The sequence below is a fragment of the Quercus robur genome, chromosome 3 (genome assembly GCF_932294415.1).
Source record: "Quercus robur chromosome 3, dhQueRobu3.1, whole genome shotgun sequence".
NCBI lineage: Eukaryota > Viridiplantae > Streptophyta > Magnoliopsida > Fagales > Fagaceae > Quercus > Quercus robur.
This window is the reverse complement of record NC_065536.1, coordinates 33,336,086-33,408,174: the sequence shown is the minus strand read 5'-3', so window position 1 is coordinate 33,408,174 and position 72,089 is coordinate 33,336,086. Positions and strand designations below refer to the sequence as shown.

General features: G+C 35.4%; 5 protein-coding genes and 1 long non-coding RNA gene across 7 annotated transcripts in view; 2 read left to right on the top strand and 4 right to left on the bottom strand.

Annotated features, from left to right (window-relative positions):
• The first annotated feature begins 6,545 nt into the window (after nucleotides 1-6,545).
• Nucleotides 6,546-9,697, top strand: LOC126717848 (uncharacterized). Its single transcript, XR_007652760.1, has 3 exons — nucleotides 6,546-6,749; nucleotides 8,543-8,593; nucleotides 9,326-9,697. It is a non-coding gene; the product is annotated as an uncharacterized LOC126717848 (long non-coding RNA).
• Nucleotides 9,698-12,406: 2,709 nt separating this feature from the next.
• On the bottom strand, nucleotides 12,407-14,818 carry LOC126717846 (defensin Ec-AMP-D2-like). The gene is made up of 2 exons (XM_050419774.1): nucleotides 14,660-14,818; nucleotides 12,407-12,860 (listed from the first exon to the last, which is right to left on the bottom strand). The coding sequence occupies exons 1-2, from the start codon at nucleotides 14,721-14,723 to the stop codon at nucleotides 12,691-12,693; spliced, it is 234 nt and encodes a 77-aa protein (XP_050275731.1). The 5' UTR covers nucleotides 14,724-14,818; the 3' UTR covers nucleotides 12,407-12,690.
• Nucleotides 14,819-19,507: 4,689 nt separating this feature from the next.
• Nucleotides 19,508-20,182, top strand: LOC126719546 (uncharacterized). Its single transcript, XM_050422083.1, has one exon. The coding sequence runs from the start codon at nucleotides 19,508-19,510 to the stop codon at nucleotides 20,180-20,182; it is 675 nt and encodes a 224-aa protein (XP_050278040.1).
• Nucleotides 20,183-38,622: 18,440 nt separating this feature from the next.
• LOC126717844 (trihelix transcription factor ASR3-like) lies at nucleotides 38,623-42,632 on the bottom strand. Of its 2 annotated transcripts, none has more exons than XM_050419772.1 (2): nucleotides 41,932-42,632; nucleotides 38,623-39,215 (listed from the first exon to the last, which is right to left on the bottom strand). In XM_050419772.1, exons 1-2 carry the CDS (start codon nucleotides 42,509-42,511, stop codon nucleotides 38,899-38,901), a joined length of 897 nt encoding a protein of 298 aa, XP_050275729.1. In that variant the 5' UTR covers nucleotides 42,512-42,632; the 3' UTR covers nucleotides 38,623-38,898. The 2 variants fall into 2 exon arrangements, with proteins under 2 accessions (XP_050275729.1, XP_050275728.1); XM_050419771.1 differs by having other exon boundaries at nucleotides 38,623-39,218; nucleotides 41,932-42,631.
• A 5,401-nt stretch (nucleotides 42,633-48,033) lies between these two features.
• Nucleotides 48,034-62,590, bottom strand: LOC126717842 (plant UBX domain-containing protein 7). The gene is made up of 10 exons (XM_050419769.1): nucleotides 62,158-62,590; nucleotides 60,916-61,043; nucleotides 60,701-60,814; nucleotides 58,544-58,739; nucleotides 53,437-53,514; nucleotides 53,196-53,264; nucleotides 50,218-50,361; nucleotides 49,991-50,093; nucleotides 48,865-49,127; nucleotides 48,034-48,555 (listed from the first exon to the last, which is right to left on the bottom strand). Exons 1-10 carry the CDS (start codon nucleotides 62,257-62,259, stop codon nucleotides 48,391-48,393), a joined length of 1,362 nt encoding a protein of 453 aa, XP_050275726.1. The 5' UTR covers nucleotides 62,260-62,590; the 3' UTR covers nucleotides 48,034-48,390.
• A 9,261-nt stretch (nucleotides 62,591-71,851) lies between these two features.
• The window catches only part of LOC126719545 (uncharacterized), a 964-nt gene continuing 726 nt past the window's right edge, over nucleotides 71,852-72,089 (bottom strand). The window contains exon 2 of the mRNA XM_050422082.1: nucleotides 71,852-72,089. This exon is cut by the window's right edge and continues 71 nt beyond it. Within this exon, the coding sequence (XP_050278039.1) occupies nucleotides 71,852-72,089 (238 nt within the window).

Genomic DNA, 72,089 nt, shown 5'->3' with positions numbered 1-72,089 from the left:
TAGAAATGCTAAATCTTTTTAGCATATGAGACATGGGTTTTTTTGGTATTTGACACACCTGATACCAATGCTCTAAGAAAATTACTAGAAAAATAAATAGATATAATTGCAATCTCCTTTAGACAATTGGTAAATAATTTATCATAGCAATTTTTTTTTTTTTTGAAAAGCACAAATTATGAATATTAGAGATCCAGTTGTTGAAGAATGAAGAGTCGAATTGCATGAACTCTAGCTCTTCAAGATCTAATTCATCAACGAGTCAACATAATCTTTGAGTATGGCAGATTTCTTTTTGGTTTTTAATTCCTTTACTGTCACTTCATTTAATCTCACTAGTAATTTATTTTTCTTTTAGTTAGATAATAGAGGAGGAGGTGGTGGCATTCGAATCACAAATATGAAACAACCAAAAAGTGTTCAACAGAAAGTGTCATTAAGAAAATGTGATACAAGACCACTTTCACAAAATTCAACAAAACCCAAAATACAGCTAAACAACTCTTTCATAAGAGCATTCATATCACGTGTGTAATAGAAAAATGTGTAGAATTTAAACAATTTTATTTAAAATTTACCCACATCAATTCATGTATAATTGTGTAAATTTACAAGTTGTTACAATAACCGTGTAAATTTACACTTACACTATTAATTTTGTATTTATTTATTTATTCTTTTTTTGCGTATCTCGAAGATGAAGGAAGAGTGTAGATGATGGTTGTTGTGTGTGAAGAAAGATAAACAATTTTAAAAATTAAGAAAAATTGATATTTTAATTAAATATAGTGTAAAATAAATAATTTGACATAAGGTGTTTTAGAAAATAAGTATGTAAAATAAAATTAAAATAAAAAAGCATATTCTTATACTAAAACTAGCCTCTCAAAGGTCATTTTATTTTTTTTGGTAAAAATTAATAATTTGTATCTATTATAATTTAGAAATATATTTTTTATTTTTTAAATAAATAAAATAATAAACTTTAGAAATAAACAACAACTATAATTCTTTTTTAAACATGAAAAACAAATCTTAAATTTTTAGAATGTTCTTTTTGAATTCAAAAAGGAGTTTGTTATTGAGTTAAAAGAAGAGAATATCTTATATATTTTATTGATAAACGGGAACTTTTGCTTGAGCTTATCTCTAAACTTTGGCGAGTAGAAAATCAAAGTTGTGGTATGGTACAACTATACACAAGATGTGATTACAGAATCATGGCATCCGATTTCTTTTGCTACACGAAACCAATAAATAAAAAAATAAAAAATAAAAAATCAAATCAAATACATAACCGAGTGAGTAAATCAATTCTACTTCAATGGGATAGGAATAGATCATTACTTTCACAGACTTTAATAAGCTACAAATAACAAAACTGATAGTCCAATAGTAGAATTGGTAATGATGTCCATTTTCCACCGCCAATAATAAATCTAGCTTTTAAAAAGAAAAAATGAAACTTTATCGACAACTTTAAAGAATTAATTAATTAAAGAGAAATCTTTTTTTGATTTCTGCCCACACAAATTTAAAGGTCTTGGTTTGTCTTTATATTTATACTGTCGGTAATACTCCACAAGCCGTTTTCAATGTAGTCAGGCTGATTTGAAGGGCCTTTTACTAAGAGCATCCACAGCAGTAGAGTTAAAAATTTAGCTTTTTAGTTTCATCAAAAGTTATTTTATCTATTTTACCTACATACATGCTGCAGCAGTGGATCTATTTTAGCTTTTAACACAATAAAATAATATAAACATCACAATAAAATAATATATCCATTACAATAAAATAATATATCCACTACAATAAAATAATATATCTTATACAATAAACAACAACCACAACCACCTTCAACCGTCACCGCCACCGCCGCCACCACCATCGCCGCCGCCGCCACCGCCACCGCCGCCATCGCCGACGACTTTTTTTCCACCGCCGTCGTCGCCGCCGCCGCGTGATAGCAAATAATCGTCTAGTGTTATATTTTTTTTTAACCCCAAATTATACTCATACATTTTTTTTTTAGTAAAACAATTTTTCAATTATCATGATAACGTATTATCGTCTCAATTATCCGGAAGCAACCTTGAAATAATGTGAACTATGAAATGAAGGAACTTTATAATGTAGTCCATAGATTTATAAGAAAACATAGAAAATAAAATACAGAGACAATTTCTATATCCCCGTTCATGATACCCGTGATAAATGTTAGGTCTCTACGTAACTCTGTGTCCCTACGTGACTCCATAAAATTAGAAAATATATATATAAACTTCCCTGCACACAGAAAATTTCCAAACTAACATTTATATCGACACAACAAATTACATAGATAAATTACACAATAAACTTACATTTATATTACAGAGACATTTTTTTTTTTTGATAGGTTATATTACAGAGACGTTTATATGAGCCATGAGTCAATTTTGGTTTTATGCAACACAGGAACGTGGTTTTGTGCACACAATTTACACTAACAACAAAACATAGCTTTCCCGCACAAATTCACACAACCAATTCCAAGGGCACAGAGACCACAAATTCACACTAAGAGACCACATAATCCAAACAACCAATTCCTGTAAACAGAAAATTCCCAATACAGAGTGCACATAATCCACTCAACATAATAACACAAATTTTTCCAAACACAAAATTTCCAATACAGAGACACATAATCCACACAACCAATTCCTGCATAATCCACACATAATCCACACAAAATTTCCAACCACAAAATCACACTAAACCCAGAACAGAAAAAACAGAAAAAATTCATGTGCACAGAGACCAAATAACAGAAAAAATTCACTACAAAAGAAAAGAGAGAGCACTGACCTGAAGTGGATCGGCTGGGACGGCGACGGCGTGGGCTGGGCTGGGACGGCGACGGCGTGGAGAGCTTGATGAGTGAGATGAGAGCTTGCGACGGCGACGGACGGCGACGACGATGAGCGAGGGAGATGAGTGAGGGAGATGCGGCGACGGCGTGGGCTGGGTTGGGCTGGGACGGCGAGGGACGGCGTGGGCTGGGTTGGTCTGTGGCGGCGACGGTGATGAGTGAGGGAGATGCGGCTGGGACGGCGTGGCTGGGCTGGGCTGGGACGGCGAGGGACGGCGTGGGCTGGGTGGTCTGTGGCGGCGACGGTGATGAGTGATCTGGGAGTTGAGAGTGAGAAGGAGTTGAGAGTGAGGGAGAAGGAGACGGTGAGATATAAAATAAAAGAATGAAAAAAAGTGAGTGGGAGTGATTATTTTAATCGGCTGATGATTAAAATTTTTTTTTTTTTTTAGATGAGTGCTACAGTGCACATCTATCTTTAGATGTGCACTGTAGCAAATCAGCCAAATTTTATGGCTTTAGCTCCACTGCTGTGGGCTTATTTTGCTATATTGGTGGAGCTAAAATAATATTATAGCTTTTTAGCTCCACTGCTGCAAATGCTCTAACGGAGTAATACGTAAAGTCTTATTTCTTAGAAAAAAAAAAAAAATTGTCGGTAATGGTTTTAAAAAAACGTTCCACGTGTTATTAAAAATAAAATAAAAATAAAAAGAACGTTCCACAAAAGTACGAAAACCATTACCGACGACAATTGGCACTTTTTTCTGGAACGTTACATTCAGTGAAATTAGGATCATATATGTGTACTCAAGCTCAGGTGTGGTCAGAAATATGAGTTTTATATTCACTATTGAGCATCCATTTCACAATGTCTTCTTGTAAGAAATGAAGAACTTGGTAGATAATGAAAAAGCAATGGTTAATGTAAGAAGAATTTTAAATTTTCCTCACATGATTCATAGAATCTTAATCATTTGCATTATTATTACTTTAGCAAAAGCCAATCAATTATCAGTTATCACATGCGATTTGATGGTACGCAATGTTCAAAGATCTTAAAAGAGATAAAGTTTATGATCTAATGCCTATTATTCTGCCTCTTTGGTTTTGTCGAGACGGCTTTTCTCTTCGGACATTCGTTGGACTTATCTCATATTATCTCTACTTTTCTCTTTATTTCCTTCCCCTTATAATCTTATCTGGACATTCTTGGATTAGCTAATGTCCTTGGCTTGGGCCATAGGCCCAGTTAGTACAGTCTTAACAGTACCTCCTGATTAACTGGTCCCCACACAAAGATTTCGCCTTAAGCCTCCAAAATGCTTGGGCCAACCCTGGTCTTGGGAAAGAGTAACTGGGTGAAGAATGAAGTGAAAAAAAAGGTAGAGGGACAGAGACTGTTTGATCGGCTTAGGAGAGAGGGGGAGAAGAGTGAGTGAATGAATGAGATGAGGAGTGCTATACGTGAATGAAGAGAGAGAACATTAGATATTTTCAATTAAAAAATATTATTTGTTTTACATACAAGTGAACTGTTGGTTCAATATATAAGAACCAACTATTCACAGGTTGTAAAATATTATGAAAACCCATACCCAGATGGAGCATGCTTTTTGAGGTTGTGGTTGTAAAATAGCACTTGGAGGGTGTTTAGAGCACTAGCAACAATGAAGCTATATAGCTATATAGTTATTTTAGTTTTACCAAAACATAAAAAATGCTCCCACAGCAGTGTATGTAAAGCTAAAAAATTTTAGCTTCAAGCTTCCATATGAAGCCAAAATGAAGCTAAAAGTTAGAAATATTATTTTAATTCCTACCTCTATTAAAATAATATATTTTTTTATTCTTTTTCTTTTTTGCTCATTTTGCCTATTGTGCTCTCATTCTCACCCTTTCTCCTCAAATAATCAAACTCTCTCGAACTTTCAAACTATCAGTTCTATATCGGTTCGACTCGACCATTCCAGAACCCGAGATTGACACAGATGAATCGGAAGACAAAATTTCGAATCTGGGTCATGACCATTTGGTAAGGAGGAGCAAGTCTGACAAGGTTGGTGGTGTCGTGGTTTGTCGTCAATCTTCATCTTCACACAAATCTTCATCTTCATTGTCGATTTGTTCTGGGTTTGGTGGTGGTTTGATTTTTTTTTTTTTCCTTTTTCTTGCCGTGGGTTGTGGTTGTCACATAAAGGTTGCTGCTGATGGAGTCGTGGTGGAGGTGGATGTGGCTGGTTGAAAGGTTTTTGTGGATGATTGTTCTTGGTTAACAGTGGCTGTGGATTGTGCATTGATTGGTTTGCGGTGTTTTTTTTTAGTGGAATGTATTATTTTATTGTAGTAGATATGTTATTTTATTGTGATATTTATATTATTTTATTGTGTTGAAAGTTAAAATAAATCAACTACTGCTAGATGTTTGGTAAAATAACTAAGTAAAATAGATAAAGTAGCATTTTATGGTGTCAAATGACTAAAAAAATAACTCCACTATTATGAATGTTCTTACACCTCCAATGCTAGTCCTCTTATATAGCCCAATTGTAAACTTAAAAGACATTGTTTTATTCACCCATCTCTCTCTTCTTTTCGGTTGCAAGTAAGGCATTATTTTATAACATTTTATGGTGTAGTTTTATTATTTTATTGTATTGATTTATATTATTTTATTATATTATATGAAAAAATAAAAATAAAAATATTAATTGTATTATAAAGTGGAATAATATAATAGATAAAGTATTATTTTTAAATAGAGAAATAGTAATTTTTGTACAACCTCGTATCTCAGCTAACTAGGTGATACAGTGCAGTCTATACCGACAATTATTGAGGATTTCTATCCCAGTTTGTAAAAACAGAGAACCGGCCAGCACATTGATTTCACATCCAATACCATAATTAAGCAAGCAGCCAAGCACACCGCGATGGCGCGTTAGATCTACATAAAAGAAAAGTGTCAGTGTCAGCCATGAACAAAAAGCCGTGGATGACAGTTGACAGATCAAAAATAAAGCAAAAAGTAGTACTACAGACAGAGTGGTAATGACAAATTCAGGCGTATTTATTGTCACCTTTTGTTTTAATTTTTTTTTTACTTTAAAAGATAACTTTTTTATCTATCATTTATAATTTATAGCGGTAAAATATATAAAAAAAAAACCCAACACTAAAGAAAAAACCAGTTTAGTTTTGTATTAGAATAATTTTATTTCTATTTTAAAAAAAATTAATTTTAGTTGACATGTATGTAAAACTTTAAATTTAAAGGGAATGTAAATTTAAATATTCAAAGTTAACTAAATTTTTAACAGATATGGAGTATGTTGTTTGACTTAGAATCAATTTTTAAAATAAAAATTATCAAGTAAAATTAATATGTTGCTCTTGCTCCGAGTTCAATGAAAAGCAATGTTAGAGTCCATCAAAAAAAAAAAAAAAGAAGCAGTGTTAGAGATGTGTCATTTTTTATTATTATAATTATTTAGTAATTTATTATAATAGTGTGTTTCAATCAAATTAATTGGCAAAATATTTTATCATAAAAAAATAGACTTTTAAATTCTGTTTACACTGTAACAGTAAAAAACAATTATTATTGGGACTGTTTTATAATTAATATTCCAATCACAATAGTTAAAAAGAAAAGAAAAGAAAAGAAACGATGAAAGTATTAAAATGTGAAATACCAAGGATATTCATCCTTTTTTGAGAAACAAAAAACGCCTATTTAAAGGCCTTGCTTAGCTGCCTTTCTTGCAACAGCACTCAGCAGCTCTCACACTTTCGAAGAACAAGAAAGAAGAACAAGAAGAAGAAAAAGAGATGGAGCGATCCATGCGTGTGTTTTCCACAGTTTTCGTCGTGCTGCTGCTTCTTGTGGCCACAGGTTGTTCTTTCTCATACACTTATTTCCTTTCTACATAACACATATAACATGGTTGACAAGGCACTTGTGAAGTAACTCTGACCTGTGTTTGTATTTTGAGTGTGTTCCTTTATCCCCACAAAAGGAGAGGAAAAGCTTGTCTAGCCAACTCCTCAAGCTTCTTTAAAGAGATTTTGATCGTAGTCATTTCTTCACATGGTCCATAAATTCATTGATGGCATATGACCATTTCTTTCAAAAAGTTTGTGAAAGAAACTCGATTTGAGGGAAAATAAAATGGAAAGGATAAATCATTTGAAGAAAATAAGAACTTTTTTTTTTTAATAAAGAAAATGAATTATCTGTTTAGATAAATTTTTTATCTTAAGTTTATTTTAACTCAAAATAGTTTTTTTTTTTTTTTTGAGGAAACAAAAATAGTACTTTTATAGAACATTTTTAATCTGCTGTTTAAAAAAAAAAAAGACGAGACTTTTGAAATCTTGTTTCTCAGAGTAAGTGTGATGATTTTTCTTTTTTAATTTGGGACTTCCTAGAATATATATGCTCAATTTTTATTTTAATAATAAAAATTTTACTTCTTCAAAATTTTAATTTTGATTTTATGAAACATACATGATTATATATTATTTGTGCCATATCTAATAAAGTAAAACACGCTTTAAAAAGATTACTATATTTTTACAATTTTATTAAAGTTTAGACAATTTCAAAGCTAGATATATAACTTTTTTTTTTTTAAGAAATTAGATATATAACTTTGGGTTGAAGAACTGTAGTGAATATAGTGACTATAGTTATATATAGTTATACATTAAAAATTGAGCAATATAAATACACACATTAAAAAACAATGATATAAATTTTTTCATGGTTAAAATTAAAATTTCCTTCAAATCCAGTTAGGAATATTTTTGTCAAGACAATTGACAAATAATTATTTATAGTAAAATAAATTATGATTTTGGGGTTTGAAGATGACAAATTATAAAGGTAAGAAATCTAGATATTGATGAAGGTCAGTTGCACGAAATCCCAAGTCTTCAAGATTTGTGCCCGTTTAGTAAGAGCTATGTCAGTGTCATCAGTGTCACGTAAAGAAGTACCATATGTGCCGTAATTTGTCAGTGGATCAACCCTCACTTTTTTACTATTCACAATTCACTGTTGGGTAAATTGTGGCATGTGGCACAAATATTATTCTTTTGGACCTTAGGACTGAGCACTTGACCCGGCCCATATGTATATGTACACCTTTTATTTATTCCTCCAAAGAATAAACAAACTTGGAAACTGTCAGAACAAGGTTCTTTTAGCTAATTGAGGAGTTTTTTCAACTGTTTTTAAAGATTAAGACGTTGTATCTGGTGTGCAGTCGCTGTTTTGTGCAGTTTTCTGTGTTGCTGCAGAGTTGTTACCAAGTTTGTTGCATGTTCTATTTCGATGTTTGGTGTTGTTAGTTTGTTATGTTGATGCAACTTTTGATGTTCTTGTTCCACTCATTTCAATTAGAGGTGTTTCACTTTCATCAAATTAGTTCTGGATATATTACATTTTTCATATATAAGGATGTGGACCAAACAAGACAATAGTAGATATACATATTCCCCTGGCACTAACCCCCCACTTCATAGACCATATTCTAGCCCTCTCTCTGCCCAAATACCACCAACAATTTTGATCCTTGAGTTTGTTGGATGTGAATATTTTTATAATTTGTTACCATTAATGTTATTTTTCAGTTATTATTGACTGATAAATGATTAACTCTTAATTATTCTGTCCTATTTCAGGTAGCTGTTAGTGGCGAAACAAACACCAACGAGAGGTCAAGAAAGAAAAAGGTAATTCTAAACTTTTGTGATTGTGAACTCATTAGTGAAGATTTTAATGGAGCAATTCTAGGCGCCAATGTTTGTGATTATGACATTGTGCATGAATTAGTAATTACAAGAAAATTTTGAAAGGTATGTGTACCATTTCAACTGTTTTCTTGCTCTTTTCAGTTTATTTATTTATTTTTTCTAGAAGTCTACTCTCTCTCATTAGGATATCTGATGCTAATAGGTTTTAAGATTTGGTCATTTTTTATTTCAGAAAGAGTTTTGATCATTTTACTTTTATTTTTTAATTGCTTCTCTATCTGGCCTGCCCTGTTTCAGAAAGAGTACTTGTGCGCATATCTGATTATAAAGCCCATCTCAAAACCTGTGGCACCAGGGGCCATTCATGTGATTGTGGCCGTGTGTCTGCCAGGACTTTATCCTCCGGGCTCATCAACAACAATTAGAGATCGATCGATCGCTTCACTCTGTCTTTCCTATTTTTTCATTATATAAAGTTTGTGTTTTTGGAAAAATTTATAATCTCTTTGTTGTAAAAAGTTGATGACAAATCAAATAAGCTTGTGTTCTTAATTGGATCTTTTTTTTTCTTTAATTTCTTCATTATAAGATTTGGAAATTTGGCTATTTTATATTGATTATATAAAACAGTGATTTTGAACTGAAAAGTTTGCATATTTTTTTTGGAATTTTATGTACTGACTGTTAAATTTTTCTTTAATTTCTTTACAGGCTGAAAAAGTAGGATTGGAAATTGGGGAGCAAGAAGAGTGGCAATCAAGAATGTTGCGATCAGTATTGCAGGAAGAAATCATGAACAAACTGAAAGAAAAAGACGAGGTGATTCAGATGATGGGAAACCTGAATTTGGACCTTCAAGAAAGAGTGGAAAGCCTATCTATACATAATCAGCTTTGGAAAGAGTTGGCACAAACTAATGAGGCCACCGCGAATACTCTACGCAGCAATCTAGAAAGCCTATCTATAGAGGACAATTGGGCTATATAAGAGGACTAGCATTGGGGGTGTAAGAACATTCATAATAGTAGAGTTATTTTTTTAGTCATTTGACACCATAAAATGCTACTTTATCTATTTTACTTAGTTATTTTACCAAACATCTAGCAGTAGTTGATCTATTTTAACTTTCAACACAATAAAATAATATAAACATCACAATAAAATAATATAAATATCATAATAAAATAACACATCTACTACAATAAAATAATACATTCCACTAAAAAAAAACACCGCAAACCAATCAATGCACAATCCACAGCCACTGTTAACCAAGAACAATCACCCACAAAAACCTTTTAACCAGTCACATCCACCTCCACCACGACTCCATCAGCAACAACCTTTATGTGACAACCACAACCCACGGCAAGAAAAAGGAAAAAAAAAAAAAAAAAAATCAAACCACCACCAAACCCAGAACAAATCGACGATGAAGATGAAGATGAAGATTTGTGTGAAGATGAAGATTGACGACAAACCACGACACCACCAACCTTGTCAGACTTGCTCCTCCTTACCAAATGGTCATGACCCGGATTCGAAATTTTGTCTTCCAATTCATCTGTGTCAATCTCGGGTTCTGGAATGGTCGAGTCGAACCGATATAGAACTGATAGTTTGAAAGTTCAAGAGAGTTTGATTATTTGAGGAGAAAGGGTGAGAATGAGAGCACAATAGGCAAAATGAGCAAAAAAGAAAAAGAATAAAAATATATATTATTTTAATAGAGGTAGGAATTAAAATAATATTTCTAACTTTTAGCTTCATTTTGGCTTCGTACAGAAGCTTGAAGCTAAAATTTTTTAGCTTTACATACACTGCTGTGGGAGCATTTTTTATGTTTTGGTAAAACTAAAATAACTATATAGCTATATAGCTTCATTGTTGCTAGTGCTCTAAACGCCCCCCAGGTGCTATTTTACAACCACAACCTCAAAAAGCATGCTCCATCTGGGTATGGGTTTCCATAATATTTTACAACTTGTGAATAGTTGGTTCTTATATATTGAACCAACAGTTCACTTGGATGTAAAACAAATAATATTTTTTAATTGAAAATATCTAATGTTCTCTCTCTTCATTCATGTATAGCACTCCTCATCTCATTCACTCACTCTTCTCCCCCTCTCTTCTAAGCCGATCAAACAGTCTCTGTCCCTCTACCTTTTTTTTCACTTCATTCTTCACCCAGTTACTCTTTCCCAAGACCAGGGTTGGCCCAGGCATTTTGGAGGCCTAAGGCGAAATTTTTGTGTGGGTGCCAGTTAATCAGGAGGCACTATTAAGGCTGTACTAACTGGGCCTATGGCCCAAGCCGAGGACATTAGCTAATCCAAGAATGTCCAGATAAGATTATAAGGGGAAGGAAATAAAGAGAAAAGTAGAGATAATATGAGATAAGTCCAACGAATGTTTGAGGAGAAAAGCCATCTCGGCAACAAAGGTCCGAGGTCAGTAAGAGTGCCATATCATCATGGACTTTCTTCGAAATTACATCACAACTAAGAGTTGGACGTTGGACAAAGGGTAAGAAAGGAGAAGAGCAACAAATATCTTTAAAAAGCTGCTACCTCTACATTAAATGCCTCCCAACTAATTCTCTGACCGCATTAATGTGGAGGTGATGCCTGAACAGTGGTCAGGCAACCTTATAGCTACTAGTTGATGGTTCTGGGAGGTTTTAGATGGTTCTGCTTAATTTAGATGTTGCTAGTGTTTTGTATAACTGGACTGTAAGCTTCAATGGGGCACTTTAGTTTTTGTTAATGAAAAGCCTCTTCTACCCAAAAATATAAAAGAAAAAAAGAAAATAGGTAAATTCCAAATAACTACTGGTTTGAGGTAATACTAAACGCATTCAAAACAATTAAAAAGCAACAATTTTGGGTTTGTTCACTCCACCTAAAACAAAAGCTGTACAGCTTTTTTTTCATTTCCAAGAATAAATGTTCAAAGAGGTACCCACACTCATTTTTTCCTGCCAGCCTAAATGCATTTTGCAAATTCTTTTTAGCGTTTATCCTTTCATTTCCATAAAGATCAAGTTCTTTACCTACCCAAAACTATAACTTAGATGATGATGAAAAAAAATAAAAACAAGATTACACGCTAGAAGAGTTGAAATTACCAAGCAAAAGAGCCAAGTTGCTAAAAGAAGAACTTACAAAAGAAACCAAAACAAAAACTAAATCAACTATTTTTCAAGTAATTTATACTTCTTCCATTACAAGAAGTTTAGCTATATTTTGATATCAAGAACTAATTTGTACCTTTCTTGAATAGAAACCCCCTTTCTCTCTGCTTAGTCCGAATTTTTATTTTTTATTTTTGAGTGAGTTGAAATTCTAACACTGATAAAGTCTAAAAAGAGCCATTGAACCAACGGACTGGGGTAATTTTCTTCTAGTTTATATTAAGAGCCCTTTGTTGCTCTTGGGAAGAGCAAAAATGACGAAAACGTGTTGGACTCAAATGTGAGGATTTTGGCCTGGCGGGAACAGATGGTGCGCTGTACATTTTCTGAACTTGTTGCCTTGGAAATGAAAAAAAAAAATGCTGTGCAAATTAAAATTTGTTTTGTGCAGTGAACAAACAGCTTGTATCAGCGTTTGTCTTTTAGGACTAAAATGGTTGCTTTTTAATTATTCTAAATGTGTTTGATATTACCCCCAAACTCCACGGTAATTATCTGAAATTTACCCAAAGAATAGAAATTATGGGACTAAAGCGGGCTTTTAAGGATTCGAAGCTGTTTCTCAAAAAAAAAAAAAAAAGGATTCGAAGCTCAACTGAGTCTAATACATACGCACACTCTGACTCAAAGAGACACAGAGACACGTATAATAATACATTAACATTATCCGAGAAAACGATAGATTACAAAACCTGATGAATCACACGATAGAAGAGTACGAATCCCCCCTATACAAAGTAGGGTCTTATTATTCTTGGGACACACTAGGTAAAAGAAAAAGAAAAGACAAACCATATGACATGTTATTCTTGGTTCACACTTCACACAAGCTAAAAGGAGATGATAACATAATCATCTTCTAGCTGATCCCAGACAAACACTAACAATGTTTAGTGCAGAAGCATCGGCGGCGGAAGCCCCGGCATTGGCCGCCATGAAAGCCCTCCGTTTGGCAGACAGAAGCACAGTTACTCTTCCTCACACATGGGCCTTTGAAGCGATGGCTCTGTGTCTCACATGTCCTAGCTTCGGCTACCATTGGCCCCATCTCTGCTCAAACACCAAAATAATTCCAAACATTTCTTTTTTAGTAGTGGTTAAGTTTGACAACTATGTATAACTTTCACTTGTACTAACAAATATTTGAAACGATTATAAGAATATAAGATCCACACTATCTTTTAGCATGATAGCGTGGAAACTACATATTAAAACCGGATTATGAGAATGTTTGCCCTTTTATCTTTAATAAGATTGTTAATGCTACATAAAAGCCCTTAATTTATTTATTTATTTTTTAAGTGATCAAATCCATATGTTGAACATCCAGATTTGGTAAAAAAGTTAAATCCAGAGGTTCAAATTTGAATTTATTTTGGTAGGGAAAAAATAGTGAGATCTGGATTAGGATCTCACTTGGTACTACTTTTACACTTGTACAGGATATAAGAGATGTTTTGTAATGTATTTTAAGCTTTAAATAATATTATATATTTTTAAATACTTTTTCACTTACACACGATATTACCAAAAAAATACAAACTAATATCATTAGCAAAAGAATAATATTTGTGCCAGATGCCACAATTCACCCGAAGTGAATTGTGAATAGTAAAGAAGTGAGGTAGATCCACTGACAAATTACGGCACAAATTGTACTTCTTTTCGTGACACTGATGACACTGACATAGCTCTTACTAAACGGGCCCAAATCTTGAAGACTTAGGATTTCGTGCAACTGACCTTCATCAATATCTAGATTTCTCACCTTTATAATTTGTCATCTTCAAACCCCAAAATCATAATTTATTTTACTATAAATAATTATTTGTCAATTGTCTTGACAAAAATATTCCTAACTGGATTTGAAGGAAATTTTAATTTTAACCATGAAAAAATTTATACCATTGTTTTTTAATGTGTGTATTTATATTGCTCAATTTTTAATGTATAACTATATATAACTATAGTCACTATATTCACTACAGTTTTTCAACCCAAAGTTATATATCTAATTTCTTTATAAAAAAAAGTTATATATCTAGATTTGAAATTGTCTAAAATTTAATAAAATTGTAAAAATATAGTAATCTTTTTAAAGCGTAATTTACTTTATTAGATGTGGCATAAATAATATATAATCATGTATGTTTCAAAAAATCAAAATTAAAATTTTGAATAAGTGAAATTTTTATTATTAAAATAAAAATTGAACATATATATTCTAGGAAGTCCCAAATTAAAAAAGAAAAATCATCACACTTACTCTGAGAAACAAGATTTCAAAAGTCTAGTCTTTTTTTTTAACAGCAGATTAAAAATGTTTTATAAAAGTACTATTTTTGTTTCCTCAAAAAAACAACTATTTTGAGTTGAAATAAACTTAAGATAAAAAATTTATCTAAACAGATAATTCATTTTCTTTATTAAAAAAAAAAAAAACGTTCTTATTTTCTTTAAATGATTTATCCTTTTCCATTTTATTTTCCCTCAAATCGAGTTTCATTCACATACTTTTTGAAGGAAATGGTCATATGCCATCAATGAATTTATGGACCATGTGAAGAAATGACTACGATCAAAATCTCTTTAATGAAGCTTGAGGAATTGGCTAGAAAAGCTTTTCCTCTCCTTTTGTGGGGATAAAGGAACACACGCAAAATACAAACACAGGTCAGAGTTACTTCACAAGTGCCTTGTCAACCATATATGTTTGCAGTTTGCACTATGCAATATGTTATATACTTAATTCTAAGACAGATTTAGAGCTATATATATATGTGTGTGTGTGTGTGTGTGTGTGTGTGTGTGTTATGTAGAAAGGAAATAAGTGTATGAGAAAGAACAACCTGTGGCCACAAGAAGCAGTAGCACGATGAAAACTGTGGAAAACACACGCGTGGATCGCTCCATCTCTTTTTCTTCTTCCTCTTCTTCGAAAGTGTGAGAGCTGCTGAGTGCTGTTGCAGGAAAGGCAGCTAAGCAAGGCCTTTAAATAGGCGTTTTCTGTTTCTCAAAAAACGATGAATATCCTTGGTATTTCACATTTTAATACTTTCATCGTTTCTTTTCTTTTCTTTTTAACTATTGTGATTGGAATATTAATTATAAAACAGTCCTAATAATTGTTTTTTACTGTTACAGTGTAAACAGAATTTAATAGTCTATTTTTTTATGATAAAATATTTTGCCAATTAATTTGATTGAAACACACTATTATAATAAATTACTAAATAATTATAATAATAAAAATTGACACATCTCTAACACTGCTTTTTTTTTTTTTTATGGGCTCTAACATTGCTTTTCATTGAACTCGGAACAACATATTAATTTTACTTGATAATTTTTATTTTAAAAATTGATTCAAAGTCAAACAAAATATTCCATATCTGTTAAAAATTTAGTTAACTTTGAATATTTAAATTTACATTCCCTTTAAATTTAAAGTTTTACATACATGTCAATTAAATTAATTTTTTTTTAAAAATAGAAATAAAATTATTCTAATACAAAACTAAACTGGTTTTTTCTTTAGTGTTAGGTTTTTTTTTTTCTTTTTTTTTACCGCTATAAATTATAAATGATGGATAAAAAATTTATCCTTTTTTTTTTGAGAAAAAAAAATTATCGTTTAAAGTAAAAAAAAAAAAATTAAAACAAAAGGTGACAATAAATACGCCTGAATTTGTCATTACCACTCTGTCTGTAGTACTACTTTTTGCTTTATTTTTGATCTGTCATCCACGGCTTTTTGTTCATGATGACACTGACACTTTTCTTTTATGTAGATCTAACGCGCCATCGCGGTGTGCTTGGCTGCTTGCTTAATTATGGTATTGGATGTGAAATCAATGTGCTGACCGGTTCTCTGTTTTACAAACTGGGATAGAAATCCTCAATAGTTGTCGGTATAGACTGCACTGTATCACCTAGTTACATCCGAGGTTGTACAAAAATTATTATTTTTTCATTTAAAAATATTACTTTATCTATTATATTATTTCAGTTTATAATACAATTAATATCTTAGTTTTTATTTTTTCATACAATACAATAAAATAATATAAACAATACAATAAAATAATATAACTACACCATAAAATGTTATAAAATAATGCCTTACATGCAACCGAAAAGAAGAGAGAGAGATGGGTGAATAAAATAATGTCTTTTAAGTTTACAATTGGGCTATATAAGAGCACTAGCATTGGGATGTAAGAACATTCATAGCAGCAGCGTTATTTTTTTAGTCATTTGGCACCATAAAATACTATTTTATCTATTTTACATACTTATTTTACCAAACATCCAGCAGTAGTTGATCTATTTAACTTTCAACACAATAAAATAACATATCTACTACAATAAAATAATACATCCCATTAAAAAAAACACCGCAAACCAATCAATGCACAATCCACAGCCACTGTTAACCAAGAACAATCACCCACAAAAACCTTTCAACCAACCACATCAACCTCCACCACGACTCCACCAGCAGCAACCTCTATGTGACAACCACAACCCACGGCAAAAAAAAAAAAAAAAAAAAAAAAAACAAACCACCACCAAACCCAGAACAGATCGGTGATGAAGATGAAGATTTGCGTGAAGATGAAGATCGACGACAAACCACGACACCACCAACCTTGTCAGATTTGCTCCTCCTTACCAAACGGTCATGACCCGAATTCGAAATTTTGTCTTCCGATTCATCTGTGTCAATCTCTGGTTCTGGAGTGGCCGAGTAGAACCGATATAGAACTGATAGTTTGAAAGTTTGAGAGAATTTGATGATTTGAGGAGAAAGGGTGAGAATGAGAGCACAATAGGCAAAATGAGCAAAAAAGAAAAAGAATAAAAAATATATATTATTTTAATAGAGGTAGGAATTAAAATAATATTTCTAACTTTTAGCTTCATTTTGGCTTCGTACGGAAGCCTGAAGCTAAAATCTTTTAGCTTTACATACACTGTTATGGGAGCATTTTTTATATTTTGGTGAACCTAAAATAACTATATAGCTATTTAGCTTCATTATTGCTAGTGCTCTAAACACCCTCTAGGTGCTATTTTACAACCACAACCTCAAAAAGCATGCTCCATCTAGGTATGGGTTTCCAAAATATTTTACAACCTGTGAATAGTTGGTTCTATATATAAGAACCAATTATTCACTTGGATGTAAAACAAATAATATTTTTTAATTGAAAATATCTGATGTTCTCTCTCTTCATTCATGTATAGCACTCCTCATCTCATTCATTCACTCACTCTTCTCCCCCTCTCTCCTAAGCCGCTCAAACAGTCTTTGTCCCTTTACCTTTTTTTTCACTTCATTCTTCACCCAGTTACTCTCTCCCAAGACCAGGGCTGGCCCAAGCATTTTGGAGGCCTAAGGCGAAATCTTTATGTGGGGGCCAGTTAATCAGGAGGAACTATTCCTCATCTCATTCATTCACCCACTCTTCTCCCCCTCTCTCTTAAGCCACTCAAACAGTCTCTGTCCCTCTACCTTTTTTTTTCACTTCATTCTTCACCCAGTTACTCTTTCCCAAGAACAGGGCTGGCCCAAGCATTTTGGAGGCCTAAGGCGAAATCTTTATGTGGGGGCCAGTTAATCAGGAGGTACTATTAAGGCTGTACTAACTGGGCCTATGGCCCAATCTGAGGGCATTAGCTAATCCGAGAATATCCAGATAAGATTATAAGGGGAACGAAATAAAGAGAAAAGTAAAGATAATATAAGATAAGTCCAACGAATGTCCAAGCAGAAAAGCCATTCTGGCAACAAGGGTCCGAGGTCAGTAAGAGTGTCATATCATCATGGACTTTCTTCGAAGTTACATTACAACTAAGAGTTGGATGTTGGACAAGGGGTAAGAAAGGAGAAGAGCAACAAATATCTTCAAAAAGATACTACCTCCGCATTAAATGCCTCCCAACTAACTCTCTGGCCGCATTAATGTAGAGGTGATGCCTGAACAGTGGTCAAGCAGCCTTACAACTACTAGTTGATGGTTCTGGGAGGTGTTAGATGGGACAGGAAGGAGTTCCCAGAATGTAACCTACACATGTATGGCAGGGATGATACCAAGAATGTAGTATATAGCATGAGAAGATGTACTAAAAAAGAGATCGGAGAAAAAATCAAGCAATTTTTACAATAAGACTGTGAACTCTTGTAATTTTATTTATCAACAAAACAATGTAATATAAGCTCCTTAGGCCACTCCGAGGGCAAACTTTCTTATCTTACTTGTGTTTAATAGCCTTAAATTAGCAAATTTTTTCGTTTTTCTTCTGGAGTAGATCTAGTTCTTTCATCCACGCTCTACAAATTTATTGTTTGGGCTTCTTGGGCTAAAACCCAATCCCATATTGGGTTCAATCCAATTACAGTCCTTACAATTGGTATCGTTTGTAGGAAGAGCTTGATCTATTCTAAAGGAGATTCGGCTACAACGTTCACGATGGAGGAGGCAAGTCCACTCCAGGCAGCAGCAGGACCACACCAGGTAGATGTTAATCTACATCAAGCAGAATCAAGAGGTTCTCAGCATAGCAATCCGCATAGAAGCCTTGAACAGAGAGGAGGCCGTGAGGGAAGTGTGCACACAACTCATACTAGTAAAAGTCAATCTCGAGGGAAGAGCCATGTTTCCCATGCAAAGAATGACAGAGACATGCAACTTGAAATCGACGAGTTGAAGAGGGAATTGCGTCATGCTCTACGAAGACGTTCATCGCCCAGCTCCGAACCGTCCTCGGAAGAGATAGATGGTGCTAGTTATCCTACGATGAAGAGCACCACCATAGACGTAGATACAAAAGCCCGCCTTGCAAAGGCTTGAGGAACGATGCCATGAACAAGGCACTGAGTCAAGTTTCTAAGTCACCCTTCACACGAAACATAGAAGATGCGAGTCTTCCTCGGCGATTTCATCAACCCTAGTTCACCATTTATAATGGTTGAACAGACCCGGTAGAACATGTCAGCCATTTCAGTCAAAGGATGGCCGTTCACTCCAAAGATGAGGCTTTGATGTGTAAGGTCTTCCCATCTAGCTTGGGCCCAGTAGCGATGAGATGGTTCAACTGTTTAAAGGCGAATTCTATTGACTCCTTTAAGAAACTCACCCGGGCTTTTGGTGCTCGCTTTATTACTTATAGCAAGGTTCCTCGGCCTTTGGGATCCTTATTATCCATGTCCATGCGGGAGGGTGAGACTCTTAAGGCTTATTCAGATAGATACTAGGAGATGTTTAACGAAATAGAAGGAGATTATGATGACGTGGCTATTAGCACTTTTAAGGCTGGTCTTCCAACCGAGCATGATTTGAGGAAATCTCTAACTGGTAAACCTGTTACCAGTGTACGCCAACTAATGGATCGGATTGACAAGTACAGAAGAGTAGAAGAAGACCAACTGCAGGGGAAAGGAAAGGCTAAGATGATCCCTCAAGAGAGGGGGGATTTCAGGTCGGACCAGTACAATAATAACCGACCTCGGAAGGACTTTGTTTGACAGTCAGGATCTGCCAACACTCAGGTGGTTTATGCTGTGTTTCGAGAGCCAGTGCAACAGGTACTGGAGAAGATTAAGAATGAGCCGTTTTTCAAATGGCCAAATAAGATGGCAAGAGATCCTATGAGACACAACCAGAACCTTTATTGCCACTATCATTAGGATCATGGACACAATTGAGGATTGCAGAAACTTATGGGACCATTTGGACCAGTTAGTCCGAGAAGGAAAGTTGAAGCAAGTCTTGCATCATTCCAGTGGTCAGGTAAGCCAAACGGGCTCGGATTTTCGGGGAGATGCTTCTTCAAGACTCCCCCTTGGCATAATAAACGTTATTTTTGCCGCCTCAGGGAGGACCGGATCTTGTCCTTCCAAGGTGAAGTCGGTATCCCTTTATTCGGCCGAGGAGTCTAGTTCAATGCCTAAGAGAGCCAAGATAGGCGTCCCGTTAGTGTTAGGTTTTTCAAATGAGGACAAAGTTGGAACCATACAGCCCAATAATGATGCTCTAGTGGTTACGCTGAGAATTGGTGGGTATGACGTGAAAAGGGTGATGATTGACCAAGGCAGCGCTGCTGACATAATGTACCCTGACTTGTATAGGGGGCTAAACTTGAAACCTGAAAACTTAACAACCTACAGTTCTCCTCTAGTGAGTTTTGAGGGCAAAATGGTCGTCCCAAAAGGTCAGATCAGATTACCTGTGCAGACCGGCACAGATATGGTGGAAGTGGACTTTATCGTCGTAGATGTTTTCTCTCCCTACACGGCCATTATGGGCAGACTCTGGCTTCATACCCTGGGGGCCGTCTCCTCTACTCTTCACCAGAAGATGAAGTAGCCATCCAGAGACCAGGTTTTGGAGATAGTAGGAAATCAGACTGTAGCCAGACAATGCCTGGTAGCGGCTATCCAACATCGGCTTGAGGCAGAGACCTTGGCCACCGCTGATAATGGTTTATAGCAATCAGAAACCCCAGCGTTGCCCTTCAATGGTCCAGCCGATGAGGCGAAATGTGAAGATCTAGAGAGGGTAATCATTGGCAATGATACGGAAAAGTTCTTTCAGGTTGGAGCTAAACTGCTTTTGCAGGAGAGGGAGCAACTGGTTGAATTCCTTAGAGAAAATGTTGATGTATTCGTGTGGAGCACGTATGAAGCCCTGGGTGTAGACCCGAGTTTTATCTGTCATCATCTAAATGTTAACTCTTCCATCACCCCAAAGAGACAGCCACCTCGGCGTCCATTAAAAGAGCACGCCGAGGCTATCAGAAATGAAGTAACCAAGCTCAAGCTGGGAGGGGCTATCAAGGAAGTTTTTTATCCTCAATGGTTAGCCAACACGGTGGTGGTGAAAAAGAAGACTGGGAAATGGCGTGTATGCATGGACTTCACAGACCTCAATAAGGCCTGTCCCAATGACCCTTTCCCTATGCCTCGGATAGACCAATTGGTGGATGCAACGGTCGGTCATCCTCGGATGAGTTTTTTGGATGCCTTCCAAGGATATCACCAAATACCGTTAGCATTGGACGATCAAGAAAAGATAGCTTTTGTCACTCCCATTGGAAACTATCACTACAAAATGATGCCCTTTGGTTTTAAAAATATCGGGTCTATTTATGAACGGATCTAAAATGTTCAAACCACAATTAGGTAGGAACATTGAAGTCTATATCAATGATATGGTTGTAAAGAGCAAAGTTGTGTTTGAGCATGTGGGAGATCTTACGAGCATTTTTGAAATTTTGAGAAAGCACAAGTTATGTCTGAATACTTCAAAGTGTTCATTTGGTGTAGGCTCCGGAAAGTTCTTGAGCTACATGGTGACTCACAGGGGAATTGAGGTGAACCCAGATCAGATTAAGGTCATTAACGACTTGCAAGCACCTCGGAACCCCAAGAAGGTCCAAAAACTGACAGGGATGACTGCTGCTTTGAATCGATTTATCTCCAGGTCAGCTGATAAGTGCAGACCCTTTTTCCTTTTACTACATAAATGGAAAGGATTTGAATGGACCGAGGAGTGTGCTGTAGCATTTCAGCAGCTGAAAGAGTACCTATCTCGGCCGCCCATCATGTCCAGTCCTGAGGTGGACGAATTTCTGTTTGCCTACTTGGCGGTAGCCTCTCATGCGGTAAGTTTTGTTTTGATACGAGTAGACAGTGGCATCCAAAGACCAGTCTATTATTTAAGTAAGTCACTTCACGAAGCTGAGGTGCGGTATTTATCCCTAGAAAATGCCATCTTGGCAGTAGTGCGTGCTATACGAAAACTCCCCCATTATTTCCAGGCGCACACCGTGGTTGTTCTAACTCAATTACCGCTCAAATCCATACTTCGAAGCGCGGATTATACCGGGAGAATTGCTAAATGGGGCACGATTCTAGGGGCTTTCGATATCAAATATATGCCTCATACCTCTGTGAAAGGCCAATTCCTCGCCGATCTAGTAGCCGAGTTTGCTAAACTTCCAGAAGAAGTAGAGGTGAAGCAACATGGCATGGATAAAAAATCGGTTGGCCTAATCTCCACACAAGACTCCTCATCCTAGAAAGTATATGTGGATGGAGCAGCAAACCAGTGGGGAGCAGGAGTGGGGCTAGTTCTGGTATCCCCTGAAAAGATCACCATTGAAAAGTCCTTGAGGTTGGGATTCTCAGCTACAAACAACGAAGCAGAATATGAAGCTTTGCTGATGGGAATGGCGATGGTCCAGAAAATGGGTGGAAGGGCAGTGGAAATGTTCTCAGATTCAAGACTGGTCGTAGGCCAAGTAAAAGGGGAACTGGAAGCCCAAGATACAAAAATGCCAGAATATTTGGGTCAAGTTAGGTGTATACAGACAAAATTTGAATCCTTTGACTTATCACATATCCCTAGAAGTGGAAATACCCATGCGGATTCCTTAGCTACCCTTGCCACTTCCTCAGTACAGAATTTGCCCCGAGTGATAATTGTTGAGGATTTATGCATCCCCACCCTAACGAAGAAAGATTTGCTCCAAATTCATCAAATCAATTTAGGGTCGAGCTGGATGGACCCTATACTGCTATTCCTCGAAAGGGATATATTGCCTGAGGAGAAAGCAGAAGCTGAGAAAATATGAAGGAAAGCTCCTCAGTTTTGGTTGTCCAAGGACCAAAAGTTGTATAAACGTTCTTTTTTTGGGCCATATCTGCTTTGCGTACATCCCGAGACATCATAATCACTCCTAGAGGAACTACATGAAGGAATCTGCGAAAGCCACACGGGAGGAAGATCCCTATCTCACCGGGCCATTACTCAAGGATACTGGTGGCCAGGCATGCAGAAAGAAGCGCAAGAATATGTTAGAAAATGTTACTAATGTCAGAGATTCGCTCCAAACATTCACCATCCTGGAGGAGTTCTTAATCCTCTTTCCAGCCCTTGGCCTTTTGCTTAATGGGTTTTGGATATTGTAGGTCATTTCCCTAAAGCACTAGGAAACAAAAAGTATTTGCTAGTCGGCACAGTTTATTTTACCAAGTGGGTCGAAGTTGAACCTTTAGCTAATATCAGAGATGTAGATGTCAAAAGATTTATCTGGAAGAATATCGTTACTCAATTCGGGGTTCCTCATACTCTCATCTCGGATAATGGCCTTCAGTTTGATAGCAAAGCCTTCAAGCAATACTATTCTGATCTGGGGATAAAGAATAGATATTCCACTCCGGCCTATCCTCAAGGAAATGGGCAAGCTGAAGCTGTCAACAAGGTTATAGTGAATGGACTTAAAAAGAGGTTGGACGAGGCAAAGGGAAAGTGGGTAGAGGAATTACCACATGTCCTTTGGACGTATCGAACAACGCCTCGATGGTCAACAGGAGAGACCCCTTTCTCAATGACATATGGAGCCGAGGCCGTAATCCCTCTGGAAACAGGTTTCTCGATGTTGAGAACTAATGCATTTACCCTGGACGGTAATGATGGGTTATTGGAAAAAAGTATGGACTTGATTGAAGAGCGAAGGGAGAGTGCAATGGTCCAACTGGCTTATTACCAGCATAAGCTTAAGCAAGGTTACGATACCAATGTAAAGCTGAGGTCGTTGGCCGTAAGAGATCTGGTACTGAGGAAAGTTTTGGGAGCCACCAAGAATCTAGCCTGGGGAAAATTGGGGCCTAATTGGGAAGGACCGTATCGGATAACTTCGGTGGCAGGAATAGGTGCATACTATTTGGAGGATCTAGATGAAAAAACTGTACTCCACCCTTAGAATGTAAACAATCTAAAGAGGTATTATTATTAATAAAATAATCATATTTAGTTTCTCTTCAATTTATTTTGATCATATATCATGTGTTTCCACATATATTGAAGTATTAAACAGAAACTAAGTTATGTCAGGTTCCTCGGACCACAAACTTAGTGGAAATTAATACCCTATGACATCTATTGAAGTATTAAACAGAAACTAAGTTATGTCAGGTTCCTCAGACCACAAACTTATTGGAAATTAATACCCTATGACATCTATTGAAGTATTAAACAGAAACTAAGTTATGTCAGGTTCCTCGGACCACAAACTTAGTGGAAATTAATACCCTATGACATCTATTGAAGTATTAAACAGAAACTAAGTTATGTTAGGTTCCTCGGACCATAAACTTAGTAGAAATTAATACCCTATGACATCTATTGAAGTATTAAACAGAAACTAAGTTATGTCAGGTCCCTTGGATCACAAACTTAGTGGAAATTAATACCCTATGACATCTATAGAAGTATTAAACAGAAATTAAGTTATGTCAGGTTCCTCGGACCACAAACTTAATGGAAATTAATAACCCTCGCACTGAATTATGATCAAATTTGTAAGCCAAAGTAAAATCCATAAGCATCACTTGAAGCATTTTGAGGTATCATGGACTTGCCTGTTATTTAAACGTTTTGATATTTTCTCAGAGTTGGAAACTTATTAGAATTGATAAATTAAGAGCATGTCTTGATAGTGCTGTGGATTCAACAGTCATGATTTACTCGGATTCTCAGTTAAAATATATAAAACTATTTTTTCCCTCATATCAGTAAACTTCATTCTTCTATGGCATATGGTTATGTATGAACAAAGAACAAACAAAGTGAAAATTACATAAATAAAAGATAAAATAATAATAACACATGTAAATTTGGAAAGATGAAATCTACATCTCATTAAAACTTGTCTTAAAAAGGAAAAATAGAATTTCATTACATTGACAGCAACTACCCTATGTAAAAATAAAGAGTTATGGTTTTAACTTTATTTGGAGCTTGCCCTTGGAGGCTTTATTAGCTGCCTCAGGAGGAACAACTTTCTCTTTCTCCTTAGGGACTTCTCCAGTAAGTATGGTGGTTGAAGCTAGAGCCTGCTTGAAACTTTGAGAAGCTACCCCATCCTGAGGAACCTCTGCAGCCTTGTCCAAAGAGGTATCTTTAGGAACTTCAGGCTCTTTGGATTGCTCCGGCTGATTGGAGGGAAGAAGATCCTGAGTCTGGGCTTCCTCAGCGGTAGCAGCAACTATAGAGACCGCCTCCCCTTGGTTGGGAGGAAGGTTCGAAGCTCGTATGGCTTGGGGGAAACAAATGTTTTTTGGCCTTCTCAACTCAGAAGAAGCCTCAACCCCAGCTCGGTTGAGAGCTTCCTCCCAAGTCTGAGCATAGTAGGCACGACATACGGCACGGACCTCTACCCGAAGGGTATCTTCGGTCTCAGCTACGCCGATGTCATAGCCATGCTGTTCAGCCTCTTCCCTCGCCTTCTCGGCCTCTATTCTTGCTTTCTCCGCCTTGGCCTTTGCTTTTTCGGCTTGATCCTTGAGCCTTTGGGCTTCTTCCAGTTGTTTCTTGAGAGCTGCCATCTATTCCCTAGAAGCAATTAGTTGATCAGTGGCCTCGCGCAAGCGCTTCCTCTGGTCCTCGGCTTGCCTTTGCGCGCCCTCCAGGGCCGAGTCAGCACTCCTGCGGGCATGCTTCTCATCGGCCAGCTTTTTCTTCAATTCAGCATTGCTTTGATCAACAATGGTGAGTGTTTGCACAGTTGCTACCCACCTTTTTCTTTCGTCTTCCAGTTGCTAGTAGCATGAATTGTTTATCTCCTCAAGCCTGAAAGTGGCTTGGACAGCCTAAAAGAAAAGAGTTAATACCATAACAAATAAAAAGCATATATCTATATATAATAATTATAAGTAAAAAAAAAAAAAAAAAGGATAAACATTATACCATACCCAAATATCTTTTACAATTGAGGAAGACCTCGTTCTTCCTGATATTCCGCAGCTTGGACATATCTTTTAGAAGTAACAAGGCCTCCTCCACGGTCGAAGCAACGTGGCACCCAATGCCCTCGTTGAAGTCCCTAAGTGATGCATCATCTCTCAAGGGCTCACCGCCGAGCATGGGTGCTAGGAGCTAGGCCTTTGACTCTAGAGGCTGAGTGTCCGCTCTCTCCATGCCTCGTTGTGACGCGTGGCTAACTTTTTGTTGCTTCGCAGCTCGTTGAGCCTCGTCTTCACGAGTTGGATGAGATCTCCCAGTCTCCACCACGTCTTTACCTTTCTGCTCTCTCTTCCTCTTTGGATCAGCAAGTTTGAGCCTAGAGGGCAGAGATGGCTGAGGAGGAGAGAGAGGAGATTTGGGAGGAGGAGGAGGAAGTTTAGGTTGAGTAGACTTCCCCGGTGCACCTCTTCCAGGTTGATCTTCTATCAGTTCCATCAAACTCTTCTAAGGCTTCCTCTGGATGCCCATTTCGTCTGATATACTCTCGGGAGATGGTGGTTGGTTAAATACTTCAAATTCGTCCGAGGAGTCTGTTAGGTCCACAATACCCTCCGAACCTTTTTCTTCTTCTTCTTCTTCTTCTTTTCTTTCTTCCCCTTCCTCAAGAATGAGCTGGGATGAGGATGCTCCTATTGAAGGAGTGGCCACAAAGAGTGGTTGAGTACGGGGAGTACCTTCAGGAATTGGGACACCCTCTGGAACAACGAACCCTTGGTAGGCAACACTGATACGGTGGAGCCGAGGGTCGCGGGCTTTGATTACGTACTTAGGGGCTTGGAATACGAGTGAGAGGGGTGTGTACCCAAGAATTAGGTGGGCTACTCGGAGTTGACCGTTAGCTTCGTTCACGTACACCTCGGCTTGTAAGATCCTATCTAAGCTCTCTTTGTTGACTAAGCTGAGCTTGGGTTTAGTAGAATTTCTATCTGCAAAATCATTGAATTAGAATAAAATTTTCGTCAAAAACAGGAGTGTTGGAAAAAAAAAAATATATATATATATATTTATATATATGCAAACCAAGACACACAAATCTACGGCTGTACCCCCACCTGGTTCTCCCTCCTTAGTCGGACAGGGTAAGCCATCATGCCATTCCCCAGAAAAGATTAAGAAATTCTCCTTTAAGTTTTTGTTTGAAGTGGGAAGAAACTAGATTAACCTTACTTCAGGATGCCTCGACTTAAGGTAATACCCCTGTCCCTTCAGGTGGTGCAAGCTGTATACCCAATTCACATCGTGGTGGGTTAAATTTAAGTTCATTCTCTCGTTTAAAACTTCTATACTCCCCAGGACCCTAAACATATTTGGAGCACACTAAGTGGGAGATAGCTTAAAGAACCTAAGGTAATTCCTAGTAATGGTACCCATAGGAATGGTCATCCCTCCCTCTATAAAAGCGATCATGGGAATGACCACTTCTCCGATTTTTCTAGCACCTACCCACTCCCCCTGAGCACCGTACATCATGCCTACTGTTGGTGAGATCCTATACTTAGCCCTAAAACTCTCCATACCCTCCTCGGACTCGACTAAACGTTTGAACTTACCCATTTTTTCTAAAAGGCTTTGAAGAAAAATTAACAAGTTTAAAACGAAAACTAAGAGGGTTTAAGAAAACTTACAGGTTTAAAAAAGGGGGTCCTTGGACAAATTTCTAGTATTTGTAGACGCACAAGGAGATGAAAGAAGGAGACAAGTTCAATGTATGAGCTATAGGATTGTCTGATTGTTGAAAGTAGGAAAATGAATTGATTTGAAAAGCTACTTATAGCAGTGTAGAAATTACAAGCAGGAAAGTTCCCGCTCGTAAAACGAGAAAAATCTTCCACCGTATGATTTACATCCTACCGTTGAACGTGGGGGACAAGGGCGCTACCAAAATTTAATGATGGCACGCTTTGGACGCCAAAGCATCAGGAGCGTGCTTTGAGCAGGTAAAATGACATATAGGAGGTCAGGAATACAGAATAGGACCATACACAAGATGGGCTGAGGACGTCAAAATCATCATTTCTTCCCGAGAAGTCGAAAAGCAAGATTTTGAGGGGCTATTATGGGGGCCAGTTAATCAAGAGGTACTATTAAGGCTGTACTAACTGGACCTATGGCCCAAACCGAGAATATTAACTAATCCGAGGATGTCCAAATAAGATTATAAGGGGAACGGAATAAAGAGAAAAGTAGAGATAAGTCCAACGAATGTCCGAGGAGAAAAGCCATCTCGGCAACAAGGGTCCAAGGTCAGTAAGAGTGCCATATCATCATGGACTTTCTTTGAAGTTACATCACAACTAAGAGTTGGACGTTGGACAAGTGGTAAGAAAGGAAAAGTGCAATAAATATCTTCAAAAAGTTGCTACCTCCGCATTAAATGCCTCCCAACTAACTCTCTGGCCGCATTAATGTGGAGGTGATGCCTGAACAGTGGTCAAGCAGCCTTACAGCTACTAGTTGATGGTTCTGGGAAGTGTTGGATGGGACAGGAAGGAGTTCCTAAAATCTAACCTACACGTGTATGGTAGGGATGATATCAAGATTGTAGTATATAGCATGGAAAGATGTACTAAAAAAGGGATCGGAGAAAAAATCAAGAAATTTTTACAATAAGACTGTGAACTCTTGTAACTTTGTTTATCAACAAGATAATATAATATAAGCTCTTTAGGTCACTCCGAGGACAAACTTTCTTATCTTACTTGTGTTTAATAGCCTTAAATTAGCAAATTTTATCGTTTTTCTTCTGGAATAGATCTAGTTCTTTCATCCACACTTTACAAATTTATTGTTTGGGCTTCTTGGGCTAAAACCCAATCCCATATTGGGTCCAATCCAATTTCAATCCTTACACTTTGAATGGGGTCTTTATGTTATCACTTAAATAATATTTAACTAGCATTTTATATAATAATTTTTTTTAAATCCATTCTTTTTACTTTTTAATATGATTTTTTTTTTTTTGAGAAAATGCTAAAATTATAACAAATTTTACTACAAACTGGTGTTGTAATGAATGCGATCAATGACATAAGGCTTACAAAAATACAATAAATATTATAAAATTTACAACATAAGAATTACAAAGATATATCACCAATCACAAATATTCATTCAATAGTTTGTTGAAATTCGCCTATCATATTCATTGTCACATTAAATTATAAAAGTTATGAAGAACACCACACACCCTTGGTGCAATGATCACTCCACAAGTATAAGTTCTTGTGGGGTGTGGGGGGCCAATGGCTAAGTTTTAAGTCTCTAGAAGAGAGTTTCACATACATATATAATTAGATTAGGCTTGAGTAGAATTTTTATCCTGTATAAAATAATTAAATAAATAAAAGTTATGTAATAAAATTTATAGTATATTTAACATTTTCCTATTTGAATTACTTGTGATTAATAATGTGTCTATTTGTAAGACCTATTTATTTACATTTGTCTTATCTCTATCTCTAGCATTACTTAATTCTTTGAGCCTTCTTAATAGTCAAAAAAAAAAATGTAAACTAAAATGTTTTAATATCTCCCAAAAATATTTATATATATAAAAAAATAAAAAAATTTGCCCCCAAATTTGGGGCCTTCTCTAGTAAGGGGCCCTAGGCAATGGCCTAATTGGCCTAAGCCTAGGGCGGCCCTACCCAAGACCAAAGATGGTCATCTCACCTCTCTCTCCCATCTCAACTATCTCACTCGGTGGCGAAGCTTGAAGGCAATGGTAGAGCTTGAAGATGACAGCGACAGTGGCAAAGCTTGAAGGCGATGGCGGCGATGGCAGTAGATCATGAGGGCAATGACGGTGATGGCAAAGTTTGAAGGCGACCTTTTGCTTGCCTGGGTTTATTGTTGTCAACTGTGGCTTTTGCTCGCTGGGGTTCGCTTGTTGTAGGTTGTGGCTTTTGATCACCGAAGTTTGCCGCCGTGGGTTGAATCAGTTTTGAGGCTTGGGTTTGAATAGGTTGTGGTTCTTAGGTTGGTTTTGAAGTTTTGGTGGTGTGTGGTGTTGTTTCGGTGGTGGGTATAACTTTCGGTGGTTGTGGGTTGTTGTTGGTGGTCGAAGGTGATGGGTATTTGGCTGTGATTTGTTCTATGGATTAGGATTTCACTGGTTTGGAATTGGGATTTCAATTTGGTGTTACAATGGTGGGTTTGGTGTTTTAAAGGTGTTTTAGAGGTGGTAGTTTTGTTATTGCCTGGTTGGTTTGGTGTTTCTGGGTGGTTATTTCGGTGGTGTTGGTGTAAGTTTGGTTGTTGAGGAGAGACAGAGATGAATAGGTGAGAGAGAAATTAATAAATTTTTATATTATTTGTTTTGTAGTTTATATTATTTTATGGACAAAATTTAGTTACAAAATTGATTGTAATTTAAGGTTACAACTTTACTCAATATATTTTTTATTAGAGGTGAATTTCGAAAAATTCACCATTGGATTACATCTTCTTCTTAAATCCTCCATACTTGTAAAAATTCTAGAAAATTAAAGATCAATAGCTATGTCATCGATAAAATGTTTAAATTATAAGTTTTTGTAGTTTAAAATTATGTATAAAATATAAGATTATAGATCATATAGTAAATAACATCTGATTGATACAAAATTTGACATATGTATTAAAAGCATAAAGAACATGCAATTCAACGGTTAGATTTTCAAAATATGTAATAATATTTATTTTATTGAGTAAGGTTGTAGCCTAAGGCTACAACCAATTTTGTAGCTAAACTTTGTCCTTATTTTATTGGGTTGTATGTAAAAATAAGAACTGGATATAGGGTGAGTTGTAAAATGAGATGGTAAAATAAATAAAGTAGGTTTTGAGGATGTAAAATAAACACTATTTTACATCCTCGGATGCTAATGCTTTAATGTTTTAGATATACAACCCTGGGTGTTGCATGTTTTGGGGCACATAAGGTGTAAAATAGTCATTTGGGGGATTTTACAGCCCCCAATGCTAATGTTCTTAGAACATTATCATTGGGGGTGTAAACCCCCCCCCCCCCCCCAAGTTGCTATTTTAGCAACTCACAAGCTCAAACACATCATCATCCTAAGGTGTATTGCTAAAAACTTATACCAACTGTGAGCAGTCGGATTTTCTTAAAAAATAACTATAAATCCGAAACTACGTTATTAGTTAGGCAACGTTTCAAACTATTTTCGTTTCTAACAATTCGAGTCTAGAGAACTTGATTTTGCCATTTGAAAATGCACTTGAAAATCGAGTGTGAGAAACTCAAGTTTGAAAATCGAGTGTCTCACACTCAATTTCCAAGTGCATTTTCAAATGGCAAAATCGAGTCCTCTGGACTCGAATTGTTAGAAACGAAAATAGTTTGAAACGTTGCCTTACTAATAAAATAGTTTAAGGGATTTGGTTATTTTTTAAAAAAATCCGTGAGCAGTCAATTCTTATTTATAAAACCTATTGTACGTGGGGATGTAAACTTATTTTTCATTATTTTATTCATCTATGTCCTTTTCAAAAAAAAAAAAAAAAAAACTCATCTCTCTACTTTCTATCACTTTCTCTCTCTCTCAAACTCTCTATTCTCTCCGGGCCAAAGCTCGTAGACCACCAAGGCTCAAGCTTGCTCTACCACTTACCAAGCCTCCACGGTTGTGGTTCACCTTGAGCTCACACTCTTCCTCCTTTAGATTCCTCTATCTCAAAATCTCATCTCCTTTCCAAATCCTAAACCCGATCTAACCACCATAGCTGCCACCTTATTTTCTTTTATTTTTTTGCTCAAAGCTCCCTCCTTTTTTTCTTATCCGTGGGTTTGGTATTTGGTTTGAGATTTGAGAAGTGGTTATGATTATGGTGGTGCCTGTATGATTTGGTTTGGTCATGAATTTGGGGTTTGTACTGATGTATGTTTATTGGGTATTGGGTTTGGGTTTGAATCGATGGCTTTGGTGGTGGGTGGTGTGATTAGGTTGCTCGATGGTGTTGGTACGTGGTGGGCGGTGCATTAGGTTGCTCGGCAGTGGCTATTGATGGCCAAAGGAGAGAAGGGAAAAGACCAATTTTTTTTTTTATAAAGAAAAGGAATAGACCAAAATTGGAGAGAGGAGAGATAGAATGTTTTTTTTTAAATATTATTTTATTGTGTAGTTGATATTATTTTAATGGGTTAGATGTAAAAATAAAAACTTGGATATTAGGTTTATTGTTAAGTAGGTTGGTATAATAGATAAAATAACTTTCTAGATGGTAAAATAGAGGTTGATGTGCATCCCCGAATGTTAGTGCTCTTATCTTCCTAGCTCTCCCCATTTGGTCCACTAACAACAATCAGCATCAACATCAGCCATCAGCTGTAAAAGCATGTTATTTTAACATATCAAAAAACATACTTTATTATTTTAGTACATTATTTTATAATACACCATACAAGCATACATCACATGTGTCTATTCTTTGACTCAATACATTAAAATAATATATACAACACATTAAAATAATATTAACCCAAAAATCAGCCAATATACAAAACACAACCTAGTGGCAGTGGCCACCAGCCAAGAACCAACAACCACCGCGCAATTAGCGGCCACCAATCAACAACCACCACCACAATCACTGCATTCTCCAGGGCACTGTCTACACGAGAGAGAGAGAGAGAGAGAGAGAGAGAGAGAGAGAGAGAGAGAGAGAGAGAGAGAGAGAGAGAAGAAGAAGAAGAAGAAGAAGAAGAAGAAGATAAAAAGAAGAGAGAAATAAATTAAAAAAATGTTTTTTTTTTTCTTTTACCACATAAGTCCGTATGCTTTTACTAATAGAAGCGTATATATAGAAATGCTAAATCTTTTTAGCATATGAGACATGGGGTTTTTTGGTGTTTGGTGTGTCAAATGCTAAAAATTTAGCATTTGGCACACCTAATGCCAATGCTCTAAGAAAATTACTAGAAAAATAAATAGATATAATTGCAATCTCCTTTAGACAATTGGTAAATAATTTATCATAGCAATTTTTTTTTTTTTTTTTGAAAAGCACAAATTATGAATATTAGAGATCCAGTTGTTGAAGAATGAAGAGTCGAATTGCATGAACTCTAGCTCTTCAAGATCTAATTCATCAACGATTCAACATAATCTTTGAGTATGGCAGATTTCTTTTTGGTTTTTAATTCCTTTACTGTCACTTCATTTAATCTCACTAATAATTTATTTTTCTTTTAGTTAGATAATAGAGGAGGAGGTGGTGGCATTCGAATCACAAATATGAAACAACGAAAAAGTGATCAATAGAAAGTGTCATTAAGAAAATGTGATACAAGACCACTTTCACAAAATTCAACAGAACCCAAAATACACCTAAACAACTCTTTCATAAGAGCATTCACATAACGTGTGTAATAGAAAAATGTGTAGAATTTATACAATTTTATCTAAAATTGACCTACATCAGTCCATGTATAATTGTGTGAATTTACAAATTATTACAATAACCATATAAATTTACACTTACACTATTAATTTTGTATTTAGTTATTTATTCTTTTTTTACGTATCTTGAAAATAAAGGAAGATGGTAGATGATGGTTGTTGTGTATGAAAAAAGAGAAACAATTTTAAAAATTAAGAAAAATTAATATTTTAATTAAATATAATGTAAAATAGATAATCTGACATAAGGTGTTTTAGAAAATAAGTGTGTAAAATAAATAAAAAATAAAAAAGTATATTTTTATACTAAAACTAGCCTCTCAGAAATTATTTTATTTTTTTAAGTAAAAGTTAATAATTTATATCTATTATAATTTAAAAATATATTTTTTTATTTTTTAAATAAATAAAACAATAAACTTTAAAAATAAACAATAATTATAATTCTTTTTTAAACATAAAAAGAAAAATCTTAAATGTTTAGAGTGCTCTTTTGAATTCAAAAAGGAGTTTGTTATTGAGTTAAAAGAAGAGAATATCTTATATATTTTATTGATAAACGGGTACTTTTGCCGGATCTTATCTCTAAACTTTGGCGAGTAGAAAATCAAAGTTGTGGTATGGTACAACTGTACACAGATGTGAACACAGAATCATGGCATCCGATTTCTTTTGCTACACGAAACCAATAAAAAAAAAAAAAAAAATCAAATCAAATACATAACCAAGTGAGTAAATCAATTCTACTTCAATGGGATAGGAATAGATCATTACTTTCACAAACTTTAATAAGCTACAAATAACAAAACTGATAGTCCAATAGTAGAATTGGTAATGATGTCCATTTTCCACCGCCAATAATAAATCTAACTTTTAAAACGAAAAAATGAAACTTTATCGACAACTTTAAAGAATTAATTAATTAAAGAGAATCTCTTTTTGATTTCTGCCCACACAAATTTAAAGGTTTTGGTTTGTCTTTATATTTATACTGTCGGTAATACTCCACAAGCCGTTTTCAATGTAGTCAGGCTGATTTGAAGGGCCTTCACTAACGGAGTAATACGTAAAGTCTTATTTCTTAGAAAAAAAAAAAAAAAAAAATTGTCGGTAATGGTTTTAAAAAAACGTTCCACAAAAGTACGAAAATCATTACCGACGACAATTGGCACTTTTTTCTGGAACGTTGCATTCAGTGAAATTAGGATCATACATGTGTACTCAAGCTCAGGTGTGGTCAGAAATATGAGTTTTATATTCACTATTGAGCATCCATTCCACAATGTCTTCTTGTAAGAAATGAAGAACTAGGTAGATAATGAAAAAGCAATGGTTAATGTAAGAAGAATTTTAATTTTTCCTCACATGATTCATAGAGTCATAATCATTTGCATTATTGTTACTTTAACAAAAGCCAATCAATTATCAGTTATCACATGCGATTAGATGGTGCGCAGTGTTCAAAGATCTTAAAAGAGAAAAAGTTTATGATCTAATGCCTATTATTCCGCCTTTTGGTATCCTTCCATTTTGTTTGGATGTTTTTAAAATTAGTAAGGAAAAATAGAGTAATTAGTCATTCCCCTTATTTGGATATTTTAAAAATTAGAATGGAGAGGAGAGAAAATTATTAAAATAGACAAATTTATCTATATTTGAAAATAAATTTGCAACATTGGTCTATTATTAATTTAGAAAGGGTAAATTGAGAAATTTATTTAGTCAATAATTTATCTACTCTACTCTCCTTCCAAATCTCTTCAATTTGGGGGAATTAAAAATGAGGGGTTAGAGGTGGTTGAAACCCCTCCAAACTCCTCCCGCTCATTCCTTAAAAAACTTCCAAACAAGGTAATTGAATTACTCTCCTTCCCTCTACTCTACTCCCCCTCATTTTTTAAACTTCTAAACAGACTATTAGATTAAGGAATCAAATCCCGAATTGCCCTACTTACATTTAAAAGAATAATAATTAATAGTAGCACAGGGGTGAAAAAAGAAAAATACGTGGGGAAAGTATGGGTGAGATGAGAATATGATCAAACAACAACAAACAATTCTTACTCTAGTGATGTGTTTGGATGACATGATTTGGGTATTTAAATTTGGATTTGGATGATTAAAATCCAAATAACTTATTTGGGAAGTTTAAAAAAAGGTCAAGAATTTAGATTTGACAAATCCACCAATAATTTTAAACCTTTAAAATACTTAGATTTGAAATAACTCCTAAAATCAATGGATTTGAAATTCCTTTGATTTCAAATCTATTAATTTAAAATCCAAATTCAAATCCAAATTCCCAAATGTAACCTAAATGTTTTGAGGTGTTGATTAGAATCAATCGTATGTATTTTTTTTTGTTTTGTCATTTTATTCTATCATATTCATACTATATGTTATTTCAACAATTGTTGTCATTTTTTTTTACCACTTCTAGTATTATTTTATTTTTCTTCCCTCCACTTGAATTTAGTCATTCTTTCTCTTACTAAAAAAAGCAACAAAAAACAAAACAAAAACAAATCTCTCTTAAGGGCCTGATTGGTAGGAGGATTTTTGTTTTTATTTTCAAAACAGTATAAAAACATTTTTCAAAAAATTGAACTTGAAACTAGTTTTCAGATAATAATTTTTATATTATAAGTGTTTGGCTCCCACTTTTAAGAACAATTTTCAAAATACTAAATACTAAAAACAAAAAATAATTGTTTGGGAGACCATTTCTATTTTTGAGATTTTAAAAAATATACATATATATTTACAAAAAGTAACGTGTAGAATCTGTATCTTACTTTTTTTTTTTTTTTTTTTGGATAATGATAAGAGAATAAAACTTATCATGTATTTTTTTTAATGATATTTTTCAAATGTGAAGTGTGAAAATTCTTTTTGTAATAAAGATAAGCTCCTTAATTTAAGAGGTAAAAGAGTTTGGATAAATATGTGAGGTCCACTGTTTTTAATTTATTTACAACTATGTCATTAAAAACATTTTCTGTATCTTGAAAACACTCCTTAGCCGTTTCCAAAATCCTGTTCTAAATTAGAAAAATAGGATACAGTTTTTTGAAAATTGTATTTAGAAAATAGTAGCCAAACAATAAATTCAAGTGTGAGACCACCATTTTATGAATTATAAAACAAAAAACTATATTTAAATACTCTTACCAAGTGTACATCCTTCCAACCTCCTCTGTCTCTCATGTGCCCACTACCACGTCCCTCCATCTCTTCAACACCATCAAAATCACTAGCTAGTGGATTTTCATTGGTGAAAATATAGATATTTTTCAGCAACCAAACATAAAAAATTATTTCGAGGACCCTGCTAAACAACAAGATAACACAAACAATTCTTCTCAAAAAAAAAAAAAAAAAAAAAAAAAAAAAAACACACAGACACAGACACAGACACAAAAACAATCAAAATTAAAGTTGGTTTGGTGAAGGTGGGCCTTGATGATGTATATGATGGAAGAAAACAATCTGCATCGGAAAAGACCTTAAAGAATGGTTCTTTAATTATAAACACTAAAAGGGTGCTAAGGAAGTGAGGGTGGTAATAGCGCTACAATTCGGCCCTGAAGAGATTGGCTGGATGCACTACAACTAGACCAATTCAGCCTCTTGAAACTGAAAGTAGGCCCGGACAGCCCAAAATTGAAATTGGTTCTTGCCCCCAATTTGTGATTAGTGGCCTCTCCTGACAAAAATGGTCCATTACCATCAATTTTGAAAATAATTTGTCCAGAAACACTGTTTTCGAAAAATATAGCAATATACCACTTTTTTAGGTACTCGAGCTTGGTGAGCTCGAGTACCATGTTTTTTTAATCCACTGTCGCCCCATATTCAAGCAGCCCTATAGTGGCGTTTTTAAGCCCTATAGTGACGTTTTCGGGCCCTATAGCGGCGTTTTTAAGCCCCCATACCAGGTTAAGGGGCCCTATAGTGACGTTTTCGGGCCCTATAGCGGCGTTTTTCTGCAAAAAAATTTTTTATAAGTCCCCCATAACAGGTTAAGGGGCCCTATAGTGGCGTTTTTAAGCCCTATAGTGACGTTTTTGGGCCCTATAGCGGCGTTTTCCTGCAAAAATTTTTTATAAGCCCTCATAACAGGTTCAAGGGGCCTTAGTGGCGTTTTTAAGCCCTATAGTGACGTTTTCGGGCCCTATAGCGGCGTTTTTTTTTTTAGAAGATGTTTTACTTAAAAAAACATGGTACTCGAGCTCACCAAGCTTGAGTACCTAAAAAAAGTGGTATATTGCTATATTGTTCGGAAACAGTGTTTCTGGGCAAATTATTTTCAAAATTGATGGTAATGGGCCATTTTTGCCGGCCTCTCCTAAATATAGTTCCACATCTGAAGTACTTTAAAAAAGTTGTTAAATATTTTTGAATTGTGCCACTAGCTAGTAAAGACCAGAAAATCAGTAGCAAACCAACTTATTTATAGGTTGGTTGTCATTATGCTAAATATTTTAGTTTTTGCTACAACTATAGAACAAGCATTCAATCATTAGTATTAACTAGTTTGTAACTCCATGCATATGCATGAATATACTTAAAAATATACAATAAAATGCATAATATAACTCCTATATATATAATTTAAATACTATTGATAATCATTTTTATATTTTGTTAACTCTTTAAAAAATTTTGTAAGGATATTATTATGTATAAAATGTAAATTGTCCATTTTTTTTTATAATTATTGTGAAGCACTTTTTTTTATTTTTTTATTTTATATAATTCATTTATTCTAGACTTTTTGTACTTAATAATTCATTTGGATTAATATTTATGATGTGGTCCCACATTTAATTCTAAAATTAAAAAATAAAACTCTTTAAGAATAAATAATTTAGGACACGTGGCGCAAAATTGGAATTCTAATTTGGAATTATAATTTGAGTTTCTCTAAACTTCACCTATAGATATATAGATTATCAAAAGTAAGTTTGCAACTCTCAAAAAAAAAAAAAAAAGACAATTTTTAACAAATCTTTTATCTTGTATAGTAAAAAGGAAATTGCTATATAATTTATATCATTTTGCAGTTATTATGCATATAATCTGGGAAGAGAAACAGAACAAAATCCATCTAGACTACTTGATTAACTGCTAAAAATGTCTTTACTATTGAACTACCATATAAAATTCTTCATTGAATGCAATCTGACATTTGTTTCCAAATAGAAGGCCATAATCTATTGTTAATAGAAATTGTTAGAAGTATTGGTTAAATGATTAAAGTTACCATATCTCAATAGTTAAAAATTTTGGAACAATCATTAATTTAACATGGTATCAGAACTAGAATACTCAATTAACCTAACCGATTGATTCTCTTATAAACAAAAAATAAAAAATAAGTCCTAGCTAATTTCTTGCTGAAGTTATGAATTGTAATGAAATTAGAGAGGCTTTCACATTAGAACAATTTCCTTAGAATATAGATTTTTCCTATAGTCATTTCATATTTCTTGGGAGCCTTAAAGAAAGTTGTTCTAACTATTTCTAGAATATAAATTTTCCCTATAGTCGTTTCATATTTCTTATAGAACAAAGTTTATTAGCATCTTGGTCTAATAATAAAGTACATAATCATTAAAAATGAATGCTATAAGTCAAAACTCAAAAAAGAAAAAAAGAAAAAAAATACCAGCCATATTTGGCTCTCAAACCATATAAAAGACAATTAAAAATAACCCTGTGAAACCCATGATTCCATTTAAACATCCCCTCCAAAAAAAAAAAATCCCTAGATATAACTAAATCTAATTTTGAAGATGCCAATTAATTTAAAGAAAGAATGGCTATTCTAGGAAATAATAAATTTGAGCATAAAACAAATGTTTCATGTCACATATTGACATTGTCATGGCTGGCCGAAATGAGTGACTGAATTGCACCTGAAAGGTTGGTCATGGCCGCTACAAAACTGGTCATTCCTTGGCTGTTCACTTCATTTTGCTTTTCTTCAATCTGAAGCCTTCGTTGTTCAAGTTCCATTACTTCTTGGTGCCTCTTCTCTTTCTTCTCCTCACAGTCTCGAAATGTTTGGGCCAATACCAATGCGCTACGCATTATGGTCGAACCAATGCTTCTTCTTCTAACTTTCCTGCGTTTTGAACTGGAGTCATGCATTTCACTCGACTCTGTCTCGGACGAGTCTGACTCTTCTAGAATCAAACAATATTTTGATAATGATTAGAAACATAAAGTGTGATTCAAAAACCTAATAGGCTTTGGGATGAGTTAAATAACTATGTACTTCGCCTAATTCAGAAAGTAGCAATCTGCGCTCACACACCAAATTTGACAATATTTTTGACACTTGTTATGTTGCAAGTTTATACTGGTTCTTATCTACTGGTTCTTATCTAAAAGCCTACTATTAACATCACTTTTTTACATATCACTATCAATCTGTCACATTAGTAGGTGTCCAATTATTTGTGCTTATAAACTTTCTCATTCAAAAAGTAATATTGCCAATGTACATTTTTTTTGGGAAAAAAAAATTAGGATCACAACCAGTTTTACATTCATTTTCACAACTATCTAATATAATTGACAGTAAATTGTGGATTTATATAAAAGTGACAGACTATTAATCACAGTCACAGTCTGTCACATAAGATAGTTGTGAAAATAGATATGAAACTTCTTTGAAACTTCTTATTTAATTTTAGTCTATAATTCTTTTGATAATAAGTTGAATTACAATCCAATTTCTAAATAAACAAGATAGGTTTAACAAACTTAGCAAATAAAAAAAATATTAACAGGTACATGATGGATAAATGATAATGTAAATTTCAAATGATTTTGTTAACTGATACCCTAAATGTTTTTATTTAGGAAATACTTTTTAAAAAATTTGTGAAAAATTAAAATTAAAAACAAAAGGAATTTTTTTAAAATAATTATTTATATTTACTATAAATGTAATATCAAAACTTTCTTAAAATAACTTATTAACAAATATCATAAAAACACCATACTCTAACTTAAACGTTAAATTTTTTTTTTTTTGATAGAGTTTCAACTTATGACGTTTACTCACCTAAGATCTCTTATACCACCATTAATAACTTTACCAGTTAAACTAACTGGAACCCACTAAATTAAATTTTTAAGTATTTAAACAAAAAAAGATTTCCACAATCTCATTAACTTGAAAAAATATATATAAATTAATTTTTTCAATAGCATACAAACATAATATACGAAGTTGCATTCTAATTAGATTTTTGGTACTAGTTAGAGACTGTAAATCTATTGGTACTTTCTAGTACATCTGTAAAAAGATAAGTATTGGATACCATGTGAGCATATGCTGTTGCCAGTGGGTCAGTACATGTAAGGCTCTACCAGTCTATGAGGCTATGACTCTCTAGACCTTAGTCCACAATTTTTGTGTTTTATTTTTTTTGGGTATTTTCCTACGACATACTCATCCCATGAGACTTGCACTTTTTACTTAAGAAAATTCATATTAAGTCACATATGTTAACTACGGTTAGATACAATGTTTCTCTATCTCAAGAACGTTGTTGGATGAATTATTGAACCCATGAGCAGTGGTGGAACCACGTGGAGATTGGGGAAAGAAAGGGGGGGCTTAGAAATTCAATAATATTGGTGGGTCATTTCAATAAAATATTATGTGCCTTTATTTTGTCAATATATAAGTAACAGAAAAATTATAACTTTACATTGTATTATCAATGTAAATCTTATATTATAGACTAAATAAATATGTATAATGGTATCAAAAAAACAAAGGTACAATATTATACACATGTGCAAAAAGTATACAGCATTCTACATATTTGTTTGGTCTAATCTATAATGTAAATCATAGATTGCTAGTATAATGTAAACTAAGAATTTTCCTAAGTAACATATATGCCACAAAGAAATGAAATCAAGTTAGCTCAACTGGTAAAGTCTCTGGTGGTTGTATAAGAGATCTGTGGTTCAATCCCCACCTACACCAAAAACTGATTGGTGTCTTGGTCTGATAATAAAGAGCAATTATCAGGAGCGGATACCATAGGTTGAAACTCTCTCTCAAAAAAAAAAAAAAAAAAAAGTTAGTTAATAAATTTTGAACATGCATTTAAATTTCCTATTTAATTCTTAATTTTTTTTTTCCATTTATCACTCAATTTCAAACCTTTATCTATCAACAGATGATTGAAATTCATAATTGGATGGAGATAATACTATGAATAGTAAGAAATGCAAATTAAAGTGGCGCAGAACGGTTTTAATGTTCTTATATTCCTAAGTATTTATACTCCTCAATATTTTATCTGAATTACTTGTACAAATGTATAAAACTATTTTTTTTTTTTTTGAGAAAAAAATGTATAAAACTATTATTATACATACTTGATCAAAATAATATGATTAGTCTTTGGTCATACTTATTTTAACTGTATAAATTTTCTTTAAACTTCAAAAAAAATCACAAAAAAAGTCATGAGCTAGTGTTAAACACAGTGGTCTGCATGATTGTGTACCCCAGCTCCTTTCTGAAACCAATTTAAATACTAATCTGAAATCTCATTACTTCTCGAATATCCGTGCACTTAAGATTCCACTCTATATATCCTACACCGTAGACTCCACAAAGATTCCATGGAACTGAGAATTGTACCAATATCTAACACTTTACTATTTTAAATATAATAATCCAACGGTTCACATATTCATGCAAAAAAGTAATGCTCGTACTATAGCATAAGACAATGGGTTATTAATAAATGTGACAGAGCTTTCAAACCCTGCAACTTTGACCAAACAAATAAACAAATATATATTTTTTTTTAGAAAGCAAACACAAAAAGAAAAGCTCTTTCACCTGGGGCATTTCTGCAGTACCTGAAACCACCGGAGGAACTGTCGCCTCAGTCGCCGGAGCTGGAGAACGAGCAAAAGAAACTACTGGCTCTGCTGGTTGTGTACTTGTTTGTGAATATCTTCTTTGTAAGACTTGGTCGAGGGCTTGAAAGACTTCAAAGGACATATTAGAGGGCAAGTTTCGATCTTTTCGATGTTGCTTCTCTAAGTCCCAATAAGATGGGAATGATTCGTTAGAGGAGTTGGATTTGGACTCGTAGTCTCGGACTTTTTTATATTCTCTGAGGAGGTTGTCCCATTTGTCATTGCACTGGGTTTGGCTCCTCAAACACCCATGGTTCCAGCAATAGTTCTCGACCCACTTCCACCTGAGCTCGCTTCCAGGTTTGCATGGTGTTTTGGTCGGATCAGGTGTTGTTTGGGTGGGTTTGACTCTGCGTTCTTCGTCTAGCTTCTTTGCAGTGATTAGAATGAGTGTTTCTTGGACTGTCCAGTTGCCTTTGCGGTGCTCTCGGAGTACGGGTGATGAAGAAGTGGTGGTGATGGGTGATTTGAGTGGTGGTATGTTTGATGGTTTTAATGTTTTGGGAGGATCAGACATGGCTTTGGCATCACAATCAGAGAGAGAGAAGAAGAGATACAGAGAGCGACGTTTTCTTGCAATTTATATTGTTTGACGATTGTGGGGGACCAGGGTCTGGATGGAGTAAGCCTGTTAAAATGTGATTACAGTGTAGGGACGAAGTACATTGAATAATTCTACATAAGGGCTACTCTCTAGTAAACTATTTTCTCACTTTTACAATATTTTTATAAATTATGTGACAAATTTTTACTATTTTTTATAATTCTATCGCTAATATTATTTTTTTATTTATTAATAACTATTTACTATATTAAAAATTTGTAGAATAATTTATACTTTTAGCATTTTATTAATTTTAGCACACACTTTGTCATAGTTGTACTACATGACTATGAATGGTAGAGAAATAATAATTGGTCCATGTAACAATGATAAACAACTAATTAATTACAATATGCCACGTAAGACAATTGTGGCAAAGAGGTGAGAAAGTATGTGATACTAAAATTATTACATTTCACAAATAGTAAAGATTAAGAGTCGCAACAAATATGAATTTACAATATCAAAAAGATAATAAAACTTTGACCATAAAAATAACAATAGACTAAAAACTTAAAATGGTGTATTTGTATTTTTGCCTAAGATTTGTATACAAGGGCTATGATTGTTTCACAAACCATGTTCACCTTTTTTCTTTTCACATCAATGTGAATATTTAATGTAAAAAGATAGATTTCAGTTATAACTTAAGAAAAGTTACACCTTTTTAGGACCATAAATTCTCATTAGATTTTTTATTTAAAAAAAAAATTATATATATATATATATATATAAGATAGAAATTCTACTCAATCCTAATCTAAGTGTGTATGTGTGTGAAACTCCAACCTAGAGACTTGAACTCCGGCCCTTTCCCCCTCATTCCCCACAAGCACTTATACTTATGAAATAACGATCACACTAAGGGTGCGCTGTGAATTCTCATTAGATCTAACACTGTGTTTGGTTGGATGGAATTTAGGAGGGATGGAAAATATAGGAGAGAAAATGTGGATTTTCTGCTGTTTGGGAATGGAGGAAAATGGGAGGGAGTGGAAAACCGGGAGAAAACTTTCTCTCCGGGCCCACAAATGTATGTCTTCCCAATTCGGGACGAAAAGCTGGGAGAGAAAAGTTCTCTCCCAGCATTTTTACCATTTTAGCCTCCCCACCTACGCTCAGTACATTCACACCTACCCACTTGATTTTCATTCTCTATTTTGTTTTCATTTTTTGATTTTGTATTGACTTTACTAAAGTTTGCTAGCCTTCATCTTTGCTGACCACGTTTTTGTGAGTTGAATGTAGTGTAAATTTGCTAACCACCTTTTTGTTGGTTACAAAATTTTTTGCCTAATTAAATTTATATGTACACTATTGTAATTTTTACATTATAATAATAAAAATAATAATATAAATTTATATATATGATGTGATAAATTTTATATTATTTAATAAGTATAAATAAATCTATTTCTTACCTATTATGTAACAAGGGCATAATAGTCAATTTATATAAATTACATTTTCCATCCTCCTCTTTTTCTCTCCAACCAAACAAAAAAGTTTTTCATCCTCCCAATTTTCCACTCCTCCAACCAAACACACAAGAGGGAAAACTAAATATTTTCCATTCTTCCATTTATCCATCCTCCCACAATTTTCTATCCTCCCACTTTTCCATTCCTCCAACCAAACAAAGCCTAAAGGTGAACAAATACACTCTTTTACCATGTCATTAATGTAGAGTTATTACTTGTCACGTTAACTGATTTTTCTTAAATCCCCACATTTAATTCCCCTATACTTCCTTAAACACTCATTGTTATTTCTTAATATACATATATTTTGCAGAAGCATTAGTATTGGAGGTGTTAGAACTCTCAAAATGCTAAAAAAAAATCCTACATTTGGGTTACCAAAGCTAAAAAAATTTAACAACTATACTAGTAGCAGTTCACTATAACAAGTTGATGTCTCCTTTTACTCTCTCTCTCTCTCTCTCTCTCTCTCTCTCTCTCTCTCTCTCTCTCTCTCTCTCTCTCTCTCTCTCTCTCTCTCTCTCTCTCTCTCTCTCTCTCTCTCTCTCTCTCTCTCTCTCTCATCGATTTTGGGTTTGTGGTCATGGGTCACAGTGGGTTCGTGGGTAGTAGGTCACGGTGGGTTTGACCATTGCTCTTGTCAATTTTGATGGTTAATTTTCGATCGTTGGTTGATTTGTGGGTTTGCATTTTATAGTTTGTGAAATGGATTATTAGCCGTGAGTCATGTAGATTAGCACAAGTATGGGGTGGTTGTATTGATCAAAGAGAAAAAGGAGTGAACCACAGTAGTGGGCCTTTTTTTTTTTTTTTTTGGCAATGCTAGTGGGTTTGGATGGTAGTGGTGGTGGGTTTTCAATGGTGGTGATGGGTTTGGAGTGTTTGGGGCTACTACTAATGTGATGGTTTTGTTTTGTTTTGTTTTTTGTTTTTTTTTTTTTTTCTTCTTAATGGTAGGATTTATTTTGGGTTATTTTTAATGGGTTTTATATTAATATAAAGAATGTAATGTAGGGTGTATTGTTAAGTGAAGTGTTAAAATAGATAAATTAGTTTTTTAGTGTGCTAAATGCTAACTTTTTTAGCACCCCAAATGTGAATGCTCTAATGAGTGTATACAAAACTCCACTTATATGTCTCTCTCCCCAAAAAAAAAAAAAAACTCCACTTAGAGCGTTCACATCTATGATGCTAAAATCACCTCATTTTAGCACTCAAAAAACTACTTTAATTATTTTAACACCCATTTCACAATCTACCCTAAATCACATCTCTTACCCCCTTTTTTTTTTCATTTAACTCACAAAAATAATATAAATCAGCCAAAACCCAGCCAACTCAAAATCTCACACCTATCACCACAACACCACCCCCCACCAACCAACCAAATACCCACAACCAAAATAAACTGATCTCTTCCAAATCCAAATTAGAAAAAACAAATACCCTTATTAGAAAACCCAAACCCAAATCGACCACTACAAAATACCCACTATCACCACAAATACCCATAACAACCAAATTAACCCACAAACAAGTCACAACCATGGTAAGCTTCACCAAACCCACCACTAAGATCCACCAAACCTATGCATAGCCACCATAATCAAAACCCAATCTCGCCATTGTGACCACAATCCAATCGGCGACCCACAACCACAATCCAATCAAACACCCAAAATTGCAAACCAATCGGTGAGGAGAGAGAGAGAGAGAGAGAGAGAGAGAGGAGGAGGAGGAGGACGAGAGAGAAGAAAGAGAATTATGAAAGTAATTTTTTTTATTAAAAGAGGAGAGAGACATGGAATAAAAAATGGTTATAAGTTTTAAAAATCCAGATGTGTCTTTTTTGGTATTTGGGATGTTAAAACAGCTATTTTAACACCCCAATGTGAATGATCTTATATGTGTGTATATATATATATATATATTTTTTTTTTTGATGAATGATCTTATATGTATATATGTATATAGTAGGAACTAGAATTCACATATCTAGAGCTCATGTGAACATAATCAGTGTCACATTGTTAGTGACGTGCCAATGCTATTATGATTTTGGATACCTAGGCTTGTGCCACGTTGTAGGCATCAATAATGGTGATGTGCTCTAGAGTGTGACCCCTCCTCATTTGTAATTTAATATAGTGTAGGGTCTCAAAAGTACTAAGCACATTATTAGTGTCAGTCTCATACACAAAGGCACTTTAATTTTTTGATATGATATTAAGCAATATTGTTTTTAGTTTGTTGCCTAAGACCTTAAATATGAGCTTGTAGGCCACGTTACATCAGCTTATAGGTCAAAAATCTACTACTCTCTGGACTTTTAACTTTTGGGATCAATGTGTTAAAAGTGATTTATAACATGCAATAAACTACCATAATGAAGGCAATTTAAAATAATAATTTTATGATCATGAATCTCAGACTTATATATAGAGTAACAGAAGATCAGCCAAAGGGAGATGAAAAAAAAAATTAAATTAAAAAAAAAAAGGCCACATACGAACCTAATCAACAAAAAATATATATATATATATAAATATATATATATATATATATAAATATATATATATTTTTTAGTGCAAACATAATTACATCTCAATAATGAAAAGCCAAGGACTCTAAAATCAAAACAAAAACAAACCGATTTAGCACTCTCATCAAACTCAACAAACTAAATGTTCAGCTAAAATTAGAACTAAACTCACAAAACCACTCATGCATCAGCATTAGTATTAGCGTCAATAAACTCTCTAACAAGCTAATTTATGAACAGTAGTCTCAATCAAAATATTGAGTCAACTTTTCATTAACAAAAATTTTATATTCATTTCTCTTAACGTCTCTCTCTCTCTCTCTCTCTCTCTCTGCACACCGAATAAGCATAGGCTCAAAACCCCGGTGCAAATGGTAAATATTGACCTAGCTTTAACTCTTGGTACTCTCTCCACCTTGGACCAGTACTCGATCTCCACCAGTGTCACAACAGCCAAATCGACTAAACATAGCTTGGAAGAGCTCAAGATCGCCACAATCTAATTGGGACCGTGATGTTTCTCATGGGTTGAATGAATCACAGTGGCAGTGGGGTTTTATTTTATTTAAAAAAAAAAAAAAACAAATATTGAAGTTGATGTAGTTGTCTGTGAATAATACATTAGCTGAAGTCGTAAAAGTAAAGTTTCTAAACCAAATTACTAAAATTACCTTGAGGCTGATGTGAATGTTCAAACTTGGCCAGTTTAGCCATTGCATTTGAGAGAAATATAATCCATAGGTGAAGTTTAGTTTGAGAACTTTAATGTCTTTATATTATAAATTTTGAAAAAGAGAAGTCTAAAAATGTAATTATGCCCAAATTTATTTAATTAGAAATCTAATAAAATTTCTGAATGTCTGATTTATTCTTAAAAATCTTATATAAAAAATTTATTTTTCCTAAAATATCTTCATATTTATGAATACAATGTCCAACATATTATACTTCATTAATTTCATGACTTCCTGCATATATAGGCTAAGAAAAGTGTTAAATTGAAGGTATAATTCCAAACCATGGAAACGTTATTACGTGAATACCTACCACTTATGAAAAATGAATCTATATTCACACAAAAGGTATGCCCACTTCATCTAGATTTTTGCAACTGAATATGGAAATATTGAAGAACCCTCTCAAGATTCTTAATAATCCTAAAAGATTGCCCAAACCAATCAAGTAGTTAGCTTCTTAAACTTTCTACTTTTAAGACTGTTCATTTGTGTATGCTAATATTTCATTTCTGCAGATAGGGCGTTTGTCCTCATATTTTCATATTTATTTATCTTTATCCAATAAACGAACTGAATAATCCTAGACAGGCCAATTTGACAAAATTACTGGCAGTATATAGTGGAAAAGAAAATCAAAAAGAGAAAAAGCAAGCTGGTAAGATAGGCAGTCTGTAATTCAGAAGAAACCATTTGGGTTCAATTAATAAGCACAAGAGTACCAGCTTTAAATTAAGCAACAGAAACAGAATAACGTCCATATACACAGCAGAGAGAACATTAGAAGAAGACCATAAACATCTAGAGATTCATGTCCCGTACATAAAGAGTATGTACATAATTTAGAATTAAAGAGATTCAATTTACCATCAAATTAAATGGATGCTGACTAGGGAGTAACAAAAAGGGAAGAAAACAAGCAGAGAAACGACGACAAACCAAAATTCTTCAATGCACAACTCTACCAGTTGAAGAAACTCGAAAAACAGTCCCCAACAAAATGTTCTTCAGTCCCACTCCCAAACATAATGTTCTTCAGTCCCATGTAACGGAGATCATAGAGTTGGCCAGCCCAGACTGCTCAAAAGTTGACTGGCTATTGTAATCCAGAGACCTTGACGCTCCTGGGATTGCATGTGTCAAGCGAAATGGCCTTGTCTCAGCTTCTTCTAGTTGAGAATAGCAAAACGACCACAGGAGCTGAAAAACAAAAACAAAAACAAAAACCAAATATGAGAAGTAGTTGAGCATTATGAGGTGGGATAGAAAAACAATACTTTTAACAATCCTTAATTGATGATACGAAGTTCCCCATACAAGGTCAACACAACTTAGTTTCCATTTAATGGGACTGTTTATTAGGAAATAACAAAAAACATCCAAGAAACATATTTACTATTAATGTGGGCCATCTAGTAGATGGACAACTGAATATGTAGACCAACTGATTTGTAGAAATGGGTAAAGAATAAATAATTCAAGATAACATGAGCTTCAATAGCTTCTCACCTGTATTGAATCAGTCCGGAAGAAATTTCTCTGGACTCTCCGTCCATCTGGAAGACGGAATCCAACCCTGCAAAGGAGGTTCTTATCACCCTTGGGTTCTTCAGGCAGAGGTGGATATTCCACCTTCTTAGTGGAGCATGTTTTATCCTCTTCAGTAACAATTACATCTTTGTCTTTTGTAGTCATCCCACTTGAGTCTTTCACGCCTTCCATAGAAGCAGCCAATGCCCGTTGCACTTCCTCATCCTCCACATTTGTTTCATCTGCAACAAAAGAACATTATAGACTTGAACCAGCAAGAAGAAACCCAATGCATTTTGACAAGAAGAAATGTCTCAAATGAATCCCTCTTTACAAAGACAAAACTCAAGCAAAATAAAAGCCAAGACTTATACTAACTAACAACATACAGTCCTTGACATCTGCCTGAGAAAGTGTTATCAATAAAGCATCAAGGTCATGAAACTTTTCATTTTGCAAAATAGGAATCAATTACCAAATTGCATGCTTCTCATCAGGTGAAACTGACAGACAACCTGGATGTGTGAAGTTTATGGTATGTTTGGTTGCGGGTAAAACTTTAAGGATGGAAAAGAAAAGCCTTCCCTTCTTTTACTGTAGTGTAAAAGGGGGAGGATGGAAAGGTAATACATTATTTGCATATTTGATACATTGATAATTGGGGTGGGGGATTTGAATCCTGAATATCTCCGTTGGAAACACCAAGAGGTGCCAACCCTACAAGGCTCTTGGCAATAGATTATTTGCATATTCGTGTCATTATATCTTCAAATAATATGAAAATTAATTGGAAAGAACATAATAGTGAAAGGTAAAAAGTCATATTTTTTTTCCTCTCATTTTTCCTTCTCAACCAAGCAAAAGAAATCTATAATTATTTTCTATCCTCTCAAAAAATTGATATCTTTTCTATCCTTCCTATATATTCTCTTCTCCCATTTTTCCATCCTCCCTTCTAGACAAACACTAGCAATAAAGAATCACCTTACAAATTGTCTGTAATATTTTGTGTATTAGTTAATATATCAGAAAATAGCCTGCAGCTCTATTTCATCATTACTCTTTTTGTGAAGTCAGAGCACCGAAATTTGAAACCTTTACACACCTTTACTTCTTTGAGGAGGAGTTGAAGAACTTTCTCTTGGACGTTTATTAGACAAAGTTATGTGATGATCTTTGGGGCCACCATCCATGAAGGGTAACAGATCCTACAATTGACAGGAAACTTTCTGTGGTTAGCAATGCAATATAACTCAAGCTTGGGTACAAGTTTTATACGAAAATCCTTAGCCCCTTTTCCAATACAAGGATATGCATGCCCATGACACATACCTCCAGCAACCGCTCAGGTTGAACCATTCCACACCAGGAACGCATTTTCTGACCAGTTATGGGGTCGATGACAAGCACTACAGGAATCGAATCCAACTTGTAATATGTGCAAACCTTTCTGCCTTCAGTTGTATCATCATACACCTATATTCACAAACAAGATCTGCGTGATTAAGTACAGAGAGTGTATGTTACTGGAAAGAAAAAGATATTTATCCAAAATTTCTAAGTCTACAATAGACAGCATCCAAATCAGCAGAAAAATATTCTCACAACCATCCAATCAATTTAAAACTTATCATTGAGGTCATGAATATTTGAGCCATGAAGTATTTTAGAATCAACTAGTTGTGGCACAGGCAACTGACAACCAAATATATTGTTACAGTTCTATATGTCAATTAATATTATCTAAACAACAATCTGATAAAAAATTGTTTGTTACAGAGAAGGAAGGGTTCATAGAAATTTCAACAACCCAAACTTCCAAGATATCAGAAGAAATCATTAAACATAAAAGATTCCTATGAATGACCACCCCTCTTAATTGCCTCTCCAGATTCCTACATAACCCACAGGAGAACATCAACTGTTAATATATACACAGAAAACGTTTGCCGGGATCGTGAATTGGAAACCTATTATACAGATAAGACAAGAAATCATGTGCCACAGAGGCATCTATTATTTTGTAACATAACAAGAAGGTGAAGTTAATTCCCATAGAAACCAAAGAAATTGAACCATGTGATGATAACTGACTCCACTTTTATACTAATTAATAGGGTAAATTACAGTAAACCTACCTGTGATTAGGCCCATTTTCACTATGCCTACCTGTGGTTCAAAACTTAACACTTTGCCCATCTAAGATTACCTCCGTTAAGGTTCCGTAACTTACCTCTGGCTTTTTCGTTAAAAAACAACTTTTACGACAAAAACATAACATAACATAACATGAATCAAAAGGCTAGGGTTTTAATTTTTTTGCAAAAATAGATGAACATTTTAGATAAAATTCCAAACAATTACAATTCAATGACAACTTTTTGATTAAATTTGGAACCGACTCCAGCACTTTTGCACCAATCCATTAGACCCAGCAAAGACATTGTTAGCTAATTATCAAATATAGAAAAAACCTACAGAAGGAAGAAGACGAAGCCAAGTATCCTATATAGTTTTAGGAGAAATTCGGAACGTTTTATTTTTTTGGGAACTAGTAATTATCCAAGTTGCTGGTGTGAGGAACAATTGCTAGGGGGAGTAGTTGCAGCAAAGAGTCAAAAGCCTACAAAGTACAAACCCAAACTTTTTGTCTTTAGCTGGTTGATTGTCTTTGTGTTTTGTTCTCTGGTGATTGTTATTCTCCCAAAACTTAGTATAAATAAACCCAGATTTCCTCAAACTAAGAAACCCATCAAACAGAAAAAACCATTAAATCGACTTTCCTCTCAAGCCAAAAAGCCAATTCAATCTAACTAGCCCCCTGAAATAGAAATATTCGAAACCCAGCCATTCATACCAACAAATAACAAAAACCCAGTAAAAACCATTCAAAAAACATGAGCACCTAAGAAAAGCCTCAGCAACCCATCCTTTCCTTCATATTCATGACTCATCGAAACACAACAACAAGCCCACCCAACAAACTCCAAATGGCAAATCTACCCAACAAAATCCCAGAATACCCATCCGTCGCCGTGACTCATCATAATGTTGAACCCAAATCCAAAGACAACCCAACCTCCCTTTCAAGTCGAAGTAAGTGGCAGAAAAGCCAAGGCAGTTCAGTCGAACAGCAGATGAGCCGGGAGCCATGGTGGATCAGTGGAAATCAGAGATCAGTGGTGGATCTGCTCATCTCTCTCCCTCTCTCTCTCCGACTCTAGTATTATATTCCTAAGCTACAAGGAACAGCAGATGAACCGTTTTAAGATCATTTAGCATTTTGGATCTTATTTTCTTGTGTTTTTTATGGTTTTTTGTTTTGGGAGGAGAGAGACATAAAATGAGAGTAAAATTACTTATTTACCCATATTTTTAATAGAGGTGGGTTACAAAACTTTAACGGAGGTAATCTCAGGTGGGCAAAGTATTAAGTTTTGAACCACGGGTAGGCAAGTGAAAACAGGCCTAACCATAAGTGGGTTTACTGTAATTTGCCCTAATTAATAACTTGAAATAGACCAAAGTTAAGCCACCTGCCCATCATTTCCTTTTGTTCTTTAAATTGCAGGTATTGAATTCATCTTCCTAAAAGATCTCTAAAGCCATCTAGATTGAAGAACACCTAACAAGATCCTCTAACCGGAATGTTGAACAAGTTAGCTAAACTAATTTATAAAGGTTCTATAAACAAAAAGTTGGAACAATAGTACATTGTTAGCTGTTTTGAGGTTTTTCTTCCCCCTACAAATGAACTCTTGATATTCGCCTCTAATAGTCTAATAATACCTTCCCAATAATGCCCTTCAGCTCTAACCCCCCAACTGGCAACAAAAAGGATTTCACTCACTAATTATTACCAAACTCTCAAAGTTCCAAAAAAATTCTTTATCTTTTTAACGGACAAGATTTGGACCTAAGAAGTACCTGTCCAACACCAAAGCCTAAGGACCCTAAGCCTTTTCTTAATCTATTGCTCATTTGAAGCTTTTTATGGCATTGCAGCTCATACGAACAGTAACCAATTATTTCATACACTAAATTAAAAAAATAAATAAATAAATAAGTTCAATGAATCTAAGTACTGGCCTTAAAACCTAAAAAAGGCAATTCCCAGCAGACCTGGATAGGACTTCTTCAAAACAAGGTTTTTTTTTCTTCTTTTAAATTGGCAAGTCACAAGGCTTCTTGGAAAAAAGTACCCAAAAAATTTCACATTTGAAACCATGTCAAGTAGAACATCCTACAACAATTTATCAAAAATAGGAAGAGTCACGTATAAGAACACTCAAGTCTTCGAAATCACAGACCTGCCAGAAGATAAAATTGGTACTAATAGTTTGAGAAACAGCTTCATTTGCCCATGTATCCCGATTAAGCTTCACAAAGAAATATAATAACACCGAGTGAGTATGTGTCAACACATAAGAACAATACTTTTTTTCTTTTTTTTAATAGTTCATAAGACAAATAACAATAGAGATATACAAACTAACTATTTAGAAACTCAGATTCAACAATAAAATAAAAAATAAAGCATTTAGAAACTACCATATGAGAGGTGAACTCCTTGGTTGATTGCAAGTTCACCAGAAGCCATTTGTCCTGGACAGAAGCAGCATCTTTTGCCTGCATTTGCAGATAAGTACTTTTAAAAAAACTAGTCAAAGATCAGTCTATATAACCACAAATTTATTGGTATTTCAATTAACTAAAATACTGTTAATTCTAAAATCAAGCTCAAAAAATAGTAATGTACTATTTCACATCCCGAGCGGCACTAAAAAAATAAAGAGAAACGAAAAAGATTATAAAAAGGTTAAAAGCAATTTGCTTCAAACTCAAAAGAAATAAAAAAGGCCTAAAAACTAGGCTAAATAAGATATTATTTGTAGAAAACGTTGATTATGGTAATCATGGCAAAATGCTGTGACAAAAGCATAATGAACCGTCATGTCTAGAAGGCTTAGAGCCAAATTTTCACCCACCTTTCTAATCATAAATTAAGATAAGTTCATAATAAACATATAAAACAAAACCAAAACAATAAAAGGCGTCCTATTTATGGAGTGAAAGAATAACAGCATTTTCCAACTATTTTTTTTTTGATAAGTAAGCATTTTCCAACTAATTTAATCACAATAATCCATAAGACATTACTATAGTTTCTATTAGAATTGAGGAAGAGGAAGAACAAAAAGTCAAAAATAGAACTCTCCAAATGATCCAACAATAAGCCAAAGATCATATTAAAGATTACTAGTGCCCCTAAAAGGTACGAAAAGGAAGAAGATAGTGATGTTTAAGCCCAAATGGTGAAAAACAAAAAGGGTCCATTTTCTTTATATCTTTAAGTTATGCTTTATTTACTATTGTGTCTTTAGAATTTTAGAAGGACATACGACTAACATGACTTTTAATGGAGTTTTATGGTTAGGAATTAATTGTTATAAATAACCTCTTTTGGGTTGTAGGCAGCCTTTTCTTATCTACTTTATAAAATTCCAGATTTGAATATTTCTCTAAGCTCTTTGAGCCTAGAGATTGATATTTTTTTATTCCAACTTCAATCCTATATTCCTATTATCTTTTTCCTTGCTTTAATCTGGTTAGTCACAGGAATTGTTTCTTAAACCCTTCTTCTAAGCCATATCTAAGTTTTCCTTGCTGCATGAAATGGTATCAAAGCAAAAGATCTTAGATCTAAGCTACAAAATTTAGATTTGAGTCAAAGGTTGCAAATTTTAGATATGGTTGGTCATGGTAGTCGTCATGGAGTAGAGTAAATCAAGACCAGCAGATATAGATCACTGAGAGGAGGCGTATAATTGAAGATTTGTTGTGAGTTGTACAAATTCTTCGACAACAGAAACAAGTAGAAGCCCATATGATCTTTGGAGTATTCTTTTGGACATAGAAGGTTTGTATACACATGATTATTTGAATAACCCAGTAGTGTGTGTTGAACTGTACTGCTGTAGCTGATTTTTTAGTTTCTATTTCCTTTAGCACTTGATCTTCTTGTATTTGTTTCATTGTTCAAAGTGTTCACCATCGTGAACATGATGTTCAATTTTTTTCAATAAAAGTCTTATTACTTATCCAAAAAAAAGTGTGTTGAAATTTCAAACAGAAAAATTTTAAGTTTCACAAAGAAAGATGCGATTTTTAATAATTTTTTTAACAGCATAATGTTGAATCATGAGAATCTTAATTTTTAAGAAGATAAAGATACAAGATTTGATTGTGTTTGGGAAAAATTTATGAAGCAAGAATTAACTTGATAAGATTCAAGAGATGCAAGGATGATGTTGAGCCAACTTTTAGAATGAAGTTATGTGATTGTTAATGCTTTCAAAGGAGTTACCAAAAAAAAAAAAAAATGCTCTAGCAAATATTTTATGTTGCAAAATTGGTAGTCTGCCTATGACCTTCTTGGGTATGACTTTGGGGGTTCCGCTTAAGGCTACTTTGATATGGGATCCTATTATAGAGAAAATGGAGAGGAAACTTTCTAGTTGGAAACATTTATATTTGTCGAGGGGTGGTAGACTTACTTTGTTAAAAGGTACTTTATTGAGCCTTCTGACCTATTATCTATCCTTGTTCACTATTCCTAAATCTATGGCTGATAGATTAGAAAGGATTCAGAAGAATTTATTCTTCTTCCTTTTTGGATAAGTAATAAAACTTTTATTCAAATATGCTGAACATCATGTTCACAATGGTGAACATTCTGATCAAGAAAAAATACAAGAAGATCAAAAACTTAAGCCAATAGAGGGACTCATGGTTGTGGGTTGCAGAGGAGTATTAGTGCGGGTGGGGAGAGCCTCTTCACACATGGTTATGAGGTGGGAGAGGGCAATTGTATTTTTGGTACAATCATTGGAGTGGACACCTTCCTCTAAAGGATCTTTACCCTGATCTGTTTGCATGCTCTGTTTCTAAGAAAGCTTTAATTTGTGATGTGCTGATTTCTTCTCCAGATGGGGGGGAGTAGGATTTGGAATTTACAATTCTATAGAGCTTTTCACGATTGGGATTTGGAGGATGTGTATTCTTTCTTTGAGCTTCTTTATTCCAAGTTGCCTATGGGGGAGAGATGATACTGATTTGGAGTTTGACTAGGGTCGTACTTTTGATGTACATTCCTATTATAATTCTATTTGTGGCTCCCTCACTCTCTTTCCCATGGAAGTGCATTTGGCGTGTAAAGGCCCTTAAGAGGGTGTCATTCTTTTTATGGGCAACCGCTTGGGGTCAGATTCTTACAATTGATAACCTTGTTAAGAGGGGACTCCCCCTAGTTAATTGGTGCTGTATGTGTCAATGTTATGGGGAAACTGTGGATCATCTTTTGCTCCATTGTAAGTATGATCATGCGTTGTGGAGTGAAGTTTTCCTAATGTTTGGGATTCAGGGGGTGATGCCAAAATGTAATATCTCTTATGTTAGGGTGGAGGAACTGGTTGGGAAAGCACTACTCAAAGTTTGGATTTTGGTACTAGCGTATTTGATGTGGTTGGTTTGGCGGGAACGTAACAGCCGCACTTTTGAGGATGTTGTGAGACGTTTAGATCATTTGAAGTCCTTGCTAATGCAAACTTTGTTTGATTGGTCTCAGGTTTGGGGTTTTATGCACCGTTCTTCCATTTCTGACTTCCAACAATCTGCTCAAATTTCAATTTGATTTGTTTGTAATTGCTTTAAGTACTATGCGTTCATCATCGTGGACATAGAGTTAACTTTTCTTTATCAATGAAATTTCTATTACTTATCAAAATAAATAATAAATAAAGAACTGTTCTTAAGCTTGTTGCACAAGTTCTTATTGGGAGTTCTTGATGTACTTAAGAAACAAAGAAAGAAATGATGGAAAATGTTATTCAAGACTCTACTTGATCATGGAAAATTGAAGTCAAACTAGAGGACAAATTTTAAGGTAAGGATCCTGAGGTTACTAAAGCCTATTATTTTTTTGATAAATTTACACTTTATTTCTAATTTGAATATTCCTTGAGCTCTTTTAACCTAGACATTGATATTTGATTGTTCAAACTTCAATCCTATTTCTTTTTCTTTGTTTTAATCTTGTTTGTTCTTGGAATTTCTTCATAAATTGTTCTTCAACACTAGACCTAAGTTCTCTTCATAGGATTCTCTTTACATTTAAAAATATTACTCAAAAATCACTTTTTCCACAAAGAGCCTCCACTCCCATCATTTATATGTAACCATCATCTCATCATCATCCAACAATGATTACATACTTTGCTTTTCCATTCCATCATTAAATATGTGCACCAAAAGACCATGTGAACCGACACATACAAAAAGTATTCCCTATGTCATTATATAATATCCTAACTTGACAATGCACAATTTCATGTAATAGGATTAAAAGTTCCCCACCTTGTCATTATAAAATTCCAAATTTATCCTTATTTAACATTAATAAGTGATTTATTTATAAATTACATTAATAAGTGAAAATATACCTCATATTTTGTCTAATAAGTGTGATGACAAGGCTATTTATGGAAGGTACAAAAGTCACTCCAGGTTTGGAATGACAATACTGGGACATCTAAAAAGAAAAGGCAGATTATGGTTTAGGGATGAAGTCTTAGACACTTGTACTGATATGGACTGAAAAACCAATGAGCTCTAGCTCAAATTGCATGTCCTCCCTCATACTAAACAGTAAAGGGTAAGGTCATTGGATCAAAACCAAATGAGTGCTTGAATAAACGTACCAATAAAAAAGTTACATGGGATTGAAATATATAATTGCAACTGTGGATTGGTGACCTCTCTGAATGTAGTCCTTAGAAAAAAGAGAAACCAAACCAAACAACTCAAAATAAAACAGAATTTTCTCAAGTTGCAGTTTTGTATGCCAAACCACTAGATCTGAGGGATTTAAAACCATGCATTGATAATTTGAATACTATACTAAAAGCAGCAATTACTCCATGAGACTTTCTAGCTGCCTTTTTTTTCAATTTTTTTGGAACTACAGCCACACGAGTTAGCAGTGAAAGTAGGCAAGCACAAAATGCCCAAAACAACAGCTAAATGATATTTGATTAAATAAAGACAAAAACAAAAATCTCATGGCTCACATCAAACTAAACCATAAGTTTCAGTGATGCACTAATTAAATAGAGGGGGAAAAAGAAAATGATAAACAAGAAGAAATTAACATGTTTTATCACTGATGCAAAAAGGCTTATTACACAGAAAACATACACATCCTACTCATGCTAATAAAATATGCTAAAAATGATTTAAAATCCAAACAACAATTCACTACTGTCCTTAGTAATGGTTCTTTGATCTCACAAGGCTAGCGATGGTAATATACTCAAGGAATTGTGTAAACATATCATCTAACTTAGAATAACTAGAAATGTACATATGATTCAATTTTATTTTTTTTAAAACCAATTTTGAACATAAATTGTAATACATAGCCATGAGAAAACTCAAGGGCCATACTCTAAGGCTTGAATGCCTCCAAAAAGATCATAATGAAGCCAATATTTTTACCCAAAAAAAGCTACTACTAAAATTCCAATACAACTAGTAATGGTCACCCATCTCTTATCTCTTATAAGATTAATTTTTATAGTGCAAAAGCATGCAGACATACCTTTTCAAAGGACCCATGCAACATCAGATGATAGGGAGGACGATATAAAGAAGCAAGATTATCTCGGTGGCTCTCTGTTGTAGACGAAGCACCTTGGTCTGATTCCCAAACCCCAGGGCGTTTCATTTCCTCATCAAAATTACGGAATGCAATTAATGAACTTGGTTCACGCGACGGATATCCTATCCTTGATGCTCTAGATGGAAATAACAAAGAAAATTTTATCTTAATGAACACCAGAGTCCAAGATGCAATAAGTAAAACAAGAAAACGACATTGCATGTCAAGTTGCAACTAAACGATAGGATTAAGAAAACATAGTACAGAAGCAAAAAACAGAGACATATAGCAGCTGGAACACCCACATACTAAAAGCTGGCATAAGGCAATATCATTGTGCTAAATTTAATTTCTAACCTTTTTTAAGATTCAGAGAACCTCGTTTATTTAATTTTATAACATCAAAAGGTACTATTTTTATGTATCACGACAGTTTCAATGAATTTTTTATGCCATTGATGTTCAGGATGATATTTTATTTTCTTAATCCTGCTTGTGCTTGTTATATTTGTCTGGTAACAACAAATGGCAGCAAATGGTAACAACAAATGCCATTGATGTTGTTACCAGACAAATATAACAAGTACAAGCAGGATTAAGAAAATAAAATATCATCCTGAACATCAATGGCATAAAAAATTCATTGAAACTGTCGTGATACATAAAAATAGTACCTTTTGATGTTATAAAATTAAATAAACGAGGTTCTCTGAATCTTAAAAAAGGTTAGAAATTAAATTTATAATGGTTACAGACAAAAAATGACTAAATGAATCCTGATTAACATGACAAAAATGAAGAAAAATAACCAGTCACATTCACGCTATTCATCCATTTCCAGAACCTCATCAGTATACTTCAGATGCAGCATGCCAACAATATAGAACTGTTTGTTTCGGCATAAATTTTTTTCCATATTTTCAAGCATTTGGGGCAGCTCAATTTCAGTTGACTAGGATCATGCGCTGTGGGGCATAAATTGTTTTACACCTGCACGCACACCCCCCTCCCCCCTTCGAAAGTCTGGCTCCTCCTCACCACCAAGTATTTCGACCCTACACCGCCTGTCAGGTAAGTTTTCTCTGTCTCCCACAGTTTCAATCTCTATCTTTGTCAATCTTGCCCAGCCCACCATTCATCAGATTCACTAAACCCCAGCACAGAAGAAGCTTCCAACAAGTCTCACCCCCAACAATCTAGAGGCCAGTCTGCTTTTGATTAGGGACCCATATAGATTTCGTTGTTTTTGTGTGATTGTCAAGTTAGAAAATTACTTATATGCTTATCTTTTTTTGTTGAACAAAAAAATTGTTTAATTTTTGTGCAGAGGAATTGATCAAATATAATTTGAGTAAGAGATCAAAATCCCTCTATAGTATGTTCTGCTTATTAAGAAATCAATTTACATGAATCTTTTATTTATTTATTTATTTTAATGACGATGTTTACAAAAGGAAAATTAATTTGCTAGAAAGATTTCATCTATTTAAGTTTTTTTAGTACATTTAGTGTTTTCTATTAACATTGCTGGTTAATTATATTGTAGCAATTTTATAAATTCCATTAGTGATTTTTCGTACAAGCCAAGCACCAGAATTTTTTTTTTTTTTTTAACATTTCCAAGCATGCAACCAAACACAGTAAAACAATAAATTTTCCATAAAAATGTTTTTCAATAAAAAACATCTAACGCCAAAGCAAACAGAGTATAGAGGGACTAAAAATAACAAGGAAAATGGTATATTGATGAAATTATTATATGCAAGTCCAGTTTCTTCTGCATTCAATTCACTCAATAAATAACTTATTGATGCCTTGCTAATCAAATGCAAAGTCAATTTAATATCAGGAGATTTTGCAAATCATGGGACAAATGGAAACTATTTTTCAGCTTTGTTAAATAGAAAAGAATAAACTTGGTTCGCAATTGAGGTACACACAAAATTTAACCAAGGAAAGTTCTGATTATAACATGAAAAGATAACCGCACAGGTGACAGGACACATTCAAAAACAAAAATATTCATTGCCACAATTGAAATTGTATGGAAAGATTTCAGTTCAAATGATCAAGGAAGACTGGAGAAAGAAAACATACCCATACAACATTGCATCATCATAAAGAGCTTCCCTTATAACAGGTAAAGGAGGGCGTACTTCATCTCCATCATTTTCTCCAACATTTTCATTTCCTATGTCCCTCTCCAAATTACTGAATTGATAAACAAAAGTTAATGTCATAAAATAAACCAATCAAATAAATTTAATCAACTGACAATCAAAATATTATATAAAATAAAATTTTTAACTTACCCTGTATTCTGATCTGCCAAAGTGTTCACATTCTCTGCTGCTGGAGATTGTGATGGCGCTACCACTGGCCCTCCTTCATTACCCACAAAGAACAGCTGAATAGCTTCCTCAAGCTTCCAACTTGTGGCCTGTTCCCACAAGGCTCCACCATTCAGTTTCATACAATGAAACAAAAACATTCATATAGTTCAAAAACCACCATTCACAGACAGTGGTAGCAAACAAAACCGTTCATATAGTTCAAGAAACTAGATACCGAACACAGTAAAATTTTCAAATAATTTCTATCAATCAAAAGATTTCAAGAAAACATAAAATTAATAAAGCCAACTAAGAAGATTCCCAAATACTGGCATTTGTTTACTGAACTCAGCTTAACCAAAGCCCTATATGAGATTGGCTCTACAAACCTTTTATGAATTAAATAAAAAATTTATACATGTTAGAGAATAAGGATGAGGTTGTGGTTTCAAAACTCACTGTGTTTTTATAACTTAAAAATCAAAAACTTCTTTTTATAAACTCATTAGTTGCAGCTGCCCTTAGATTTTTCGGCATCCTATCTAAGGTGACAGAGGTGATATTCTCTGCCACCTCTTAACTTATCATACAACAACAAAAACACCTACTAAGCCGTAGTCCTGAATTTGTGGCCCGGCTATAGATCCTCAACAAATTGTTCAAAGTTGGGCCACTCTATTCCATCAAAAGTTTTATACTCCCAGTTACCTTTTAACTACCTCTCAATTTATCGTGCCCTTCTTTATTTTACAAATCAATTTCAAAATCAAAATAGTTAACCCCAAAAAAAAAAAAAAAAATCAACTAAAAGAATGCCTATATACTGGTGTATATATTTCAATATGTAGACAACCCATTTTGAGAGTGCAACATCTAAAATCATTGAAATCCATATAAATTCTAATTACACCAAAACATAACACAAAGTTAGAGCCTTTCATTCTAGTCAGCATGTCAGACAATCAAACCATCAGTATTATTAAGTGCCCACATAACATAGCTAAACTTTAATACACAAAGCAATCTAACAAACCCACATTACAATCTCTTTATTAAACAGCCCCAAAAATTTAAAACGCAAACCAAAATCAAAACCCCAAAAAAATATATATAATGATGAAAACCCAGAAGCAGATTCAGTCTTTTAGTGCCAAAGATGCAAACTTTATTATCAAAGAAATCAGATATAAAAAAAATAAAAAACAAAATAAAAATCATGACCTGCAAGAACTGTTTGGCTGTATCGGCAGTCTGGCCAACTGCGATCTCTAGAAAAGACGAGACCATACTCTGCTTATCAGTTGAAGAGAGCACCCCTTCCATTGCTTCTCTTTTGGGTCTTTTTTTTTTGGTTAACTCAAACGCTGAGCTCTCTCTCTCAAAGGGTTTTTTTTTTCACACACAGAATGCCATTTTTTTTTTTTCTACTATTTATTTATAGCTCTTCAGATCAGACAAAGAGAGAAACACCGAGGTGGGTTAGGAAATAGGAGACATCCTTTTGGTTTCTCTTCGCGAATCACAATTTTTTTTTAGCTGTGAAATTTGTTTAAATTTGTTTATTTTGTTTGTGTAATTACGGATTTGACCTTTGGGGATTGAAAACTGGGTGTGTCTGTGAAGTGTTAACGCTGTTGTGTTGTGTGCTTATTTTTGTGAAAGTTGGGGGTTATTTTTGGAGAGTGTTGTAGGTGGAAGATGAGCCTGTTTGTGCTTGCTTGAGACGAGAGACTAGTGTTTTAGTTTGAGACAAATTAATTACTATTAATATATCCTTAAAAAAGAAATACTAAAAATAATTCCTAAAAATAATAATAATAAAAAATTAATACTCGATAGGGTAATATTTTCACAATAAATTTTAGGCTATAAATTATTATCGGTTTTAATCAAAACTCACTATTGAAATTTTTTTTTTTTTTTACCTCTCATAACAAAATTTGTTGCAAAAGCGCAACCAATTTTCTTATTTCTATGGGAAACTGGACTATGCTTACTTGGATGGGTTGGGCTTGGCTGAACTTAAGAAAGCCCAGCCAACTAGACTAGGCTTTCCATGTTCAATTGGACTAGGCTATCTAGGGAAACGGAGAAACAAAGAACCCAATTTAATAGTTGAAACAAGTCACATTTCTTGTTTGGTTATGGCTCTTTCTACATACCTTGATCAAGAAAACATCGTTGTAGTTGTAGACACTTAATTTAGTCTTGGTTAATAAATTTAACCCTCCGGTCTTAATGATGAATAATCTAAACATCCACCAATAAGAGAGAATTTCAACCTATGACATCCGATCCTAATGATAGCTCTTTATTATTAGATCAAGACATCAATCAGTTTTTAGTGTAGGCGAGGATTAAATCATAGATCTCTTATTCAACCATCAGAGATTTTACTAGTTCACCAATAAGAAAGTTTAACCACTTGATTAGAAGATAAAACCTTCTTCTTCTTTTTTGTTGCAAATATTCAAGAATTTCTATATAGGAATGGCGCACATTACCTTTCTATAGAAACCCTAATTTATAAATCTATTTTATCTAATTCATTGTGAGGTTCCTGTCCGATTCCAGTTGGTCAATATCTGATTTCACAACCCTAAGGCTCTGTTTGGTTGGAAAAATGAAAAACTGAAAGGGTGGAAAATGTTAGGGGATAAAAAAAATTTTAGTTTTCTACCATATGTGCTTGGTTGAGTTGGATTGAAAAGTCGAAGAAAAGAAATAAATATAAATTTTCATTATTTAGTTGAAAAGAAAAATGAATGCTAAAAAATGTAGTTTGTGTGAATTTACAATCAGTGGGTTAGAAGAATACAAAAATAATAGTTGGCGGGTAGGAAAAAAAAATGTTGTGAAAGGGACAGTTAAGTTTTTTTTTTTTTTTTTTTTTTTTTTTAACTTAACTACACATTTTCATCCAAGTTTTAACCCTATTTTGGGGGGGGGGGGGGGGGACAATTTAGTGGACCCGGATGAAAAAACACTTAGGTCCCACCATTTTTTTTCCATGTTTTCCCTTCTAAGCCAAACAAGGAAAAACATTACATTTCCACTCAGTTTTCGTACCCAAAGTTTTCCTCTTCCCTATTTTTACCCCAACCAAATAGAGGGTAAGGTCCATTTGCCTCTATAAAAAGAGCCTTAGGCTGTGTTTGACAGTGTGTAAAATATTTTCAGTTGTTTGTTTATGTTATAGAAAAATTGTCGGAAAAGTATTTTCTGTGTTTGGTATTGCATGTAAAAACCTATATCCAGAAAATCCAGCCACCACAGTCACCACCATAAACCCAGCCACCACAGTCACCACCATAAACCTAGCCACTGTAAACCCAATCACTACCAGCCACCATCAACCACCACATTACTAATTAACTTGAAAAATTATAAACAAAATCAAAACACATTAATCTCAAAATAAATATCAAAACCCACAAACCACTCTAGCCATTGATCCACCACCCCTAATCAGCCACCATCAACAGTAGAACTCACCCTAACCCACCACCATTAAAACCCACGAATCACCCCAACCATTGATCCTCCAAAACCCAAGAACAAAAATTATTTACAATCACCAAAAAAAAAAAAAAAAACCCACAATCACCATTATTAATGGAGCTTTGAAATCAGAAAGAGAGGGTGGATCTTGATGGCAAGCACTAGATCGAGTACATGCAGTGCCCGATCCGAGCTTGGTTAGTCGGAGGTGGGTTTAAAAGAGATGGAGGAGATGACGAGGGACACAAAAGAGAAGAAAAGATGAGGAAGAAGAGAGAAAAGAGAGGAAGAAAAGGAGAGGAGTACTCACCGGCAAGTGGAGGGGAATGGGGTGGCGCAATTTGACTGGTGAAGGGGTTGGGTGATCTTCTTTGTCACTTTCCCCCCCCCCTCTCTCTCTCTCTCTCTCTCTCTCTCTCTCTCTCTCTTCGAGTATGTGAGTTTGGAAAATGAGTTTGAAGGTAAATGAGATGTGTGAAATATTTTACGGATCAAGGGGCTTATTTCACGGTCAAATTTTATTATTTTCAGTTTGACTTTATTTTACATATGCACCCAAACATGCATCAGGATGTAAAATATTTTCCCAATTCCATTTACACCTGAAACAAACACAACCTTAGACTCATACAAAAAAAACCATTTTGTAGAAAATGATAATGATGATGCCAAAAAATCACCAATGAGCCACACAGTCCTCGCACGCTCAAAATAGTGCCTGCACAACAAAAGAGAAGACCTAATAGAGAGCATCAGTGTGGTGCTGGCCAAATACCCTCTAAAGGTCAAGTTAGAATCTTTTCGCAACTGTAGAGTGCCAGAGCTGGGATCAATTATGTGTACATGTTTTCTGAGGGTCTTTGGGTTTTTATAGTAGCGTAGAACTGAATTCCCAAGACTTGCGTCACAAGTCTTTTCCTTATAGGGAAGATCTCCATTAATGAGTGTATATTCTAGAATCTTCCTCGTGTTAGAATTCCATTCATATCGTGACTCTATGGACTAGGGTCAATCGTGAGGCATAAGCCGTTTCCCTTTAAGGTTTCTTAGAGACCACATAATGATTAATTGAGTGCCACGTGGCCTTTATGTCCGTCCACCCTTTCGTCCGTTCACATAGGATCTGTCCACTATTAGCCCATTTGTCTAGCAATCCGTCCATCTAACCTGATCTGTCACCTCCAATTTTCTCCCTCTTCAGTTGCCCCCTCACCCCGTGGGTCCGTGCTCTCTAAGTGGAAGGACTCGCGGGGTGACAATTTAATCCAGACTTTTGAGGAACACCCCTAGCCTTGACAGGCTAGCTTGAGATCATTAATGAAGAAGGACATATGGCGTTTATTGAATGGTCGCTCACTTGGATCGAAGCGCCCCTTCGTCTTCCATGCCGTTCTCCCTATATAAACCGAGCTATCTTCCTCTCATTTCTTTACTTTCTACTAAAATCCACGATTAGAGCGCACCCGTCATCTTTATCAGACGATCATACTGTTCAGCTGTTGCATCTGTCATCAACACCTTTTCACCATTTGACTTCATCCTGGTAAGCACTCTTTTCCTTTACTTTAAATTTTATGCATTTTTATTTTTCTAGACTTTTACAATACTGTTATCCATTATAAACCCGTCAGTCTTAGGATTTACCATCACGTGTAGGTCATGTCTAATGTGTCAAGTAACTAGTCGTTTGTCCGCGACAGAGTAGGCTACAATGAAATGTACCCATAAGGTCACAAAGACCTTGACAGTCCAAGTGAAGAGAGGAGTTCATCAGCTTCCTCTTTAAGGGATGAGGATTCGGAGATGGAAAGGTCAGAGGGTGACTCTAGTGAAGGCCTAATTGGTGCCAAACCCCCAATCTAATCCGTCGTAGGACTTGATGGGCTCAGGGAGTTCATCCTACTTCCCTTATGGATGGTCAATGATTTTGTTTCTAAAATCAAAGAATTACACTTGAAAACACTTAGGGATAAGTATCAAATACCCGTCCGTATACCCATATGTCTACCTTACAAGTCTGAGAAGTGTTATTACGAGGGTCTTGAGGACGTAGGAATCTATAAGCAAATGCTGAAGGCAGGGCTCAGGTTTCCCTTAAGCTTCCTCCATCGTCGTCTCCTCCAATACCTTGGATTGTCCATCAACCAGATCTCCCCAAATGCCTGGAGGATCTTCCTTAGTGTGGAGGTCCTATACGGTGCCTTTTTAGATGGAGCACGGAGGCTGACGATGGAAGAGTTTTTTCAATATTACCATCCTGCTGAGGTCTCCCAGTCCAAGGGCATGTACAACTTCAAGTCCAGGAGCACGTTGCTAAGGCTCATTTGTGAGAACCTTAACTCCAACAGGGATTGGAAGAGTCGTTACTTCTTTTTGGAAGGTGACAAGTGGATGTCTCACCCTGGTGACAATGAATTCATACCCGTTGACAAAACATGGGGCATATTGCCACCGTCGGGTATGCGTCCGTCTACTGAGATTTATCTTTGTTTCAACTTTTCTTTAACATCTAATTATCCGTCTCCTTGTGCAGCTTGGGATCGTCCTCCAGTTTCACTAGAATAGTTTAGCTTTTTAGAGAAGATTTTTAACAAAACCAAGCTTAAAAAGAGGACGTGGGATAAATTGGTCAATTTGGATACCCTGCACTGGTATTGTGACGGACTAGAGCCGACCAGAGCCGCCTATCGATACGACGACTAAGTTCGTCAACGTAAGTCCGTCACCCTATATTTGGGTTTCTCTAATTGTACTTTATTTCACTCTAACCATTCGTCTTACTTTGTGTAGAGATGGATGCTGCAAAGAGAAGAGCCTACATTAAACAACAGGCTGCTCTGCAAAAATAGCAGGAGGGTCAGACCCCTAAGGGGCCGGGTTCAGCCAGCCCATCCTCCAAGAGGAAAGAATCGGAGAAGACTGACTGTCATCCCCCTAAGAAGCCCAAAGTTGTTCCTGAACCCATCTTGGGGTTGAAATCTAAGGGTAAGAAGATGGTCACTAAACCCGTCCACAGAAAGGGAAAAGGACTTATGACGGGTTCTAACCCTTCTGTTGAAAAACCGCCCGTCCTCCTCCATAAGGACATAAAGTAGGCGTTGGAGCAGCTTTTGTCCATCATAACATTTGATGATTATGAGGACTTGCGCAACCACGCTACTGAGGCCATGGGGGAGACAGGTCTCTTTTGCATTGCTCAAGTAACTTCACAACCGTCTACATTTAACCTTTCCTTTCCATCAACTTGTCCGGTTACTAACATTTCCGTCTTCAGGCCATGTTAATGATGAAAGGGTTGATGAGTCGTTGCCTCGACCATGAGACGTCTTTGGACCGTCTACGAGCGAAGGCAGATTTGATGAAGGATAAGCTCAATGAGTTGAAGTCCTAGAAGGTGGTCCAGGAGAAGAAACTCGCTCTGTCAGAGGAAGCTTGGGGCGAGCAGGAAAGGCAAACGGAGCTGTTGAGGAAGGTCCTGGCAGACAAGGAGAAAGAAATTAACGAGGCCAAGGACCAGCTCCATCAGGCAAAGGAGGAAGTGATAAGTGAGTATCATGACTCCGATGCCCTTCTGGTAAAGCTAGAAGGTTCATTTGCTGAAGGCTTTGACGACTGCCTCTATCAAGTCAAAGCTTCTCATCCAAACCTAGACTTGTCTAATATTAATATTGATGCTCCAGCCTAGACTTCAGTTCAGCCCGTCCATTCTGAGGGCACAGACGAGTTATTTGCCAATGATGCTCCTGGCGAGGGAAGGGGAGCTCAAGTTGAGGACAACACTTGTCGTCCTAACGTTCAAGAGGAGAACGAGCAAAATACCCCTGTTCAGCAGTAGCGTTTTTTTTTTTTTTTTTTTTTTTTTTTTTTTTTTTAAAGATCTTTGGAGAACAGTGTTAATCCACCCGTTGTTTGTAATCTTAAACTTATCCGTCAATTTTAACTTTACGTTGAACCCGCCTACTATAGGGATCTTACAATTATCCTTTTCAAGGAGTCTGTTCACTATATGGACCTAATAGTTATCATCCATTTAGATGAGTCCGTCCATCCATATGGACCTAATAGTTATCATCCAACTTTAAATTGTATCCATCCACTATATGGACTCCAACCGTTCACAAATATTTTAGTTATTCCATCCTTTACAGATGGATTTGTCCACTTTATGGACTTCAGAACACCTCATCCTCCTAGAATGAACCATCCATTTTACTGGACTTCGTTATAGGCCATCCACTTGTTGGACTTAATATTTTCACCCTCCTGGGATAAACCGTCTACAAGGATTCTAGTTATCCTTCACGGATGGATCCGTCCACTTTATGGACTTCAGAACACCTCATCCTCCAGAGGATGAACTGTCTATTTTACTGGATTTCGTAATAGGCCGTCTACTTGTTGGACTTAATATTTTCACCCTCTTGGGATGAGTCGTCTACAAGGATTTTAGTTATTTCATTCTTGACAGATGAATTCGTCTAGTTTGTGGACTCGATAATTTTTCATCTTCTTGGATGACGTCCATTTTATGGACTTGATAAAATTTTGCAGAAAAAAACAAGTCATATCTGAATACTCCTTTTATTATAGTCATTCATTCGTAGGATAATGATTCTCCAGGGAGAAGCTTAAAAAGATACTTAAAAACCATTGTAGCAAAAATAAATTGTCTAAATAATGAACTAAAAAACTGGAAAATGTAGCAAAAATTGATCTAAAAATAAATTGGAGGTCTGGTGGATGTTGCTTTCTACGTCATCATCTCTACTGGTAGTACTTCCGTAGGTGCTTAACGTTCCATGGATGCTGCAACTTTTGCCTGTCTAGTGTCTCAAGGTGGTAGGTGTCTTTTCTTTGCCATGATGTAATTCTGTAAGGTCCTTCCCAATTGGAGCTGAGCTTTCCTTGGGTTGGATCTTTAGCGGCATCCATTATCTTCCTCAAAACAAGATCTCCGACCTGGACATCTTTGTGTCTGACCTTAGAGTTGTAGTGCTTCGCCATGAGGTTCTGGTATCGTGCCAACCTTTGCTTAGCTATTGCTCGGACCTTGTCCACTAGGTCAAGTTGCAGGCGTATAGCCTCATCATTCTTGCCCTCATCATAGTTCTCCACCCTGTAGCTTGTGAGCCCTATTTCTGCTGGGATGACTACCTCGCTTCCATATGCTAGTTGAAATGGTATCTCCCCCGTAGGTGTCCTTGCAGTTGTCTGGTATGCCCATAAAACACTTGGTAGTTCATCCGGCCATATGCCCTTTGCCCCTTCGAGCTGATCATATGCCTCATCATTCTTGTCCATTGGCTTGTGGATGGGCAGGTGATGAGTAGTGGTTCTTGATTCCTAGTTCCGAACAGAAGTCTCTAAAAGCACTATTGTCAAATTGCTTTCCATTGTCCGAGACAAGCACCCTAGGTATCCCATATCTACAAATGATGTTCTTCCAAACAAAACTTCGAATATTCTTTTCCGTGATAGTGGCTAAGGCTTCTGCTTCCACCCATTTGGTGAAGTAGTTAATGACAACTACCAGGAACTTTAGTTGCCTAACCTCTACTGGGAAGGGGCCCATGATATCCAATCCTCATTGAGCGAATGGTCACGAGGCCGTCATAGGGGTGAGTTCCTCGGACGGTTGTCTAATGATGTTGCCGAACCTCTGGCACTTGTCGTAGGCTTTGACATAAGTTTGCGCATTCTTTTGCATAGTAGGCCAGTAGTATCCTGCTCAAATCAGCTTGTTCATCAGCGATCGTGCCCCCGAGTGGTTTCTGCAAATTCCCTCGTGGACTTCTCTCATGACATAATCTGCTTCCTCAGGGCTTAAACACCTTAGGTACGAGTGGGAGAAACCTCTTTTGTATAAGACGTCTTTTATCAGAACAAACCGCGATGCTTGGACCTTCAATTTTCTAGCGGCATCCTTCCCATCTGGTAGCATGCCATTCCTTAGGTATGAGATTAATGGCGTGGTCTAGTTGCTTTCAGAACCTATCTCCTGCACATTCATACCCTTATCTATGAGTGAAGAGACTTGGATGAAAGATAGTAATTGATTGGGGACGAGCATGTATTCTGCTGAGGCGGCCTTAGCTAGTCGATCGGCACACTCGTTCTCCTCCCTTGGGATTTGGACGAATCTGATTTGGAGATTGCCAATTCGTCCCTTCACCTCCTCAATGTATTTCTTCATCCTCTCATTCTTGCACTCGCAGTTGCCATTGATCTGACTAGTTACGACTTGGGAGTCGTAGTATAAGACCATGTTTTCATCCTCTGCTGCCTTTGCGACGTCCAAGCCTGCCACCAAAACTTCGTATTCTGCTTCATTATTGGTCGTAGGAAAGTCCAAGTGGATTATGCACTCGATTTTATCTCCCTTCAAAGTGTGGAGCACTATGCCGGCACCTTCTGCTTGCTTATTGGAGGATCCATCCGTGTGGATGCTCCACTGTGGGATTTCTTCTGCCCCTTGACCTTCCATAAGGGTGAATTCAGTGATGAAGTCGGCCACTATCTATCCCTTTATAGCTGTGCGTGGACGGCACTATATATCGAACTCACTTAGCTCGACTGCCCATAACGCTATCCGTCCTGCAGCATCGGGGTTACCCATAGCCCTTCATAGAGGCTTGTCCATCAGGACAACAATTGTATGTGCTTGAAAATACGGCTTAAGTTTTCGTGCCACGGTTACCAATGCAAAAGCCAGTTTTTCCATCTGGGGGTACCTTTCTTCTGCTCCCCAAAACGCTCGACTCATAAAGTAAATGGGTCTCTGCATTCCATCATCTTCTCTTACCAAAGCCGCGCTTACAGCGGCATGTGAAAAGGCTAAGTATAGATAGAGCTCTTCCCCTAGCTTGGATGGGCTGAGTAATGAGGGAGATGAAAGATATAACTTTAGATTTTCAAACGCCTGTTGGCATTCGTCTGTCCACTCAAACAATCTCTTCAATATGCGGAAGAAGGGAAGACATTTGTCCGTCGCCCTTGAGACAAACCTGTTTAGTGCTGCTATCTAGCTGTTCAAGCTTTGCACCGCCTTGATCGTCTTTGGTGGGGCTAGCTCCATTATAGCCCGTATTTTCTCTGGATTGACCTCGATCCCTCTTTGGGATACCATGAATCCCAAGAATTTTTCCGCAGTTACTCCGAACACACACTTGTTCGGATTTAATTTCATGTTGTACGTCCGGAGGGTGTTGAAGGTCTCTTGGAGGTCGCTCAAATGATCGTCTTCTCGTAAGCTTTTTACCAGCATGTCATCTACAAAAACTTGCATATTCCTCCCAATCTAGCCTGCAAACATCTTGTTCATTAATCTTTAGTACGTTGCCCCTGCGTTCTTAAGTCAAAATGGCATCACTTTGTAGCAGAAGAGTCCTTGGCTGGTAACAAAAGAAGTCTTCTCTTAATCGGCCTCCTCCATTCTGATCTGGTTGTATCTTGAGAACACATCCATGAAGCTCAGAAGTTGATGTCTCATGGTCGAGTCTACCAGGGTATCTATCTGTGGGAGAGGGTAACTGTCCTTGGGGAAGGCTCTATTGAGGTCCGTAAAATCTACGCATATCCTCCACTTTCCATTGGCCTTTTTAACCATAACCATATTTGCCAACCAGTCAGGGTAGTACACTTCTCGAATGAAA

Coding starts and splice junctions, on each gene's coding strand:
- LOC126717846 (XM_050419774.1), bottom strand. CDS start 14,723: ATGGAGCGATCCACGCGTGTGTTTTCCACAGTTTTCATCGTGCTACTG. Junction 12,861..14,659: donor ACTGCTTCTTGTGGCCACAG/GTTGTTCTTTCT, acceptor GTGTTTGAGCAG/AGATGGGGCCAATGGTAGCC.
- LOC126719546 (XM_050422083.1), top strand. CDS start 19,508: ATGGACACAATTGAGGATTGCAGAAACTTATGGGACCATTTGGACCAG.
- LOC126717844 (XM_050419771.1), bottom strand. CDS start 42,511: ATGTCTGATCCTCCCAAAACATTAAAACCATCAAACATACCACCACTC. Junction 39,219..41,931: donor AGTTCCTCCGGTGGTTTCAG/GTACTGCAGAAA, acceptor GTTTGATTCTAG/AAGAGTCAGACTCGTCCGAG.
- LOC126717842 (XM_050419769.1), bottom strand. CDS start 62,259: ATGGAAGGGGTGCTCTCTTCAACTGATAAGCAGAGTATGGTCTCGTCT. Junction 50,094..50,217: donor AACCTGAGCGGTTGCTGGAG/GTATGTGTCATG, acceptor TGTCAATTGTAG/GATCTGTTACCCTTCATGGA. Junction 49,128..49,990: donor TCCTCCTCAAAGAAGTAAAG/GTGTGTAAAGGT, acceptor CTTTTGTTGCAG/ATGAAACAAATGTGGAGGAT.